This window comes from Arachis stenosperma, chromosome 3 (genome assembly GCF_014773155.1).
Source record: "Arachis stenosperma cultivar V10309 chromosome 3, arast.V10309.gnm1.PFL2, whole genome shotgun sequence".
NCBI lineage: Eukaryota > Viridiplantae > Streptophyta > Magnoliopsida > Fabales > Fabaceae > Arachis > Arachis stenosperma.
The window spans coordinates 40968166-41040254 of NC_080379.1; the positions used below are offsets into that span (position 1 = coordinate 40968166).

Below are 72089 nucleotides of genomic sequence, written 5' to 3' on the forward strand. Positions count from 1 at the left end.
AAACAAGTGTATATCCCAAATTGAATCTTTGGTTAGCTTAAGATAGAATTGTATATGCTAGTTAAGTATGGGAATTTGTGGGAACAAAAAAAATTATTAAGGGAATGTGTCATGATAATATAATAGGAATTTGGGTACCTACTCATGTGAAGCTATAAGAATTACAACTCTATGTGCATCGATAAGCATGAATAAGGGGACAAAATTACCCCAATGTTAAATTAAAAAGTCAAAAGATCAATGCACATATGCAAAAAAAAATATTTGATACATAAGTATGGAAGGTAAAAGGGAATTCTGGGTAGCTGGGTATGAATTCTAAAGTTGTATAAAATATATAGGTTGGGTTAAAGCTGGGTTAATTAAAGATTCAATTTATAAGCTCACTTAGCCATATATATATCCCTATCCTTACCTTGGCCCCATTACAACCTTAAAAAGACCTCATGATGTTTGCATTGGCATATTAACTATTATTGATTGGTTAGGAGAAAAACAAAAGTTAGAGAGCATAATTAGAGAAGGATAGAGTGATTACCCTATACACTTGAGGGATTAGAGCGTATATACATTATCAGTGAGGGTTCTATGCTTAAATTTTCATGTTCCCTGCTTTCATGAGTTATCTTCTTGCACTTTTATCTGTTTCTCTGTATAGCGATAGAATTAATGGAATTTGATTTGTAATTGTTTGAAGTGCTTATTTACTTTTGATCAAGTGAGCAAGAATCATATAGTTGCATTCATATATATAGGTTGCATTGCACTGCATGAGTTTCTACATGTTCATACTTATTTATCTTATCTCCTTCAATTAAGCATGAGGACATGCTAATATTTAACTGTGGGGAGGTTGATAAGCCACTATTTTATGGTTTATATTGTGTATAATTATGTGGTTTTATCATGATCCTTACCCACTTATTCATTAATTTAGCATGCATTTATATTTCCTTTCTCGAATTATTACATGGTTGAAAACTGCTTCCTAGAGACTTTTTATTATGCATTTTAGTTCTCCTTTATCTCATTCCATGCTGTGATCTGTGTGTTAAGTGTTTCAGGCTTTATAGGGCATGGATGAATTGGAGATTGGAAGGGAAGCTAGCAAAAATGGAAGGAACACAAGAAATTGAGGAGACAACCAGCGAGAAGTGACGCGGCCGCATGGCTCACGCGTTCGCGCAGAAGAGGAGAAATTGCAGCGGCGCGGCCGCATGGCTCACGCGTTCGCGCGGAAAGGAAAAGCACAAGTGACGCGGAGGCGTGGACGACGCGAACGTGTGGCACGGAAAAACGCGAATGATGCGTTCGCATGGATGACGCGATCGCGTGACATGCGCGATCTGCATAATCTGCAGATTTCGCTGGGGGCGATTTTGGGCCCTGTTTTGACCCAGTTCTCGGCCCAGAACAGCAGACTAGAGCCAGAGAACTTGCAGAAATGAAGACAACATTCATTCTACACAGTTTTTAGTTTTTAGATCTAGTTTTACTCCTCCTCTAGGTTTTCTCTCTACACAATTTGATACTTTTAGGATTTTTATTTTTCTACTACTTTTACATTGGGATATTAAGAAGAGTTATTTCCTCATCAAGACTTCGTCATTCTAGTTCGTTCTCTTAACTTGGTTTATTTCTTCCATGTTCCTTGCCTTGTTCAATTTTGTCATTGGAATACTTTTATGATTATTTAATACAAGAATTATTTCTTTCATTTTAATCCATTTTTCCTTCCAATAATCTTGTCTTCTTTTGATTCCCTTTCATATGTTATGGATTTATTATTTACAATGAGCGAGTAGTTCCCTAACTTGATGGGGAGTTGATTGAAAGGAACCAATTGAGTTGGAAGGCTTAAAAGAAAGATTGTAATTGGGTTTACTGTTGGATTGCCTTCTAGTCACTAACACCAATCCCTTTTAATTAAGTGGGTTGCAACTTGTGAACAGACGTAGCATTCCAACTTGTTTGACTTTCCTTTGCCTAGTAAAGGATAACCAAATAGAATAACTTTTAATTATCAATTAATCTTGAGAGCATTCCAACTATAATAGGGACTCTAACTAATCAACTCCCAATCAAGGCTTTTATTTACATTGTTCAAATTCATCAATTTAATTTCCTGTTATTCAACTCAAACCTTTTTGAAAACATCTGATTAATAAAACAGCACACCTTCCTGCAACTCGTTGGGAGACGACCTGGGATTCATACTCCCAGTATTTAAAATTTAAATTTCTATGACATATTTTTAAATTGATAAGTGGATTTCCGGTGAGTTAAGAACTATACTTGCAACGTACACATTTTCATAATTTTTAATTCACCAATTTTCTCATCATCACTCATCCGGAAAGGTTTCAGATATCTCAGTAGGAGGGAGGGATGCTCCTGCTACTGGTTCTATCTGGGACAGGTGATCAGCTACTTGGTTCTCTGTCCCTTTTCTGTCTCTTATTTCTATATCAAACTCTTGCAGAAATAACACCCATCTTATGAGTCTGGGTTTTGAATCCTACTTTGTGAGGAGATATTTTAGAGTAGCATGGTTAGTGTACACAATCACTTTTGATCCTACTAAATAACATCTGAACTTGTCAATGACATAAACCACTGCAAGCAACTCCTTCTTTGTGGTTGTGTAATTCTTCTGCGCGTCATTTAAAACATGGCTATCATAATAAATGACATGCAGAAGCTTTTCATGCCTCTGTCCCAATACTGCACCAATGGCATGGTCACTGGCATCACACATTAGTTCGAATGGTAGTGTCCAGTCTGGTGCAGAAATGACTGGTGCTGTGACCAGCTTAGCTTTCAGAGCCTCAAACACCTGCAGACACTTTTTGTCAAAGACAAATGATGTGTCAGCAGCCAGCAGATTGCTCAGAGGTTTTGCAATTTTTAAAAAATCCTTTATAAACCTCCTATAGAATCCTGCATGCCCCAGAAAGCTTCTGATTGCCTTAACATTGGCAGGTGGTGGTAAATTTTCAATTACCTCTACCTTAGCTTGATCCACCTCTATTCCCATGTTCGAAATTTTGTGCCCAAGGACAATTTCTTCAGTCACCATGAAGTGACATTTCTCCCAGTTTAAAACCAAGTTAGTCTCTTGGCACCTTTTCAGAACAAGTGCTAGATGGTCAAGACAAGAGCTGAATGAGTCTCCAAACATTGAAAAGTCATCCATGAAGACTTCCAAAAATTTCTCTACCATATCAGAGAAGATAGAAAGCATGCATCTCTGAAAGGTTGCAGGTGCATTACACAAACCAAAATGGCATCCTTCTGTAGGCAAATACTCCAGATGGACATGTGAATGCTATTTTCTCTTGGTCCTGAGGGTCTACTACAATTTGGTTGTAACCTGAATAACCATCCAAAAAGCAGTAGTAATCATGACCTGCTAGTCTCTCTAGCATCTGGTCTATGAATAGTATAGGAAAATGATCCTTTTTGGTGGCTGTATTGAGCCTTCTGTAGTCAATACACATACGCCACCCTGTAACTGTTCTTGTAGGAACCAGTTCATTCTTTTCATTATGAACCACTGTCATGCCTTCCTTCTTGGGGACAACTTGGTCAGGACTCACCCAGGGGCTATTAGAAATAGGATATATAATTCCAGCCTCTAGTAACTTAGTGACCTCTTTCTGCACCACCTCCTTCATGGCTGGATTCAGCCGCCTCTGTGGTTGAACCAATGGCTTAGCATCATCCTCCAATAGGATCTTGTGCATGCATTTGACTGGGCTAATGCCCTTAAGATCACTTATGGACCACCCAAGAGCTGTCTTGTGTGTCCTTAACACCTGAATTAGTGCTTTCTCTTCCTGTGGCTCTAAAGCAGAGCTTATAATTACCGGAAAAGTGTCATCTTCTCCTAGAAATGCATATTTTAGGGATGGTGGTAGTGGTTTGAGCTCGGGTTTAGTAGGCTTCTCCTCTTCCTGAGGAGTTTCCAGAAGTTCTTTTATTTTCTCTGGTTCCTCCAGACCAGGCTAAACATCTTTAAAAATGTCCTCTAACTCTGATTCGAGACTCTCAGTCATATTGACCTCTTCCACCAGAGAGTCAATAATATCAATGCTCATGCAGTCGTTTGGGGTGTTTGGATGCTGCATAGATTTGACAGCATTCAACTTAAACTCATCCTCATTGACTCTCAGGTTCACCTCCCCTTTTTGGACATTAATGAGGGTTCGTCCAGTTGCTAGGAAAGGTCTTCCAAAAAAAAGAGTTGCACTATTGTGCTCCTCCATTTCCAGCACCACAAAGTCAGTGGGAAAGGCAAATGATCCAACCTTGACAATCATGTCCTCAATTACGCCTCATGGAATTTTAGTGGAGCCATCAGCAAGTTGGAGGCATATCCGGGTTGGTTTCACTTTATTAGTCAAACCAAGCTTTTTGATAGTGGATGCAGGTATCAGGTTGATACTTGCCCCAAGATCACATAGAGCTGTCTTGGTACAAGCATCCTCTAATATGCATGGTATCATAAAGCTTCCGGGATCTTTAAGCTTCTCTGGTAAGCTTTTCAGAATGACTGCACTGCATTCTTCAGTGAGGAAAACTTTTTCAGTTTCTCTCCAATCCTTCTTATGACTTAAGATCTCTTTCATGAACTTAGCATAAGAGGGTATTTGCTCAAGTGCCTTTGCCAACAGAATCTTTATTTCAAGAGTCCTGAGATAGTCTGCAAAGCGGGCAAATTATTTATCCTGTTCCGCTTAGTGAAGTTTCTGAAGATAAGGCATCTTGGCTTTATAGTCTTCAACCTTAGTTGCTGCAAGTTTACTTCCTACAGAAATGATTGGAGAAGCCTGCCTAGGGGGGTTGTTATTAGTACTTGCAGGAGTTTGATTCCCCATTGGCGTTTGAACGCCAGAATTAGGGGCTGTATGGGCGTTTAACGCCAGGTTGCTGCCCTTTTCTGGCGTTTGAACGCCAGAATTGGGTGCTGAATGGGCGTTTAATGCCGACTTCTAACCCTTTTCTGGCATTTAAACGCCATAATCTTTCCTCTCTGGGCATTTACTGTCCTTAGAGGGATTTTGGGCAGTGGGTTGGTCATCCTCTATCAGTTGTTCCTTTCTTGGCTTCCTGCTGCCTTGAGTTGAAACATTCAATGTCTTCCCACTCCTTAAATGAGCAGCTTGGCACTCTTCTGTTATCTGTTTAGATAACTGCTGTCTTGTCTGATCTAATTGTGCTTCCATATTCTTGTTAGCATTTTTAGTGTCTTGTAGCATATCCTTAAATTCTGCTAACTATTTTGTTATAAAAAGCAATTGCTGATTGAGTTCAACAACTTGTTCTGGAAGACTAAGTTCAGTGGATACTGCTTTAGCCTCTTCTTTCATGGAGGACTCACTACTTAAGTACAGATGCTGATTTATAGCAACTATATCAATGAGCTCTTAAGCCTCTTCAATTGTCTTTCTCGTGTATATAGATCCACCAGCTGAGTAGTCTAGAGACATCTGGGCCTTTTCTGTAAGCCCGTAGTGGAAGATGTCTAACTGCACCCATTCTGAAAATATTTTAGCGGGACATTTCCTTAGCATCCCTCTGTACCTCTCCAAGGCATTATAAAGAGATTCATAATCCTCTTGTTTAAAGCCTTGGATGTCCAGCCTTAGCTGTGTCATCCTTTTTGGGGGAAAATATTGATTCAGGAATTTGTCTAACAACTGTTTCCATGTTCTTATGCTGGCCTTGGATTGGTTGTTTAACCACCTCTTAGCTTGGTCTTTTACAGCAAATGGAAACAGCAATAATCTGTAGACATCCTAATCCACTTCCTTATCACGTACAGTGTTAGCAATTTGTAAGAACTATACCAGAAACTCAGTAGGTTTTTCTTGTGGAAGACCGAAATACTGACAATTTTGCTGCACCATGATAATGAGCTGAGGATTTAACTCAAAATTACTGGCTCTGATGGAGGGTATACAGATACTACTTCCATATGAAGCAGTAATGGGGTTATCATATGACCCCAGAGTCCTTCTGGACTGTTCATTTCTACTTAGGTCCATGATGGAGAAAGGGAGATGATGTGAATTGCAAATAAACAATTTTCTCTCTTTTTTTTGAAAACCGAAATTAAAAGAAAAAAATAAAATAAAATAAATAAAAAATTGAATATAAGTTTCAAAAATTAAGAAAGGAAAAAGAAATAAAAGAAATTAGAAAACTAAATTAATTAATTAATTAAAAAGATTTGAAAAAATTTTTGTGTGAATTTTCGAAAAAAATGAGGAGAGAAAAAGTGGTTAGGAAGTTTTGAAAAAGATATGTCCTAAAATTAAAGATACTTGAAAATTAGTACTTGTAAGAAAATAAATAAAAGAAAAGATTTGGAAAAGATATGATTTAAAAATTTAAAGATTGAAACTTTCTTAACAAGAAAACACCAAACTTAAAATTTTTCAATCAAACTAATAAAATGGGACAAGTAATTCGAAAATTTAAAAAAAAAAAGAAAAAGGATTTTGAAAAATTTATAAAAGATTTTTGAAAAATATAAAAAGAAATTTGAAAAAGAATTTATTTTGAAAAATATTTAAAAAGATAAAATTTTTAAAGTTGAAATCTTGACTTGACTAACATGAAACTACCAAATTTTAAAAATTTTGACTAAGTCAACCTAATGAGTTCGAAATTGATGAGTAAATAAAGGAATATATATATATATATATATATATATATATATATATATATATATTGAATTTAATGAGAAAAGAGAAAAACAATAAAATGACACCAAACTTAGAATTTTTAGATCAAAACAGAGAAAACAAATAAGAAAACTTTGAATGTCAAGATGAACACCAAGAATACTTTGAAATCAAGATGAACACCAAGAACAAATTTTGAAAAATTTTAAGGAAAGAAGGACACAAAGGACACAAAACTTAAAAATTTTTATACTTTGAACACTAATAATTCAAAAATGCACAAGAAAACAAGGAAAGACACAAAACAAGAAAAACAGAAGATCAAACAAGGAACACAAAAGTTCAAAAATATGAAGAATAAGAAGAGCATATAATTCAAAAAAAATGAAAGTAAATAAAAACATGTAATTGACACCAAACTTAAAACATGAAACTAGATTCAAACAGAACACTCTAAACCAACAAAAATAAATTATTCCTAATCTAAGCAACAAGATGAACCGTCAGTTGTCCAAACTCGAACAATTCCCGGCAACGGTGCCAACAACTTGGTGCATGAAATTGTGATCACACTTTTCACAATTCCGCACAACTAACCAGCAAGTGCACTGGGTCGTCCAAGTAATACCTTACGTGAGTAAGGGTCGATCCCACGGAGATTGTTGGCTTGAAGCAAGCTATGGTTATCTTATAAATCTTAGTCAGGAGATTAATGATAAAAATGAATTTGTTTATAAAAAGTAAAAAACATGAAATAAATGATACTTGTGATTCAGTAATGAGGAACAGGTTGAGGTTCCGGAGATGCTTTGTCGTCTGAATCTCTACTTTCCTACTGTCTTCTTCTCCAAACATGCATGGCTTCCTTCCATGGCAGGCTGTATGATCCTCTCAGTGAAAATGGTCCAAGTACAGTTTCTGCACGACTAATCAACTGTCGGATTTCTCATCTCGGATGAAAAATACCAGGCACAGCTACCACAAGGCTAATCATCTGCCGGTTCTCACTTGTGTTGGAATAGGATCTCTCTATCCTTTTGCACACTGTCACTGCGCCCAACATTTGTGAGTTTAAAGCTCGTCACAATCATCCCCTTCCAGATCCTACTCAAAATACCACAGACAAGGTTTAGACTTTTCAGATCTCAGGAATGCTGCCAATTGGTTCTAGCCTCTACCATGAAGGTTCTAATCTCACGGACTCAGTCCGTGGATCAGAGACCCAAGAGATGCGCACTCAAGCTGTCGCCCAATGACTACGTTGAGCTCAGATAGAATGGGAGTGGTTGTCAGGCACGCGTTCATAAGGTTGAGGATAATGATGAGTGTCACGGATCATCATATTCTCTATTTTGAAGTACGAGTGAGTATCTTAGAATATAATCAAACGTGATTGAATAGAAAACAATAGTAATTGCATTAATCTATTGAAACACACCAGAGCTCTTCACCCCCACCTATGGGGTTTAGAGACTCATGCCATTGAAGATACAATATGAAATGTAAAAAATGTCATAAGTTGCTAAATGAATCTCTAAAAGTAGTTTTTATACTAAACTAGTCACCTAGGTTTACAGAAAATGAGTAACTAAGTACAGATAGTGCAGAAATCCACTTCCGGGGTCCACTTGGTGAGTGTTTGGGCTGAGTTTTGAAGCTATCACGTGCATAGGCCATCCTTGGAGTTAAACGCCAGTTTGGGTGCCAGTTTGGGCGTTTAACTCCAGTTTTAGTGCCAGTTCTGGCGTTTTACGCCAGAAAAGGGTTTCTGGCTGGCGTTTAACGCCAGTTTGGGCCATTAAATCTCGGGCAAAGTATAGAATATTATACATTGTTGGAAAGCCCAAGATGTATACTTTCCAACACAATTGAGAGCGTGCCAATTGGGCTTCTGTAGCTCCAGAAAATCTACTTTTAAGTGCAGGAGGGTCAGAATCCAACAACATCTGCAGTCCTTTCTTAGCATCTGAATAAGATTTTTGCTTAGGTCCCTCAATTTCAGTCAGAAAATACCTGAAATTACTAAAAAATACACAAACTCATAGTGAAGTCCAGAAATGTGATTTTTGAATAAAACTTAATAAAAACATAACAAAAAGTGAATAAAACATGCTAAAAACTATATGAAAACACTACCAAAAAGCGTATAAAATATCCGCTCATCAATGACTCTACGGATTGAATAATATCCACAAAATTTGGATCTGATGCGGATAATTATCGCAAATATGTGGATATTATCCGACCCATGTGTAGCCCTACTTGCAGGCTCAGTATTAAAAGCTTTACATCTCTTCTCTATCTTAAGGAAGGGATTTGACTTTGTGTGGACAGAGGACTGCGAAAAGTTTTTTCGACAATTTAAAGAACACCTGGCATGACATTTGATCCTCTCGAAGCCCAAGGAAGGAGAATAACTTATCCTTTATCTAATTGTGGTAGAAAAAGCAGTAGCCCAAGCTTTGATAAGGGAAGATGAAGAATGGAGGCACCCTTTGTACTTTTCGAACAAGGTACTATAGAGGTCTGAACTTAATTATTATAAGATAGAGAAGTTACATATGCCATAGATCTATCCTTTAGAAAATTATGACCTTTTTTCTAAGCTCACATTATAGAGTTCGTACCAACCAACCGATGAAGAGCATACTGCAGAAAACCGACATAGCAGAAAGAATGTTATAATGTGCCATAAAACCGTCTGAGTTTGATTTAATATACAAAACTTGAACCGCCATCAAATCCCAATGTTTAACTAATTTTCTAGAAAAATATGCAGGCGAGCTTAATAAAGAAGACTTGACCACTTGGCCAAGGGCGGATACTCTTAATGATGAAGGGTTTTTATAGAGATAGCCCCTCTCCGACTCTCCCCCTTTCCCAAATTATATTATACAACCCATTCTCCAAAAAAAAAAAAATCAGCCTCCTTTTAAAATTATAAATACAATCCATTAATAATTTAGAGTAAGTCCATAAAAGAAAAAGCCCAAATCGTCTCATTATGAAAGAACATAATGCATACCTCGTAACACCTCTTACAGCACCCCAACTATAACCAACAAGGACTAATTGTTTAAAACCAATATTGAACCCTCTTGAGATGAAGCTTCCTTTCCCGCTATAAGACCTTCCCGATACCCAATCTATTAAAAATAAGCCAGAGAATGAGAAAAGGGAGCTGTTCACTTTATAAAGTTAAGCAAATAGGAATAAAATAGGCACAGTTTAGTCAAATTATCATTAGAACCACCCCAAAAATCATCATTCTAAAGGCATAATAGACAATTAGTACAAAGCATCAACACTATGAGTTTATGCACAAACAAAATAAAAGACAACAAAAAAATAGAACATTAGCATATCAGAATCAAGAATATCATCAACAAAACAATAATTCTAAACCACAGTAATGACAACAATAATTAAAGAAGAAAAATCACAGATTAAAAATCCTAAACGAATTAAAACAACAATTACAGCAAAAAATACCTTCTAGAGCACAAAAGTGAAGAAGCACGACAGACAAGAGGTGGCCTGGACCATCGCGGAACTAGAGCTGGGGGTGGAACGTGGCAGAACTGGAGCAGAGAAAGTTTGGAGGCGCAGCCGAACAACAGCCTCCGTCACAAGATAAGTTGCAGTAGGGATGGCGGCTTCGAGCAGTGGTAGAGACGACCGTAGTGGGGCAGTGGCTTTGAGCAGTTGCAATGGCAGTAGTGACATAGCGGTGACTGAGGGAGCGAGGGAGGAGCACGAGACAAAGGAGATGTTGCTGCTGGTGACTGGTCACTGAATGTTGAGCTTGGGGGATTAGGCCATTAGGGTTACCGTTTTCCTTTTTTTTATTAATAAATGAAACAGTGTCCTTCAAGCTTCAAATGTAAAAATCGGCTGAGTCTCAGTTCGATTTGACTGAATAGTTTCCGGCCAGTTCAGCAGTTTGAAAGCAATTTCTAAAACGGGCGGTTATACCTATTGACCAAATCGCTTTTCTTGTCGGTTCTCAGTTCGATCGAACTTCGAACCGATTTTTAAAACCTTGCTCAAAACATTACTTTCACTTTTGCAATAGTAACGTTTTCTATTTTTTTTCTCTATTTCTTTAATTTTTTTTATCTTCTACAAACTTTAACTCTTTTTTTCTTATAGCTTAAAAAAATTCTAGTTCAATCAGTGGTCATGCACTTTTCTTTTACAAAAAAGATTCTAGTTTTTCTCTCCTTTCTACTACAAGAGAATTATTGAAATTGAACTAACAACTAAGATACATAGTCATATATTACTTATAGGTAAATAATAGAATAGATAAAGCATATTTTAATTTTTTTTTTATTTAAATAAAATAATTTTATTTTTTTGTTAGTCTCGCTTGCTTGTTATTTTTATATTTTATATATTTGGTTATTTATTATTATTTGTGATGTTTGTATGTTATTATATGTTAGTTTGTTTATTTAATTTTTTTAATTAACTATTTAATTATAATTTTGTATTATTGATGCTACACTGTTAGTATTATTGTTCTAAATTTTAAATATTTTATTTTAAATTGAAATATAATTGTTATATTTGGTAAAGAATATAGATTTTAATATGAAGTACATTTTCAATTATGGAAATTTATTTGGCCATTTGAATTATGGGTAAGTTCAAAATTATTGATATTTTTTTAAAGAGAGATCAATGTAATGAAGATACTTCTACTATTACTACTCTAATACTTAAGGGGCCATCAAATTTCATTACTTCAAGTTCTCTGTTAGATAGCTCAAAGCATGCATGACTTCTTCCTAATCAACTGGATATTTTTCATTCGGAAAGAGACCATAGAATGCAACCAATAATTTAAAAGTTTCCTCCAAATCAAAGAGATAAAATTCGTTAGGTTTATATTAAAGTTTGCCCAAATCAACCAATTCTTGATAACTATCCATTTTCTGGTGATAAAAATCATCGTTGCTTTTAAGCTTTAAATTATTCCTATCTTAGTTAGAATATTCTATAGAAAATTATGCCATATATTATTTTTCATGCTTTCTATATGCTAAAGAATTTTCAATCAACACGGGTTCAAATGCTTTTATTGAGAATGATTTCAGGAATTGGAAGAAAATAAATAGCGAAAAAGAATGTTCTCTTTAAATCACATTGGCAAAGATTCAACTCTTTCCATCATAAGGTGCTAAAATCGTTTGATTATTTGATGAAATAATTACAACAAATAGACAGACTTCTTCGTAAGCAAATATTAGAAGAGATTGAAAATAATCGAATTTGACTAGAAGCATCTATAGATTGCCTTAGATGGTTGATATTTCAAGATTGCGCATACAGAGGACATGATGAAACCTAAAGTTCAAGCAACAGGTGTAACTTTTTGAAAAATGTTAAAATTTTTGGGATCTTACAATGAAAGAGTGAAAAGGAATATCTTAGAAAATAATCCAAAAATTACTAAGTATACTTCAAAGGATGTCCAAAAATTGCTATATATTCTTGCTATATATTCTTGCTACTAAGGTGAGAAATTCAATTAAAGAAGAGATTGGAGATGCCAAATTTTATATTATTGTTAATGAAGTTAGAGATGAATATAAAAAAGAGCAAATGACCATTGTTTTGAGCTTTGTTACTCTAGATGGTTTTGTTAAAGAGAGATTCTTTGATTTTATGCATGTCATTGATACTAGTACAATAATTTTAAGACAAATTCTTCCGTGTAGATATAGAGATTCCATCTACATGTGTAGAAGAGTGTTGGACGTGTATGAGTGCTACAAGTGTTTACATGATGAAGACATGTTCTGCGGAATTGCATGTTGTTGCAGTTGGTGTACTGGTCTAGTCAAGTACAAACATAATAATTACTAATTAGTGTCATGTTAATTATGGTTTGATAATGTGAATCTTTTTTGTAATTTTTATTATATGAGATGTATGAATATTGAGCTCATAGATATTAGGCTCACTACTAAAATGGATACAACTAGTACTAATAAATAATAACAAAAAAATCAAAAAAAAGTAATTCTACGAAGGAAAAAGAAAAAGGTAGTACTGCTACGAATACCATTAGTAATAGTAGTAGCAGTAGTAGGAATAGTAAATAATTACAATATGAACTAATAATAAAAAAATTTAATGCTAATTTTACTTACTAGTGATATTGTTTATATGTATCATATTAGTAACATTAATTTTTACTATAGTAGTTATACTAATGTTATTAGTAATTAATAGTAATTCAATTCATTATAATATTATTGTTAGTAATAAAAGTCATAAGATTATTAACAATATTAATGTTAATAATACAATGTAATAGAATAATAATATAACCACTATTTTTTTTATACTATTGACACATAAATTTTTTATTTTATATCTTTTAGTTTTATCATAATTTAATTCGTAAAAAATATTTAATCCAACAACTTAATCTTCAATAAATTTTAATTATTAAATTAGTGTATTACTCTTTTTTTGTTACACAACTTAATTCTCGATTTATTATTAAAATTTTTTGTTAGGACGTAATTTTCAATTTAGTATTAGAATATTTTGTCTATATTGATAGAAGTAAATATTTTTTTATAACAAATTTTTAATAACTTTTTGGTCTTCCGTTATTTTTTTGGTATAGTGCAAAAATATTTTTAAATAATTTATTTATAAATTAAAATTTTATAAAAAAATTAATATTTGTAATTTAAATAATATAAGCAATTTCATCAAAATAATATTTTAAGCATACAAATTTTAGTAGTTATTCATAGTTATATTTTTTTTCTTTTTTTTTCATTTATATCATATCTTAATAATAGTATGTTTAAATTTTATATTCAAAAAATATTTTTATATTTATTTACAATTATGTATGTTATGTGCGTGTATGATAATGTGTTCAAATGATAATTTAATAATATATAGAATCTGTAGTCCTATAAATTTGCCTTATTTTTTTTATAAGTCTTATATACTTGGGTTTTTTTAATCCAAATAAATATAATAGAAATCACACTTTATTGTTTGACTGTGCTTTAAAAAGATTTGTTAAATTAACATAATTAAAATTAAGTATAAATTATTTTATGGTCAAATTACGTAGATAAATTAATTGAAGATCAAAATTACATAAATATCCTAAACTGAATTTGATTATATACATGTCTTATTTGATCTTCTATGTAAATTGAATTAATTACTTTTTTTCTTTTTCCTTAGCAGTACTATTTTTTTTGTTATTATTTACTAGTACTAGTTGTATCCATTTTAGCAGTGAACCCAATATCCATGAGTCCAATATCCATGCATCTTATACAATAAAATTACAAAAAAAGGTCTACATTACCAAACCGTGATTAACATGACACTAATTAGTAATTACTATGTTTGTACTTGAGGGGACCAATACACCAACTGCAACAACCTGCAATTCTGCAGAATATGTCTCTATCATGTGAACACTTGCAGCACTCATACACGCCCAACACTCATCCACACATGTAGATGGAATTTCTATATTTATACTGGAGAATTTGCCTAACTTTAAAGAAAGAATTGATTTCTGTCTTTTCTCATTATAATTTCTAAGTTAAAAGTTATTAGAGGTCAAGGGTATGATGGTGCTAGCAACATGCAGGGTGAGTGAAATGGTTTGCATGCTTTGTTTTTAAAAGATTTTTCACAAACATATTATGTACATTGTTTGCTCATAGATTACAATTAGCATTGATGGCAACTTCAAGAAAGGTACTTCAGATTCATAATTATTTACTTAGTTAAACTCTATTATTACTATTATTAGTGCTTCTTCTAAAAGACGTGATCAATTATAAGAAGTTCAAGCAACTAAAAATGAAAACTTGGTTGATCAAAATGAATTAGAAATAGACACAGGTGCGAATCAAATAAGCACTTTACAAAGAGTTAGGGATACTCGATGGAGCTCTCACTTTAATTCTATTTGTAACTTGGTAAAAATATTCACTGCTATTAACATCATTCTCAATAATATCATTAAAGAAGTAATATCTTATATACAAAGAGGTGAGACTTATAGTATTAGTAAAATATTATTGTCATTTGAATTTGTTTTCACTTTGCACTTGATGAAGAAAATATGGGAATCACTAATGTTCTTTGTCAAGAACTACAACAATAATCTCAAGACATTCTTAACGCAATTCATATTGTTTCTACATCGAAATTACTTCTTCAACAATTAAGAGATGGTGGATGGTGCAACTTTCTTGCGAATGTTAAATATTTCTATGAAAAGCATGAAATTGAAGTCCCTAATATAAGTGCACAATATATTTTTGGAAGAGGTCGATCTCGTCAACCAAGTGTGACAATTGAGCATTATTATCGAATATATGTATTCTTGGCAACAATTGACTCTCATATACAAGAGTTGAATAGTTGATTTAATGAACAAACAATAGAGCTTTTGATTTTAGATTGTGCTTTGGATCCTAAGGACAATTTCAAATCATTTAACATTGAAGAAATTAGTAAGTTAGAAGAGAAGTTTTATCTCCTTAATTTTTCTTCTAATAAATTAAATATTTTTAAATCTTAGTTGCAATATTATCAGCATGATATACAAATTATTTGAAAGGCATTGGTACATTTTTTGAGTTGTGCAACAAGTTGTAAGAAATAGAAAAATCAAGAACTTATCACATGGTTGATAGATTAATATGTCTTGTTTTGACACTATTAGTGTCTACAACAACAATAGAAAGAGTTTTTTCAGCAGTAAAAATCGTTAAGACAAGACTCCAAAGTAAGATGGCCGATGAATTTCTTGCAGACAATTTAGTCATTTACATGAAAAAAGAATTAGCAGCTATTTTTGACAAATAAATGATTTTGAAAATAGATAAAAGTGTCGAATAACTTTTTATGATATAAAATTATAAGTGGTAAGTGACAACTTTTATATATTTTTATCTTACTTTATTCATGATATATATTGTTATTTACTTATAAGATTATTTTGTTATTTTGCAAAAAAAAATGTCTAATATATAAGTATTGTATATACATGTCAACAAAGACAAGATTAGTAGTATGTCTTTTATTTAATTAGATATTAAATACATATATGTGTATCTTTGTATAAATATTTGATTAAAATTATATATTTAGCTTTTATTTAAAATTTATCATTAGAAATAGCAATATAAAATATTTTTAGTAAATCATTAAATATGTCCTCCCTAAATAATTAGTCTAACTCCGCCCTTGCACTTGGCACATCTATGCCGATGGGTCTTCGAATAAGTTTGGTAGCAGAGCTGGAATTATCCTTGAAAACTCAAGAGGAACAGGTTAGAATTATCCTTGAAATTTAATTTAAAATCTTCTAACAATCAAGCAAAGTATGAAGCTATGTTGGTCGGACTCTGACTTGCTAGGAAAGCAGGGGTTAAAAAAGTTGTGATCCACAATGACTCACAAGTTATTACTTCGCAGATCAATAATAGTTACGAAGCCAAGAATCCTTGCATGAAAAGGTATTTAGAAGTAACTTTAAAGCTTCTTTCTAAGTTTCTGGAAGTCGAGGTCCAACATATATCTCGAGAAGAAAATAACAAAGCAGGCACCTTATCAAAATTGGCGAGTTCTGATCCCGGATGCAATAATGGAAGCCTGACAAAGGAGACACTATAGGAATCTTGCATCTCAAAAAGAGAAGCTGACTCAGAAGTCTTCGCAGTATCAGGACAAGAGTTGGGATGGATGACGCCATATATTAACTTTTTCAAGTTTGAGATAGTCCCAAATGACCTAAAGGAACCTAGTAGACTCATCCAAGAAGCACAACACTGCACAATGATTAAAGAAACTCTCTACAAACGAGGTATTTCCATTCCTTTACTTAAATGTGTCTCGACTTGCAAAATAGGTGAAGTTCTAGAATAAGTGCACACTGGAATGTGCAAAAATTACCTACGTGCCCATTCTTCAACAAAGACGGTCTTGAGAGTAGGATTTTACTAGCCAACTATGAAAAAGTTGCTACCTACAACACACAAAAATGTCCACCATGCTAGAAGCATGCAAACTTTTCCATGGCCATTCTCAAAGTGGAGGATGGATCTACTCGTACTTTTTCCATAAACGTCGGGCATGTAAATACTTAATAGTCGGGACTGATTACTTCACAAAGTGGATAAAAGTAGAACCGTTAGCATCCATTAAGCTAGGTGAAGTCAGAGATTTCTATGGTAGAACTTTATAACCCGATTTAAAATTTCTCATTCGATTACCGTGGATAACGAAACCCAATTCACTGACTCATGCTTCTATATTTTGGTGTCTGAGTTAAAAATGAGGCAACGGTTCACCTTAGTTGAGTGCCTGCAGGCGAATGGGCAGGCCGAGGCGCCCAACAAAGTCATCCTTAATAGACTCAAGCGACAGCTCGACTCGGCGAAAGGGGCATGGGTAGAACAGTTATTACATGTACTCTGGACATATCGGACAATGCCCCAGTCCACCACTTGGGAGTCATCTTACCGACTTGCATATGGAGTAAAGGCCTTGATCCCAGTCGAAGTCGAAGAAGAAATTTCAAGGGTGATTTCTACAATGGAGCGGAAAATATGAAGATCCTCTAAGAAGAACTTGACTTACTCCCTAAAGTTAGAGACAAGACTCAGATACGAGAAGACACCCTTAAGCAGCGAATGGCAGCCATATACAACAAAAAATAATCAAAAGAAGCTTCTGCGAGAACGACCTCGTCCTCATAAGGAATGACATCGGATTACCACCTCCAAAAAGAGTAAACTTGCTGCTAATTAGAAAGATCCATACAAAGTTAATCAAGTATTAGGGAAGGGCTACTACAAGATTGCAACCTTAAAAAGCCATGACATGCCAAGATCATAGCGAACTTCACTTCCTGATGTATTTTTTTTCTACTTCAAAGTTTTTTCCACTGGTTTTGATGAAGGAAAATCGTCGGTTAAGAATTTTCACAAAACAATCTTATCGAAGTATAGATCCAAACCGATAGACAACCCTCAATCAAAGTTTAATTTGTTTGTCACTTAAGCAAATTAATAAAAACCGAGTATTTAAACCTCGGGTCATCTCTCAAGGAATTGCAGGGAAGTGTGCATATATATTATTGGTTATGTGTGTATATTTTGGGGTTTTTGGTTTGATAAACAAGAAATATAAATTGCAAGAAAGTAAAGCTAATAACTAAAAAAAGTCTTGGCAAGGGATGAGAATTAGACTTCCTATCCTCATTATCATCCTCAATTGTGATGGTAACTGGAAATTGATCTCACTTAGTTAACCTCTAACAATTGAAGAAAAGTCAAGTGAGCAAAATTGACTCTAATTCACAAGTCCCAATCAAAGATTAGCTTTATTGGAATTCAAGCCAACTAGCAATCCTCAATCACCAATCAACAAAAGAGTTTGATAACTCAAGAGGCTCCAATCACTCAACCCAAGCCAAGAGTACAAAATTATACACTAAAATCCAACCAAGCATTTTATCAAACACTTAGAAGGTATAAAAATAGAGTATGGTAAATTAACAAGAAATATAAAATCTAACAACTACCAATGCAAGAAAACAATAATAACAACTCAATTAAATAATAAGAAACATAGAACATAAATTGTATTAATGGAAATTAAAATCAACAAAGAGTCATGAACATAAAGGCAACAAAATAAAGAAAATAACAAATACAACTAAGATAACATAGACGTAAGAACAAGGAATTGAAAAGAAAACTAAATTAAAGCAACAATTAAAGTCTAAACCTAAGAGAAATCTATCATAATTCTAGAGATAATAGAAAGCTTCTCTCTCTAGAATATAACCTAAAGCATGTTACTAAAGTATTCTTAATTGCTCTCCCCTTGTCCATTGTTGATTTTGGCTTCAAATAGCTTTAGAAATGAGTTGGATTTGGGCCTGAAGCAGCTCAGAAATTGCCCCCAGTGTGTTTCTTTAATGAGGTCACGTGACAAGTGTCACATGTTACGTGGCTAACACGTGCGCATCACTTGGTGAATCTTCTTGGTCACGCATACGTGGGTTACGCATCCACGTCGCTATGCTTTTCACAAATCCCCATTTCTTTATAAATTCTCCACTTTGTATGCTTTTTCTTCACTTCTTCAATCCAATTCTTGCCTTATAAACCTGGAATCACTCAACAAACATATCAAGGTATCGAATATAATTAAAGTGAATTAAATTTGACAAATTAAGGGCCTAAAAAGCATGTTTTTACTCTTAAACACAATTTAAGGAGAATTTAATAAAATCCACCGAATTCAATACAAGATAAATCATAAAATTGTGGTTTATCAGGTTTATTGAAGGGGTTTCAACCACACACCAAAATGAGGGCTAGGACTCACAACTTTTAAGAACTCTTAGTAGAATCCTTCCCTAAAATGGAACTTTCATGCTAGAGCAAGAACTAGCATGAAAGTCGATCTGTTACTACCTACGCAGATATTTGTATTTCATTTTTCCTTTGCTTTGAAAGTACTCACTGAGTTACTTAGATCCATAGTACTAAAGTTTTTCCCTCTCCCAATCAAGAATGCAAACACTTAATTCAACTAGTCTACTCATTGTAACTGTTCAAGATGTTAATAAAACACCTACAAAACGCAAAGGAGGGGATCGCTTAATGCTAACACATCCACAAGAAACTATTAACTACCTATAACTAATTCCAAAAGATTCTATGAGCTATAAATCATTTTCAAAAATGAAAAATCTCTTCGAACTTGGAATTAGACCATACATATGTCAACGGTACTATTTTCTAAAAATTTAACTACATGTAGAAAGATACTACACTACCAGTAAAAATAAACAACTACTACGATAGAAAAAAATGAGAAAATTTACTGTGCATGGTGACATCACAATTGTACAAAATACCAAAGATGGTGGTACCATAGTAGCGAGAGCCACTAGTCATAGTGGCATCACTGATGCTTCATTTTTAAACAACATAACACACTCAAGTAAGTATTGAATATTACAAAAAAGAACAAGGAAAAAAACTAACATTAAGTATGAAGACAAAAAATGAAGCAAATGGCAGGAGCAAAGTTATAGAGAAATAAGGAAAGTTTAGATGATGATGATGATGATAATGATGATGAAATGAAAGAAAGGATTATTTATAGACTTTTAAGGATAAAAGCATTAAGATAAAATCATAGTTATTTTAAATGGTTTTAAATACTGGTACGGTAACCAATGAAAACTGAAAAGACGCGAAAAGAAATAAAGCGACACACATCCCTTTAAAATCACGTCGAGTTTTAGCCCAATCACAACTTTGACATTACGACTTCACTAACGATATACGCACTACTATTTGATCGGCTTGTTATCCGAGCTCCGGCCTAAGAATCTGAACTCAGGTAGAGTTACTATTCATACCTGGGCCTATATGATATGGGCCAAGCCCATTTCACTCCTAACATACAAGCTGCATACGTTCGAGATTGGGCCTACCAAGATCAGCTCAATATCATAAAGTCCAATACAGGAGATCTAGTCCACTTGGATCGGATTTATTTAAACACAGGTTTTCGAAGGCCGTACCCGGCCCGACTTAGGGAGAAAGAAAAGCACTTCTCCCTACTACTTCGGTTATCACCCCAGATGATAACCACCCTGAAAATGGGGAGTAACCTCTCACTCTATAAGAGAGTAACCACCCATGATCTTCAGAAGTCATCCCCAAAGAATCATTAAGTCCAACATTACTTTTCTATAAATACCCCAACACATAGGCCTTTTTTTAATTCAATCTTACCTAAAATCTACTTCAACTCTTGCTGACTTAGGTATCGAAATCTCTTGTAGGTATCTCCACCACCGTCCAATTCGAAGACGTCGGATAAACTACTGTCTCAATGTCCAAGTCGAACACATAAGCATTTTTCCAATTCAATCTGACCTAAAACCCGCTTCAATTCTTGCTAACTTAGGCATCGGAATCCCTTGTAGGTACCCCACCACCATCTAGTATAAAGATGTCAGATCAACCACCGTCTCGGTGTCCAAGGCGGATTTCTTTCCAAAGGCTTTTGGACCTCACTTCCAGGCCCAAATTCATCTTAGTTTCAAGTAACACACACACACACACATGAATGGAGAAAAATTTCTAAAAAAAAAGATATAAAATGATATGGATGATGATCAATAACATGATATATGATAATATTAGTTATGTCAAATTGTGGCTACTAATGTCAAATTGTGACTTTCAAATTATGGTTTTTTCACGTCTATTTAACGAATAAATAAAGGTTACTATATTACATTTATTATTCATCCAACTAAATAATTGATGCACTGAAGGCAACGTAGCGTACCCGCCTTTCTAAGCTTCCTCTTTCGTCTTCATTCAGGCTGCAACTATACCCAAGGCATTCTTCGCACTAGCCACCACAAGAGGACCATCTCAACATTTTTCTTACTCAACTTAACCGTGACATAGCTCGAGTCAAGTCCATCACAGCAAAGCTCAAACTTGCCATTAGCCATGCCAACAAATCGGACATCCGACCCAAATATCTGTCCTGGCCAATGACCTACAACATAAGCCAAGGAAGCGATGAGTACTTCCCTCGAATCAAAGTGGAATAATCACCACAACAATACTGCTTGGTCATGGACACAGGTGGCAGTTACCTTACGTGGATCCAATGCAAGCCATGAACCACTGCTACAAGCAATCCAACCAATTTTCGTCCCGTCCAAGACATCCTCTTACGCCCAACTCACGTGCGAGGCCCCAAAGTGCCACCAACTTGATAAGGCCTCCTGCACAAAAGTGTTAATTTCAATCGGTGATTTCATAACAGAAACGATGTCATTTAGACAAATCAGGTCAGTTCCATGTGCACCCGCGGGTTGTGGACACTTTAACGACGGTTTGTTTATTGGATCCGTCGCATTTCTTGGACTCAGACGCGGGCCCCTGTCACTATCGTCATAGATCAAAGTGACGTTATTTTCATATAGATTGTCTATGCTCGATTTTAACTCAGCACAACCCGATGACTCGATCGTGACTCAAATGTTAAGTAACCCAAAGCTCAAATTGTTCTACTACGTAGGGTTCACTAGAGTTAGCATTGGGGGACGGAGGGTTCCGTTCCGGTTTGGATGTTCATGATAGATTCGTCGGAGAATGTTGGGGTCGTGATAGGCTTGGGAACCGTCTTGATTTGATTGCAGTCTCAGGCATATGTAGCGATGAGGGATGCGTTTACCGCGTTGACTCAAAACTTGCTGCAGATTTCTGAAGGCGTGTTGTTGTTCGACACGTGCTATAATTTCTATGGGTTGTCGACGATAAGGGTGCCGACATTGTAGTTTAAGGTGGCGGGTGGGAATTCATGGAGTTTGGCACCAACGACATACCTGATTCTGATGGACCGAAATTGTAACACCCTAACAGACTTAATCTTATGCTTAAGTCATAAGATTGAGATAGAAACGTATTACGACCTCTATATATATATATATATATATATAGAAAAGGATACTTAACTAGGAGTCTTGAAAACGGGTAAAACAAAATCGCAAAATAAAAAGCGCAACGCTTAGGAAAGGATTACTTGCGTGTTGAGAAACCTAATAGGAACATGATAAAGATAAGCAAAAGAATAAAGGACAACCAAGGAAGCAGCATAACTAGCTCCTGACTCAGCCTACGAGTAGCAGCATAAGTATTCTCAAAATACATAAGTATTCTCAAAATATCCCAAAATACACCAAAATATCAAAATAACTCCTATTTCTCCCTCAACCTCTAAGAGGAGTAGCATACATAAGTTACTTGGAGAGTAAGCTAAACATATATGTACATATATACAACCAGAAACCAAAATACATCCAAGGACTACTTCGCTTTCCAGGATCCAAACGCCTAGCGAGGAGCTTCTCGACCTGCATATGAAAAATAACAATACAATATGGAATGAGAACCAGAGGTTCTCAGCATGGTAAAAGTGCCACGCGCATAATAAATAAGGTCCTGGGAATGCCATAGGCAATCCTATAACTCCGTTATAAAAATTATCCAACTTAATTACTAAACAGAAGCTATAAACAGGGTAGGTATTCTAATTCTACCTAACTTACTCAATTTCAATCTTAATCTAACACCAAACCATTTCTCCATTTCCTCCATTTCTTTCATCATTCATAATGCAAGAGAAACAAGCAGCCAAACAAGTTCATGCACAAGTAATGAGCAGATAGTACAAATAGCAAGTATAACAGATAGTAGGTGATATAAATCAATTAGGCATACCCAGGAAATGCATAGCAATCAACACTAACAAATACATATGATGCATGCCTGTCCTATGGCTGATGGGGCCCATTTGTCGATTATCCAGCCAACCCGACAAGTCCAAAAACCTTAGATTGTCCCCCGTCACGTATCCCCAAGAGTCTATGCATTGAGTTCACATTCAATCATCATATAATCACTCAATGGGGGCATCCATACCCGGGAATTTATATGTGCCCGGTCACCCTTACGACGTAGGGTCAACAGAGTGTCGAGATTCACCCTGGAACACGTGGTGGTAAGCCACGGTTCTTACCCAGGGAAACTCGTATCTCAGATACGATCATTAACATTTCATAATCAATCATTACTTACTCATCATGTCATTGCACCTTAATACATAACTCATCATATCCTAGAGCAAGTGGGGCGAAACCATAATTCTTGCGTTTACCCGGGAGCCTCTATACTAACCAACCTGGAGCAAGTGGGGCGAAACCATAGCTCTTGCGTTTACCTAGGATATACGTTCTCATATGCCCAAGAGGAACAAAGGAGGGGATCCTAACCTCCCACCATTTCGCTGGGGGCAATTTTACAATACCAGGAGGAACAAAGAAGGGGATCCTCACCTTCCACCATCTCCTAGGGGTCGCACTTTCAAGAAAGAGTGCTTAGGTGGAATATTTATTTCTTTCATTAACCAATTTTATAATACTTGTGTGTGTGTGTGTGTGTGTTGTGCATTCTCACACCTAAATTACCACCTTTTCGACTTTACTTCACGTCCAAATTATCCTATTTTCCTAGCTTATTTTCCAGCATCCACGCGTACGTGTAGGCCACGCGCACGCGTGGAGCGTACATCAAGTCACGCGTACGCATGAGTCATGCGTACGCGTGAATATGCACACACGTGTACGCATGCCTCTCGTGCATCCATCTCCAAAATTCCACGCCACGCGTACGCGTGCGCGTGGATGGCGCGTCTTTGTAAAAAAATGGGCAGAATGCCCAGAAGTATTCTGCAGCCAACTTTGCCACCCTGCAACACAACTTTATACACATAAACTTGTAACGTCCATAACTTTCTCTACGAAATTACATTTTTTCACAAAATTAATATCAATTAAAAGCCCTTAAAATCATCTTTTACTTACAACAAACCACAATTCAATCCAAAATTTGAGGAGAATATTATGGACGTTCAAAGTTCATCAAAATTTGATTTTAACCACTTTCAACAAAACCTCATTTTCACCAACTTAAATTTCTTATCATTTAAGCCTACATTGTAATGCCATATCCACTCAATTCATCAACAACCATTACCAATATAAACTTTAATCAACTTAACCAACCTTGATCTTCAATGATTACTCACTCTTATCTCATACATCAACAACCCTTCATTGTTCATATCAAAATTTCACCTATACCAACTTTCATCATATATTTATCAACCTCCCATCAACATATACCAAATTAAATGCCATTAACAAAATCAACCCTTCATACACATTAATCCATCAACTTAACATAATAACTATTTATTAACAATTAACAATCATAATTCATCAATATCAATATCAACACAACCCATTATAAGCAAGTCCAACAACATGAAATTAATAACCTCATCACCCCAATTTATGTTCATCAACATTTACACCAACAATAACACAAAGCTACTCATTAAAATACCATTAACAAATTATTTAACAAATTCAACTTATCTTATGATTCTTCTAACCCAAGTTTTCGCAATACCGTAAATATTAAACGTGCGAAACTTAAACCATACCTTGGCCGATCACTTAATTCACCAAGGCAGCCTCACAACGCACAATTACAGCCGCTCCAAGTTCCATCAAACAGCCCCAAAACAAGCCTTGATCACCAACAAACCTCCAAGTAATTCCAATTCAATTCCAATGCATAAACACCCACTTAACATACACCTAATACACATATACATGTTCCAATTCAGTTTTCTATTACCAAAAACAAGATTGAGCTAGGGTTAGGGTGTTCTTACCATACCCATATGCTCAATAGCTTGAACCTATAAGTTCCGGAAGCTAACTTGAACCTAGAACACAACAATTGGGCAAGATTCACCATAGGTTTTCAAGTTTACCAAAAAAAGAGGGATAAAAATTCTGAATCTAATAGGAGACTTACCAGTGAAATTGTTTGGATAGAAAGGTAGAGCTCGATGCGCTGAGCGCATGGCCGTAAACGGTGCGGCGATCGGAGCCCGGACGGAGGAGTTATGGTGGATCAAAGGGTTAGGGTTTGAGAGCTTCTCTCCCTTTCTTCCAATTCTGTTTGCTTCGTTGGATGCAAATGGAAGAGATGAAGCCGATGCCTCTTTTTAATTATGAGTCCGATTGGACTCACGGGTTCAGTTTAGACTCCGATTCAATCGGTTCGATTTTTTCAATCCGATTTTAGGCCAAAATTTTTATTTTGATATCAAAATTTTCGTTTCGACGAATTTTATCTCATTTTAATTACTCTTGTATTTTTATCTTTTTTAATAAAAATTTAATTTATTAATTAATTATTTACTGTTTTTAGCGGGGAAGTACATCAGCTGCTTTGCCATTGTGCCAATAGAAACGGCTTTGTCAATCTTAGGAAATGTGTAGCAGCAGAAAACACATGTCACCTTTAATATTGGACTCTTTGATTGGTTTCTTACAAGACAAATGCTAGAATGTGTGTATTTATTGTTAGAATTTTATGCGGTGGGCTTCTATTGATTGTTGAATGTTTAAGCCTAATATTCCTATAAGCCCATAAAGTGATTGAGTGATTCTTTTTGGATTTTGGATGTCACTATGTATTATTGGGCCTTGAGTCTAATGATTAGTGTACATGATAAAATAAGATAAGATAATGGTGTTGGACCCTTGTGATCTAAGTCTTTGATAGTTAAGTCTTGATCACTATATATTCATGTTATAAAGGAAATATCTACATTTCCATCTAATTCTCTTGATTGCCAACGGATCCATTACATGTCACCTATGAGGAGATTAGACAAAATGTGTTCTCGAGTACCAAACCTTCACACAAATATTATTCTTCAATCACTTGACTTCATAAATTACAGAGGTACGTATATAATTATTTTTTATTTGGTATTCTAATTCTTGGTATAGATCCAACAAATTCTAACATTTATTTCACTTGCGTTCTTACCCCTTTCCAAATATTTAAACAGAATTTTATACTATGACTTAGAGTAATATAATTTTTTATTTTCTAAAATTAAGAGTAAATTAAAGAAAGGTAGTTGAGATTAATAACAAAAAAAAAAACAAGTTAAATCTGTATGCATGCATGCCTTTTCATGTAAATTTGACTTAAGTCTCGTATTAAGAAAAGAATAATATTTTTGTACTAATTATTTCGACTGTCAGAAACGGATTTAGTTGGAAGAGCGTGGGGTGGATTTTAAAACATTTTTATGTTGTATACGGTAATAAAATTTATTTGCTTTTATTGTATAATTAAATTTGATTCTATTATATTATTGAATTATTTTGTTAGATCTAATTTTATAAATATATAAAATTGTTGTGTTAAATTAATTTTAAATTAAATAAAATTATTTTATTAAAATTGTTTTAAAAAATATTAAAAAACTAATTTTTTTATTATTATTAATTAATATTTTAGACTAATATTTTATTTTTATAATATTAGATTTAGAATTTAAAATTTAAAATTTAATATTTAAAATTTAGTCCAAAATAATAAATTTTATTAATCGTAGCATTACTCTTATTTTAATATTAAATTAAAAATGGCTAACAACACTTTTAATACTATTTGACTATTTATTAAAAAAAATAAAAGAAATCAAAATAAACAAGTAATTCTAATCTTAAATTCATCCCAAAGGTCCAAATCCAATCTTGGTGCTACCTTTCTCTACGCTTTTACCTTTTGTACGTTCTAATTTATTCCATTGTTGTACATTTTGTTTAGTTATTATATTATTGTGTACTTTTTTATTGTTTGGTTCATGGTTATTTATAATAAAATTTTATTAATATTTTTTTCTACGATTTATTTGCTGTATATTTTTACATTTATATTGTACTTTTAAAATTTTTATAGAATTGTGAATTGTATTTTTATAGCAATATTATATTTATTAATTAATTATTTAGGTTTATAATTCTTTTAATAATAAAAAATATTTTAAAAAAATATCACCATTGAAAACCAATATATTTTACAATAATAAAATATAATTATAAAAATTATTGATATATTATATATACTTTGTCCCACTAATAAAATTTTTTTGAATCATCATTGCGAATGATCGATTCACCATTGCGAGCATTAACCCCAAAAGGACGAATATTGTGGTGTTAGCGGCAGATCGACAATCATACATATAAAAGAATTAAAACTAAATCAAATTGTAAATATTGGTGTAGAAGTATTAAAATTAATGTCCTTATTGTTGCTAATTATATGCTTTATTAATTCTCGCACTTGAACATTGAATTGTTGGTGGCAAATTAGGCGCGGAGCAAATGATCTTACATGAGAAAATTCTATACTCAAGGAGTAGATGTTTCTCTTCCTCCAGAATGCTTAATTACCTTTTGATGTTTATGCAGGACCGAACGAAAGTACTCAATTCGTAATTAGTTTTGAGGATGGAAGTCTTTTCTCCTTAGATGAATATAATAAGGATAAAATGTGAAGTGAATTTGGACGCCAAAGAAAAAAAAAAAACGGAATTTGGCAGAGTAGATCCCTTTTGTATATTGAATTATTGATAAAGATATAGATTGGTACATATGTAAATGGAAGTTAAGACATTAGCCGAAGAGTGGCAGTATCCACGAAACCAATAAACAGACAAGTTACTGATGAATACATGATCTTTACTAAAAAGTTATACAAAGAACTCCGTACAACAAATGCAGCTCAGAAAGACTGGTTTCATTGGCAGCCAAACAATTTGGTTCTATGTAACAAAATTTACCATCAAGTGCCTAATAATTTATTGCGTTGGAGCTGCTAAAAATTGACCAAATGTAACAGAAGCATACTTACGAAAGAATGGATGAATACTTGCTTAAACATTGTATATTGTAGCCACATGCTTCTGTCTGTTTCAACTTGCCAAAATGATTTTTAGATTCAGCAATCACTCAACCCATTTGCTCTATCTTTTTGGCACTATTAACAAACGTTGCACTTTTATCAAATCCCTCTAGCAAAAGAATCCGCATTGCTTCTAATCCATCTTGTAATGTAAAGTCCAACTGAAAGACGTGTTTACCAACACTATGAAGCAAATTCCACATACGAAAGGTCCCTTTGTTCCCAAAAGTAGAAATGCAAAATAATTACCTCTTCTCTTTCCTGCTTAGTGAAAGGGCGAAGAACAAATGCTGCAGGATCCATTTTCCCAGGAGGCCGTCCAATGCCTAGTAAAATCAACAAATATGCAAATAAGTATTGCAAGGCAAACAAAAGTAAAGAAAATAAATCTTTAATCTTAGGCAGGTTATGCATTTACCGATTCTTAAGCGGGGAAAACCAGTGTTCCCTTTAAAGTGATTAATTATACTTTTCATTCTGCCAACAAGCAAGAAGAAAAATAATATTAATGCTTCATTCAAGGGAAACACTTAGCAAGAAATAAGATCAATGTGTATTGTATAACCCATATAAATCAGCATAATAAAAATAAAAATAAAAATAAAAATTATGTACAAATACCAAGCCCTTGTTGAGGCTTATGACAGTTCCTCTGGCTCCCCCCATGCCCATCCCCACCCCTCAAATTGGCAAACCGGACAAAAAACCAACGCCATAAGAATTAAACAAGTTGGGCTCTTTCCAAAACATAAAAATAGATGAAGATTATAGTTACCCGTTGTGACCTCCATGTCCACCCTTTGGTAGCAGCCGCAATTTAGCAAAAGGCAAATCCATGTCATCAAAGATCTGTGCAAAAAGACTTACTACTTAAATGATCTTCCCTCTTCTTTTCCCTCATCACTTGTAAAACAAAGGGACTACATTATCATAACATAGATACTTTACCACAACTACTTGCTTCAATGGAATCTTGAAATACGAAACTATGGCCCCAACCTTCCAAACAGATTTGAACAGCAATCAATCAGCACCAAAATGAAAGAATTTAATACAGTAAACCCACTGACTAAGAATACAAAGCAATTAGTACTTCAATAAGGCTACCCTAGGGTGCCAGGTGCAACAGTGGAAACAGTCACCAAGGATAGATATTTGATCACTCAAAATTGACAACACCTGCGAATTGTGTCATTCTTTAATCTTTTGGAATCTTCGTCTGGCAGTAATTCATATCAAAGAAATTGGAAATACATGGTTGTCCATGCTCAATGTAGACCCAATTATTTAAGTGTAATAAAATCATCTGGATTCTTGTGATTTTATGATTTCAGCATGGTATTCTTGTTCAAACTGAAGCTTAATCTGATTGAATTTTCTTGGTCCAAAGAATTGTAATTTATCGTTCTAAAAGGACTGAAAACTTCAAGTACTAATCAATTTTCTTTGACATTTACAATCAAGTCATGGAATCTTTTTATCCAACACATTCTGTATCATTAAACCTGAATATTATAGATATCAGACTTACAGATTCCCCACTTGCATTCATAAAAGTTTGTGGTTTTGCAAGTATAACTGGTACATCACCTATAAAACCTGCAAAATGAAAACAACGATAACCCTACATTTTTAACATTGATTGCTATAATGTCTCTGAAATTCAATTAGACAAAACTAAAACCCTTTTTTGTACCTTTTCCAAAGGAGGCTTTGAAGGAAACGCTGCTCATAGGTATCCCCTCAGCTTCGGCAATAGTATCAACCATCTCAAAACCAACCTAAAACCAATCAACTCACATAAAGGACACTGAAACTTGTCTCAATTCCAATTCCAAAAGTTGCTTCAATTTATTCTTATTACACAAAACCTTTTTTTTATTTAAAATATCGACAATTCACACATAACAAAAATAAAAAGGAGAGAAGAAGAAGAAGAAAAGCATAACTGACATTGTGGCGGGTGGCAGAATACTTCTTGCCGGGATTGCCGAGGCCGACGATAAGCCAAGGGTCCATCTGTTTGGGCTTCGAAGTGTCAGTGGTGATGGAAGCTGCCATTGCGGTGGACGAAGAAGGATTCTGATGGGAGAACAGAGACACCGTCAAAGACGCAGAGATTAGGGGTTTTGACAAGCGCAAGCAGTGCCGGCAGCCGGGGAGGTTGAATTTGAAGGAAGACGCGCAAAGGTTCATGTTTTGTGGTTTCAACTTTCAACGACAGAACAACTTGAAGCAGTCACGCATGAACCCTAAAAGCGAAGAAGGTAGGAAGCTTGGAGAGGATGAGTAAAAAAAAAAAAAAAAGAGAAAGAAACAAAAAGACAAGAATTAACGCCGTTGCCGGGGATCGAACCCGGGTCACCCGCGTGACAGGCGGGAATACTCACCACTATACTACAACGACAACTTGCTTAATAGAGGGCACAAATTTAATTTAGTTTCTAAATATACATTTAAATCTTGCCCCTCCCCATTATTCCTCTTCTGCCATCTTGACTTTTCTGAAAGAAACTATTCGTATCTTAATCCAAAAATATAGCCAACCCAAAATGAATAAAAGCCTACTTAAAAATATTGACTTCATTTATACCTATCCAACGTCTATGAGATTTGGTGCAGTAACAATAGCTCAATTTTATCCTTCTACTTATTTAAATAAGTAACAAATTCATAAAATATTTTTCATTTATTTAGAAGGAACTCTCAACAACTTTTTTAAAAAAGAGAATAATTATCCACCATCAAAAATAAAACTACTTTAAAAAATAATTATTTACTCTAATATAAATACACTAACACCCTTTAGATATATTTAAAATCTAATCTACTAAAAAACATACTTTAAATCTTTGCTAACTTAAGTATCATAGTCCTTTGCAAATACCATCCCCCACTTCTTCACGAGAAACTCGGACGGTGGCACATCAGCACCAACAGAAGTTAGATGTTGCCTCAAAAGGAGTCTGGACCTCACATCCAGACACAAAAACAACCAATTTCAGGTAACTCTTAGAACATTGCCGTCGTTGCCGGAGATCTGAAAGTCTACATCCAATCATGGCAAACAATCAATTTGAAGATAGACATACAAAATCTAAATCTAAACCAAAGCACCATAATGACGACCGAGCACTCATGATACCTCCACAACCAAATAGAACAGGTAATCCTAACGGGGAGAGAATGTCAAGAAACCCTCAGTTAGGGGTGCACAGACCCGGTCCGACCCGGTCCCGAACACTTTATGGACTAATTTGGTGTCATTTCATCGGGTTTAGGGTCGGGTAAGGGTCTCAAAAATAGACCCGGTCATTATTTCGGGTCGGGTCTGGGTTATAGCTCGGGTCGGCCCGGTGGCCCGATCATCATACACAATTAATATTTTGTGTTATTAGTGATGGATCATGACTATTCTTATGTATAATTTAAGTATTGTAAACCTTAATATTTTGTGTTATTAGTCATTATAAGACTATAAGTTAATGTTTTATATTTAGAATGCATAAGACTTTAGACTAATGCATAATACTATGTTATTTGCAAGGTTCTGAAAATCGGTTCGAACCGTCCGGTCGAACCGGTCGAACCGCGAACCGCTATCAATTACGATTCGGACAGAAGGCAAAACCGGAAAATTTGAAAATCGCCATTAGATCGTTGAACCGGCCGGGAACCGGTCGGTCGAACCGAATCGTGACCCGGCCGATTTTTAAATCTTAACAAAAAACGCTGCGTTTCATTGTGCAGGCAACCTTAAGTTCCCTAACCCTTCTTCCTTCTAGTCTCCAGCCTCCACAACGCGAAGCAGCAGCCCAGAGTCCAGACTCTAGCCCCAATTCGTCTCAACCTCATCGAAGCCGCCGGCGCATGTCCGTCCAGCCACCGCCGCCGTCCCAACTTTGAGCTTCGAAGGCAACGGCGCAACATCCGTCCAGCCACCGCCGTTTGAGCTTCGAAAATCGAAGCCACCGTCGCCGGTCTCGCCTCTTGCCTCCGTCACGCAGCCACTTCCCGCCGGTGCCAGCACTGTTCCACACCACCACGTCGGCCACTGTCTTCCCAGCCACTGTCCCCAGCCACTTCCATACGACCCTCGCCAGCTCTGCCCTGTTCCTGCCTTCCAGGATCCAGCTTCTAGCCTAGGTATTAATTTTTTTTGTAATAATAATGTTGAATAATTGATTTTTGTTACTCTGTTGCTGCGTTTTTTAATTTCTGAATGTGAAATTGTGAAGGAAAATCAAATAATTGATTTTGTGTTGTTGATATTATTGCTAAAAATTGATTTGATACTCTGTTGCTGCCTTTTTTAATTTCTGAATGTGAAATTGTGAATTGAAATCAAATAATTGATTTTGTGTTGTTGAAATTATTGCTAAAAATGGATTTGTTACTCTATAGCTGTCATTGGAGCCATTCACACAACCACTTTGGCCAGGCTCTCTGCTAAAAGGCAAGAAGTTCTTTCTCCAGCAGGCAACATTGTTGAACAGGTCAAATAATACACCAAAGTATTAATCTTGGGAGCTTCTCTTAACTTTTTTTTCATCTGGGGTGGTGTCGTGATTGTTGTTGATGATGTTGAGGCTTTTTTTTGCAGACTATTGTTCAAATCAGAGTGGTGTTGGGCTGTTGGCATTTGTTGGGGAGAATAGAGCACTGTAAGGTTACTCATATGCACTGAGGATTGCTCAGCAGCGGCTCCGAAAAGAGCATGGTTGTGTCCCTCATAGAGAGATTCTATCAAGCAAACTTAAATGTTACAATTTTTTTCTCAATTTGAGTGATGGCTTAAGTAAAGTTGCATTCTTGTTTAGTATGTAGTTTATTTGCTACTGCAGCTTCTGCAAATGGAGATATTGGGGTTGAATTACCTGGTGATCAGGCAGAGATTATATTCATGGGGACTGGAACTAGTGAAGGGATACCTAGAGTTAGCTGCTTGACTAATCCTCTGAAAAAATGTTTGGTGCAATGAAGAAAAAAAACAATCTTTATGGAAAAACTAATTAAGATTTTACTACAATGGAAGTGAATGTTCAGGGTTTTGTTAAGATTTCTATATTTCATGATTGTTGTAGGTTTGTTCAAACTTCAAAGGCTGCTCAGCCGGGCAATAAGAATAGGAGACTTAAACATATAAAGACTACTCAGCTGGGCAAATTGGTAGAATGCTTTTTAACATATAAAGACTTGCTGGAATAGGTACTGAATTACAGTAAGCAGACAATAGATGATTTAGTTAAATTGTTTGGGATATTTTGATGCAGTAATGAATCATATTAAAACTTTAGACCTATGCAGCTAGTAATTAGAATAAGTGAGGTAACGGTTGAGAACTTAGGTTGGGAATATAAGGTACTCCCAATGGCCTTTAGGGACATGTAATTACAACTTTAATATTTATATTAGACTATAATTATGTTTTAATGTGTTTATTTATATTTTATTTATTATTTTATTAGAAAACGGTTTTTTCGGTTCAACCACGGTCGAACCGGTTGAACCTATGAACTAGTGAACCAGTAACTAGAACGGTTCGATGACCGGTTCGGTTTTCAGAACCTTGGTTATTTGTATTGATTTAAATATTTGGTATTATTAGACAATATTAGTATTGATTGTGGTTTTGCTTTAGTATTGATTGTGGTTATGCTTTAATTTTAAAGAAGGGTTGGTTCTTGTTATATTTTTCTAAGTGAATTTTACCATGTTAAATAATGATTGGAGTCTTAGAAATTTGGATATTTTTACATTCTAACTTACAAGAAGGTATCAATGCAATGTAATGTTAACGGCCCGATTTTTTCTCGATTTTTATCCGGTATAATTGTGGCCCGAAAGTGTATTGGTTTCATCGGGTCTAGGGTCGGGTTCGGGTCTAATAAATAGACCCAGTGTATATTTCGGGTCGGGTTTGGGGCCCATCAAACCCGGCTTCACCCGACCCATGTGCACCCCTACCTTCAGCCTAGGCAAATCAATTTAGAGGTACATCCACCCGAGAATGAAGAGCCTCTACACCTAACAGAAATTATGGGACTTGTACATGGGCATCATAGCCGACTAGAGCAACTTGACCAGGAGATAGAGAGACAAAGAGAAGTTGAAAAAGACATGCGAAGAGAAGTACGATGTCGAAGAAAATTAAAAGAAAAGCTTTTGAATTTAGAAGCCGACTTACGAAATAAGAGCAATCATGTAGATCGGGAAGAAAGTTCTTTTGGTGGAGAAGATTCTTTCATAGAAGAGATCATGTGGGCTAGAGTTTCAAGGAATTTTAAAAGTTCTGACATGGACCTCTATGATGAAACAATTTACCTAAGACATCATCTCAGTAGTTTCAAAAGTCAGATGTATTTGGCTTATGCGTCCGATACAATCTGTTGCAAAGCTTTCCTGACAACATTAACTAAAGCGGTGATGAAGTGGTTTGATAGCTTACCACTTAGGTCGGTGACTTGTTTTGTGAATCTCGCAAGAAAATTCCTCATCTAATTTTTCATTCAAAAAGATAAAGTCAAGCACGCTCCAAGTCTTCTAAGGGTCAAACAAGATGTTGGGAAATACTACTCCGAGCTTATATGGAAGGATTCAACAAAGCTTACTTGAAATTTCAGAATTTACCTCCAAAAGTTGTAATAATGGGGTTAGTTAATGGCCTCAAAGAATGGTCATTCTCTCAATCCATATCAAAGGGACTTCCGACCTCACGAAGTACAAGAACTAACAGAAAAGTACATCAATATGGAGGAAAATTTTTGACTTAGAGAACCAATTCCAAGGCAAAATCTTACTTATCAAGATATTCTTTAGTACGTTAGTATTCTTTAATTTAGTATCATTCTAGACTATAAATGTTTATTATTCATGACTCTTTTGTTACTTATAATTAGTATTATTTTACTCAAATTTTGTTAATGTTTAAAAGAAAATGTGGGTATCTCAATATCACAATGGTGTTGTAAAAGTAACAAATAAACAAAGAAATACGAGGTGCTGGAGGCAAAGTAAATTGTAAAAATTAAAACAAACAAGAAATTTTAAAAGAAGTGACCTCCTTACAAAAAGTGCATAAATCTCTACTTATAGACTAACCTAATGTCTAACAGTTACCAAGTAAAAATTTAAATGACATTGTTTCCGCACTCCTCATTTGATGCCAGTTCAAAAAGTCAAAATAAATAACTAAACTATCAAATGACCTAATTTAATTAAAATAAACATAAATATTATGTACAAAAAATTTTTTTTGTCTAACATAATGTCTCTAAGATTTTTTACTCGAAGTCATGCAGTGATTGAAAATAAAAAAATTTATTCTTTTAAATTTATTACTATTTTTTATTTTATATATATATATATTTTATTTTATTATATATATATATTTTATTATTTTATTATATATATATTTTTTAAATATATATATTTTTTATTTTTAAATATACATATAAATAATAAAAACACGTATTAACAAAGTACCTTATTTTAAAATGTTAATTTAAAATATGAATTGGAGTACTCGTACAGGTCGTACTCTCTTTTTTTGGATTATTTTTATTTATTTATTTATTTACCTATTTATTTATTTTTATTTTTATTTTGACTAAGCAAAGATAAAATAAGTCAGCATTTTATCATCTTGTAATATTTGTAAGAGAGAATATGTTAGTGTTTAAACACCTAGAAATTTTTTTTTTTAACTCTGTGTCTCCTATTCTTTCAAATTTCATCTACTTTGTGGACTTCTTCCATTTACAAGGGTTTAACTATGCCTAATTCTTATTCTTTCAAATTTCATCTACTTTGTGGGTTTCTTCCATTTACAAGGGTTCAACTATGCCTAACTCTTCTGATTTCAGGTAAAATTTAATTGCTAGTTCCATTTTTATCTATCTCTTTTTTATTATTGATTTAAAGAAACACTAACACCCAAAAATAGTATGAATAATATCTCTTATATTATCTATAAATAATCTTACTTTGAAGAGCATTTTCTTTTTTTTTTTATATTCTTTGACTCAAATTAAGATTTGACTGTTGAATTCTTATTTTTCAATTCTACTATGTTACTTTTTTTTTTCATTTTTTTATGTTCGTTGTCTTAATTTGATTATGTGCTAATTATATTATTTGATATATTGCTAATATTTACAACTATAGATGAATATTTTTTTTTAACTATGATCTTGTTCAATATGTGTTCTATTCTTTAAATTACATGCATGCTCTACTGTATTAAATTTTATGAACAAAAAATGACAGATTATTTTTTTGGCATGTTTATGCAAGTTGAAATTCAAATACTTTTTATTATAGTCCTTTTGAATTGGAATAATGGGAGGATGTTCTAATGTCCAAAGGGACATATCTTCTTTTTGGTCTTATTATAAATTTGTGATAAAATCCCAAATAAATAGGCCGCTAATTATATATATATATATATATATATATATATATATATATATATATATATATATATAATTCATGAGTATTGGCAAGAAATATTAAGTTTTGTTTTATATTAAATCTTTGCTTATTTCTTAGACCAAATTAAACCTATATAAGCTCAACTTTTATTTATTTTTTATGCATTACTTTTTACCTTTACAAATTGTTTGTTGATTGTTGATAACCTCGGCACCTAATACTTAAATTTTTTAATCTATACTCTTATGACAATCTCAAACCACCATCTGTCAACAAGTCCTCCTTCTTCATTTAAAGTAGTTATTTGTGATAAGCCTGTTGTCAAAAATGACGAATATTTGTTCCTAAATCAGAGGCCTTAAAATAAAAAGTATGAGAATCTCAAGTGCTACTCTCTTTCACCATTGACGGTGTAGACTCAGATTTTATCGGTCCTATTATCTCTGCCAAATTCGCAAACAAAATCAAAAAATCTTTTCCTGATCACTCTCAAGAAAATCTATTGGTTTTCAAGACTCTATTCCCATTGGATACTTCGACTCCAACAACAGGTTATTCAAAAAATTTTCAAAGACCAACATTGGAGGTTATCGTACTTGGTTAGATAGGGTTGAAACTGAGAAGATGACCATGTGAAAAGAGATTGGAATATATGATCTAATTCAGTTTAGTAAAAATTCTTACACTGTCAATTCAGGACTAATGGGAGGTGCATTGTATTTTTAGGATGAGACTTCTCATACCTTTCACACCTCATATGGTATGATTATGCCTACTCTTCTAAATGTAGTTTCTATAATTGACCTACCTCTTTTGGGAGAGAAAATTTTAACTACTAATAAGTCGACAACAGGAGTTAAGTATGCCATTGATATCTCTTCCACCACCTACCAGAGCTTCATTCTCAATAACAAAGGTCAAGATGAGAACTTGTTTCTGATAATGAGCACATAGCCTTTCTTATCTATTGATTGAGCGGCGTTATTTTCTGTGCCTAGAGTATTCAAGTCGAAGTCACTTATCTCCCATTGGTCTATGTTAGCCAAAGGTAGAAAGTTGTGTTTAGCTAAATTATTTCTGACTCGATTATATCTCACTTTGGATTAGGTCACAGACCTTATGAGGGAGAAGAAAAAAATCACTAATGTTAACGGTCCCGTTTGATTTTTTAATTGTGGCTATCTGTCATTTTTGAGTTTGAGCTACAATCGCGTTTGACCCAAAAAGGTCCTACAAATTCTGTGATTGTAGGATACCATCTACTCAACTTAGTTTTTTCTGACAAGTTGATGGCTTCACATGATAAAATGAAACACTTCTTTCGTGCTTTCTATTACTTGTCAAAGAAAGGCCACAACATCAATTTACATTCTTTTGATAATTATCAAATTGATCTGAAATGGTTGACGCAATCTCTTACCCCAGCTAAGACTTCACAAAAGAAAAGTATCACTATTTGGTTATAATTTTTGACTCTCCAACTACTTTTTACTGGATTTCCAGGTGAAGATGACCTAAGAACAGCTGTATACATGCCAAATGCTGTTTCTAAATAGTTTGGATTAGCTCAAGCCATTCTGCCCCTTTACCATCTTCAAGAGTCTCAATCTTTGCATATCAAAGCTACTTCACCAGAAGATCAATTGAACTTTCAGAAGGACAATGCTTCGCGGAGAAATAAATTCCACCTATTCGCTTTTAAACCTTATTTGTTAACCACATATTCATTCTTCTCTTAGTGAAAAACCTATTACTCTTTCATGAAGGTCACTTTTAGTACTTATTTTTAAAGGATGACCACTACTCTTGTAATGCAACAAGCGAGGAGAGCATCAATCGTTAAAAAAGATAATTACTACTAAATTATTTGCCCATTTGAATTCAAAAAATTATATTCTTCTCTTTACTGTTGTTATTAATGTTATTTCCTTTATGCATAATGCCTTCTAAGAATGGCACCTGTTTTAATTATTATTATTATTATTATTATTATTATTATTATTATTACAGAAGAAAAAACCACCTCACTTGCGGCCAATCCTCCTTTGAGAAAGACTTCTGGTAGGCTTGTAGGAAAAAAAACTCAATTTTAATTACTCGAGCCACTAAGTAATGAGAAGTCTTTCTCAAAGGAGGATTGGCTGCAAGTGAGGTGATTTTTTCTTCTATAATAATAATAATAATAATAATAATAATAATAATAATAATAATAATAATAATAATAATAATAACAGGTGCCATTCTTAGAAGGCATTATGCAGAAGAAAATAACATTAATAACAACAACATAGAAAAAAAGTATAATTTTTCAATTCAAATGGAAAAATAATTTAGTGGTAATTACCTTTTTTGACGATTGATACTCTCCTTACTTATTGTATTACAAGAACAGTGATCATTTTTTGACAACAAATACTAAAAGTGATCTTTATAGAAGAGTAATAGGTTTTTCACCAAGAAAAGAATGAATATGTGGTTAACAGACAAGGTTTAAAAGCGAATATGTGAAAATTATTTTTCTGCGAAGCATTGTCCTTCTGAAAGTTCAACAGATCTTCTGGTGAAGTAGTTTTGATATGCAAAGATTGAGACTTTTAAAAATAGAAAGGAGACGAAATGGCTTGAGCTAACCCAAATTGTCTAGAAACGACATTTGGCATGTAGACCGCTGTTCTTAGGTCATCTTCACCTGGGAATCTAACAAAAAGTAGTTGGGGAGTCAAGAATTGTGACCAAATAATAATACTTTCCTTTTCCAAAGTCTTAGCTTGGGTAAGAGATTGCGTCAACCATTCCAAACCAGTTTGACAATTAGCAAAAGGAGTTAAATTAATGTTGTGGTCTTTCTCTAGCAAGTAATAAAAAGCACGGAAGAAATGTTTCATTTTATCATGTGAGCCCATTAACTTGTCGGAAAAAACTAAGTTGAGCAGATGGTGTCCTGCAATCACAGAATCTGTAGGCCCCTTTTTAGATCAAACGCGGTTGTATCTCAAACTCAAAAATGACAGACAGCCACAATTAAAAAACCAAACGGGACCATCAACATTAGTGATTTTCTTCTTCTCCCTCATAAGGTTTGTGATCCAATCCAGAGTGAGATATAGTCGAGCCAGAAATAATTTGGCTAAACACAACTTCCTACCTTCGGCTAACATAATGGCCAATGGAAGATAAGTGAATTCGACTTGAATACTCTTGGCACAGAAAATAACGCCGCTCAACAAATAGAAAAGAAAGGCTATGTGCTCATTATGAGAAACAGGTTTTTCATCTTGACCTTTGTTATTGAGAATAAAGCTCTGGTAGGTGGTGAAAGAGATATCAATGGCATACTTAACTCCTGTGATCGATTTGGTAGTAGTTAAAATTTTCTATTTCAAGGGAGGTAGACCAGTTATAGCAGTTATATCCAGAAGAGTAGGCATAATCATACCGTATGGGGTGTGAAAAGTATGAGAAGTCTTATCCCAAAAATACAATGCACCTTCCATTAGTCCTAAATTGACAGTGTAAGAGTTTTGACTAAGTTGAATTAGATCATATATTCCAATCTCTTTCCACAAGGTCATCTTCTCAATTTCAACCCTATCTAATCAAGTACGGTGACCTCCAATGTTGGTCTTTGGGAATTTCTGAATAGCCTGTTGTTAGAATCAAAGTATCCAATGGAAATAGAGTCTTGAAAAGTAACGGATTTTCGTTGAGAGTAACCAGGAAAATAATTTTTGATCTTGTTTGCGACTTTGGCAGTGATAATAGGGCCGATGAAAGCTTAGTCTACACCGTCACTGATACAAGGGAGTAGCACTTGAAATTCTCATATTTTTTATTTTGAGGCCTCTGGTTCAAGAGCAAAATCTTTGCCGTTTTTGACAACAGACTTATCACAAATGACCACTTTAGATGAAGAAGGAGGACTTGTTAACAGATGATGGTTTGAAGTTGCCATAAGAGTACATATTGAAAAATTTCAATTATTGGGTGCCGAAGTTGTCAACAATCAATAAACAAATTGTAAAGGTAAAAAGTAATGAGCTTATATGAGTTTAATTTGGTCTAGTTAATAAGCAATGATTTAACATGAAACAAAACTTGTACTACTCGTCAATACTCATGAATATATATATATATATATATATTAGCAGCCAAATTATTTGGAATTTTATCACAAATTTACAATGAGACCAAAAAGAAGAAATGTCTCTTTAGACATTAGAACATTCTACCATTTTTTCAATTCAAAAGGACTAAAATAAAAAATATTTGAATTCCAGTCCACATGAACATGTCTAAGAAAATAATCTGTAATTTTTTGTTCATATAATTTAATACAGTAGAACATGCATGTAATTTAAAGATCAGAAAGCATGTTGAACAAGATCATAATTAAAAAAAATTCATCTATAGTTATAAATATCAGTAATATACCAAATAACATAATTAGCTCATAATCAAATTAAGAAAATGAACATAGAAAAAAAAAGCAACATAGTAAAATTGAAGAATAAGAATTCAACAGTTAAATCTTAATTTAAGTCAAGAATGTAAAAAAAAAATGGGTTTAAGGGTTAGAGTTTCTAAATCAACAATAGAAAAGAGATAAATAAAAATAGAACTAACAATTAAATCTTACCTAAAATATCAGAAGAACTAGGTATAGTTGAACCCTTATGAGGAGAAGAAGCCCACCAAAATGGATGAAATTTGAAAGAATGGGAGACACAAAGTTAAAGAAAAAATTTTTGGATGTTCAAACACTAACATATTCTCTCTCACACAGATATTATAAGATGATAAAATACTGAGCTATTTTATTTTTGTTTGGTCAAAATAAAAATAAAAATAAATAAATAAAAATAACCACAAAAAAAAGAATACGACATTGTACGAGAGTACTCCTATTCATATTCTAAGTTAACATTTTAAAATAAGATTCCATACGTGTTTTTATTATTTATAGGTCTATATTTAAAAAAATAATATAATAAAATAATAAGAATATATATATATATATAAAATAAAAAATAGTAATAAATTTAAAAGAATAAATAAATACATGCTTTTATATATATATATATATATATATATATATATATTTTATTGCTATAAACAACAAAGTTTTTTCACTTTCAATCACTATATGGCTTCAACTAAAAAATTTTGAGGGCAATATGTTAGCCAAAAAATATTATTTTTAGAAAAAATTATGAAAAAGAAATAATTAGTTATATAGTGATGTTTTTGTACATAATATTTATGTTTATTTTAATTAAATTAGATCATTTGACAATTTGGTTATTTATTTTGATTTTTTTGAATTGGCATCAAACAAGGAGCGCGGGAACGGATGCCATTCAAATTTTCACTTGGTAACTGTCAGTTGACATTAGGTTAGTTTATAATCTTATCCGTTTAAGCAAGTGTTGGGAATTCGAATTCGTTTATTTGTTATTTTCGAGTACCCACATTTTCTTTTGAACATCAACAAAATTTGAGTAAAGTATTATGTTTGTATGAATTTTTTTTCAATTTTTTTCGTTTTTACTGTACTTTTTACTATACTTTATTTTTGTTTTTATTACATACTAATTATAAGTAACAAAAGAATTGTGAATAATAAAAATTTATAGCCCAGAATGATACTAAATTAAAGAATACTAACAATACTAAAAAAATTATAGAATATTTTTTTTGTTTGACATTATAAAATGTATAGTATTTCCTTTAGTGTTTTTATGTATTAAAATATATTTTGTCAACTTTTATATGTTCTTTTAATTTAGTAAGTAAATATTAATTTTATTATAAAATGAATTAATAAAACTTATTCAAATATTTAAAATAAAATGATAAAGTAATATAAAAAAAAAATATTTAAATTGATGTGTCTTTTAGTAATTATTTATTTAAAATGATTTTGAGTAGTATAATCTAAACAATATTTATTTTATTATAATCCATTTTGATATAAAGATTGCCAAACATAAATCAAGTTAACACAAACTTATTTCTCATCAAAATCAAATTTACAAAATCAATTTTATGCAAACGGATCCAAATACACACTAAAAAGTTGTCAACCGCCACTATATTTCATTGCATCAATATATTGTAATACAATAAAACATGACTGTTATATGTACAATATATTCGATGTCCATTTGAATATTGACAATTTGTTATCATCCCATCTGACAACTGAACTGCGAGAATGGACTCTATACCCATTAGTGTCCGCGTGGAAGATCAATGTTTTTGTCTCCAATCAGGGATTCCTCTGAGCCATGGCTGATAGGAAGGAAAATAGTAGTTAGTGAAAATCCATCTATACAAAAGCCTTGACAACGAATTTAGCAGCGGGTAAATACCTTAGATAGCTCAAAGCTGACATTCGATAAAGACAGGTGAAGACTAATACATGCAATCCAATGGTGTAAAAGAATGCAAAAGTCCGGGCATACCTGCCAGACAATTATTTATCAACTAACCCACATAAACAATCATGAAAATCAATGGCACATCTTGATGATACTCCATTCATTTTGAAGAACTATATCAAGTAGGATGCATTGCATAAAGTAACAATGACAAAACAGATTAAGAGATAATTTAAACAGGAGAAACAGAAACATTGTAGTGTGCCTGAAATTAGGCAGGAACATACTTGTTACCAAGAAGAAAGCGTCCACTGCTGAGTGTAATTCTGTCCCTGAATCCCAGCTCCTTGTATCTTTGATCCCTTTCCTATTTACATGCAGAAGATTGATATATCAGCTTGTTGCTTGAATATAATAAAATTTGATTGAAAAGAAGTAAAATATACCGAGAATTGAGACTATAGAAAATGGTGACCTGGGCTTGATGACTAGACATGATATCATTTTCCAACCTAACTAACATACAGCTCTGAAGACAATGTTACATTTCAAATCATCTAAAATCGGAGTTTTGATAAAAGTTACTTTTGATATGTGACACTAAATAGTAAATACAAACTTAAAATTATTCGTAATGATCGGAAAAAGTAATTGATTCCCGAGCAAGAATCAGTAATGCTTCACTTAAGAGATGTAAAGGAAATGGCATACTCTTTTTGAGAATGCAGCAAAGGGATTTATATCATCCTCGTATATCTTCCTGTATTTAGATTCAACATCTGAAGTGAAACCACTTTCAAGGTCTTCTGCATACTGAACGAAAAATCACATACAAATCAGAAGTTCAGGGTAAGCACACAGTTGTAGAGCGGGAAAAAAGAGAGAGCAGGTGTTGGGGTGGAGAGAGAAATTTACAAAACCTTCTTAGAACCCCTGGAAACCACTTTCTCAGTATTGTAATCATGAACATAACGAATCTTCCCATATAATTTGACATTATCTGCTTTCGTCTTTTCCAGCTCCACCGTTAATGCCCCAATCTTCTCCTTCAACTGCCTTATTTCCTATCAAATGTGAAAGATTCACCAAGTTGACGTAACATTATAATCCAAATGTAGATGAGATATATTGTAAAATAAAGCCGTAACATCATAATCTAAATCTGGATGAAATATAATGTGAAATAATAAGGAGTAGAAAGACATGAATCCCTATTGGCTATGATTATACCTCTTCTGTCTCTCGTAAGCGTGCCCTAAATCGATCTCTTTGATTACAGATCACTTTAAGCATTGAGTTCTGATCTTGGTCTACGGATACATGTCTTTGATCTGAACTCTGATGCAGCAGAAGCAAATATAAGAAATCTTAAAAGTCTTGAACACAAATCCAACATAACGCAAGGGGAGGGAAGTGCAAAATCACTGGCTATAAAATTGTTGAATACAAAAGTAACTACTTAGCCTTGTCTACTAAGTAGGTCAAAGAATAACACTTGAGATTTCATCTGTTTCAAGCCCCCATTATTTTGAATGATAGATCAGACATGCTTGTGTCTCTTACTAAGATGCATTCTGTATACTCTATTTTACTTCTCCTAATATGAACATCATGTGGTTCCAAAGTTTTTGTCCATAGCTCATTAATATGAACTAGTTAGTCTTCCTAAGAAGAAAATTGTCAATGCTGCTGAAGATCATTATTTAGAAGTAAAAGTAGTGGGCTTCCCCACAAGAGAATTGCAGTATTAACCCAACAATAGAATATGTTAACAGTTGTTGAAATCATGATATTTTAATTCCATTGATGAATGCTCTTCAGAAATTTAAGGCAAATGCAATAAGAATAGAAAACTCTAAACAGGAATTCACCTCAGACACCTCCCCTCGTCCAGCCTCTGATAGATCCCAATCATCGAGGAAAGTTCCTTTATGATATTTTGGATTGGAACTATAACCCTGTACCAAAAGAACAGCTAGTTATAAAAAGCAGAAAAGAGAAAAGAGACAAAATGAAGCGGTTCAATTTCTATTATTGTGGTCAATATAGCAAAGGATGTTTTAAAATTTTAATTGCAATTGTTCCAAACCTTAGAAATATCATCTTCCAACTTCTGTATCAGTTTTTGTTGTTCATTCATCTTTTCCGTAAATTCTTTTATCTTCTCTTGTGCCGTCTCTAGTGAAGATGATTTCTCTGAAAGTTTGACCTGAAAAGAGTATATAATGTAATCTAACATTCGAAATAAATACATGGACAGCAATCACACCCACATATCATCTCGGAGAACAGTTTTGTAAAGCAAATGAAATGTTGCCGATCCCATTAACGTGGACAAGGTACAAAATGTAATGGTTCTAGCTTTCCCGGAAATTACACCAAAAAAAGTCCATATTATGACAGTTGATTGACTCTTTAACTAACATCAGTTTCTAGATGGGATTGGATGTCATGTAAAAAAAAAGCGATATTCATACCTTCAACTGTGTTAGCTCATGTTCCATTTTACGGTTCTTATCAAGAAGAAGAGATTCCATCTTGCTCATCTCCTCCCCACTGGTTGCCACTTCCCAGTCTTCAGCCTCAATTGAATTATAACCCACTGCCTGAATGTGTATGCCCATATTAATCATATAGATAGTGCAAAGCTAGGTATCCAAAATGAGAGGTTACATAAAAGGCCATTAGAAAGAACAATAAAACCACCTGCAAAATCTTCACTTTCTTACGCAAATCATCAACCATCTTTTCTGTTGGCCTTGCCTGAAGATCTCTCTTCATTGCCTCCAGAGTAGCTTCCTATATTAATAAAAGAGACCATCATGCATCCCACAAAGGAATAGCATGACCTTGCATTTAGGTAACTCAAGGGCAATGATTTCTCATCACCTTAGAAGAAAAGTGCATACTGATGAGTGAGCTTCAACTTGTTAAAATATCAGATAGTGTAATCTTTATAATTTTTAGCATAATAAACATCACCTTTTCGTTGAGCATTGCAGTAAATTTCTTTATGTCATTCATGTGCTCTTCTCGTTCTTTTGACAAGGTTGTTTCAATATTGTGTAGCTCCATGTTCAATTCAGATATTAACTTCTCTTTGGCAATTAAAGAGTTTTCAAGTGCACTATTTGAGTCCAAATTATCTCTGCAACAACAACCAAGAGTAATTTGAAGGCCACAAGACAATGAAATGAAACATGAAGCAAAATGGAATGATATGAGAAGACTGGCATTATATCATCATGTAAGTGTCCATATTTTGTAGGAAACAAGTTGACCATCTTTTGTACCTTAATAAAATTTTGAATTGAAAGGGTGTTGGATTGATGGATAGTATTGGCTAAAAACAATTTTGTTTAACTCCAAAACAGGAAAAGGTTTCTTTCTGAACAATTTGGATGCTGTAATCTGCAGTATTCATTTCACAAGTTGCTTGCTTGTTTACTTTGGGTCATCGGGTGCCAGAATATCATTTATCTGAAAAGACAAGGACTGAAATATTGCTATACCTATTCTTCATTTCTGTATTTTCATTTGCTGTTTGTAACTGGGATCGGAGAACCCCCTACACAGACATAGACGGATCATGGATTAGACACATCAATGAAGTTTGTGACATATGAACACCAAAAAATGACATTTGATTTCCAAAAAAAGCTTGTGAATTGCACCTTCTCTCTCTCTAAACTAAAAAGCATTGTTTGTGCTCGGTCAACCTCATCCATGAGGAGATTAACCTCTGATTGCTTAGCTGCCCTCTCTTCCTCTAAAAATTTCAAGAACACAAAAGGTCAGTTCATTCAACATAGAATAATCGTTGAAGTATCATGTTAGGGACTTGGGTATTATGAGGTGCTCAAAGTTCCACATCGGGTAGTATGGGATGCTTGATGTTGTATATAAGGAGAGTGGTTCTTCCCCTTTATCAGCTAGCTTTTAAGGTGTGGTTTCCCACTTTCCTTAAATACTTAACAATGGTATCAAATCCAGGTTGTTGGCGCCATGGGAAGGGCTACCTATAGGCTGGAATAAGGTGAATACCGAATAGTTGTTTCCTACTTTCCTTAGCTTTCCTTAGATACTTAACATATCACAATTTCAACAAGCAAAGAGATAGACAAATGTGCTGATATTAGATTATAATAACAGAATAATGGTAAGTTACAGATTTTTAAATAATTAGTGTATGACCAGAATTGATGACAACTAGTTGATTACCAGATTGAGCACGGAGTTCAAACAACTGATTTTGGGCAAGTTCATGTATTTTCTGCATATTGGAAACACTTTCTTTAGCACTCTGCAGCTGATCTTGCAATAACTGTTCCCTGTATACAAGAATCATTAATCTAAGTAAGTAATAACAAGACAGGGAAAGAATGCCTCCGATTCAAAAGGAGCAGTCAAAGTTCAGAGCTGGAAGGCCAAACAAATGTCATATCAACATGCAGCATTCTCATGTATTAAACTAAACAAACAAACAATTTCTGGCAGAAAACCAAAAGTTACCTTTCTTTTAAAACTTCTAATGTTTTCTGGTTCTCTTCCGCTAGACTGCGTTGCTTGATCTCCACAATTTCTTTTACTTTCTCTTCCATCTGACACACCAAAATTTATAAGTTCAACACCAGGTGCTAATGTCCAAAAAGCAACAGAGACTATAAATGTTGCAATATATACACAAGAGCACGAGCATCAATAACCTGCTGCTCCAATTGCCGATTTCGCTCTTCAAGCCTTCGTATTGTGGCCTGCTGATTCTTCAAGTGAGTTGCCTCTGTTCTGAATTCCTCAAGCTCAACTTTCATTTTTCGGTTCTCAGATTCTAGCTCAGACAGTTTGAGATCTTGCTCCTGTGCAAATATATAGATGAATTTCCATAAACACTCAAATAGAAAATATTCAAGTATATGAATATGGATAACACGGATTTCATACGTATACAGTGCTAGCAAGCTTAGCCAGAAGTTCTTAGAAGCATTTCTAGAACTCACAGCAACTGATGCAATAGATGGGTAAGGATCAGGAGCTTCATAGATCTTTTGATAGATGTTAAGGAAAGCATTTTCTCCAAACTTTGCTCTCTTTGTAAGATTATCAACCTCTTCTTGGTATCCCTTAAGCAATGTATTAAACAAACCCAATTTCTCCTCAGTTGGAGCTTTCTTAAAATCTGTATGCAGCATAATTTAAGATGTGTAAGACAATATTGTCTTTAGTAGGCACTAGGCCAGACAATAAATCATTGAAAAGAATAAAGTCATGATGAACATGACAGAAGGGGTATCATTTCACCTTAATGTCAAAATATCGGTTTAAACATGCATGATGCATACCTCTAGTGCTTTCCGCAAGCTTACGCCTATTTTTCTGACTGTTTTCCTGGTTTTCAGCAATACGAAGCCCTTGTTCATCCAAAATCGATTTCTCCTTTTCCAAGTCAAAATCTGCAACCCCCCTCCCCCAAAGAAAAAAAAGTTCAAGGTAAAATCATGGCACCCGTAAGTTTTTGCATTGTGATTTTAGGTACAAATATAGTTTTGCATTAAAATAAGTAATTCAGACATTGCGGCATGATATCAAGAGATTAAGGATCCCGAAGGAAAGTTTAACATAGCAGCGGAAAACACAGAAAACTGTCGTGCCACCTTTACTGTGTTTCATGTTCTAAAAAGTAATCTCAACCATGTCAATATTCTTTGGTAGCCTGATAAATGAGTAGCTGGTAACTACTACCTTTCTTTTTAATACCATCTCTGAATAAACAAAAGAACTGGAAGGGTGACAAAAGTAACATTCTAGAAAGGAAATTATTACTGTATGAAATTTGTTTGGAGCAATACTAGTATAAGAATTCAGTTCATATTGGAACTTCTTTTCACAGAATTAGTAAACCTCCTTTCATTTTGATTGTAATTTACTTTATTCGAAAGTTAAAGTGTTCCAAACAATTGATGAAGACGATTAAGTCATTATCTCTTCATTTTTTTGTGAAATTACCAAGATTTACATGATGCAGAATTTTCCCACAAAGAACAAATAATATGGTGCATGGCATGAACAATTTAAAGATGAGTGCACTAGAATTCAATCAGGCTGGTTAGAGGTTCCAACTATTCAAATAAAAAATAGTGGAAACTCGCATATAGTTGTCTTTATGTGAAGTTGATAATTGAAAACCATTAGATGATAATTTAGTTAAACATGTCAAATTATCTAATGGTTTTCAATTATCAACTTCACATGAAGATAACTGCATGTGAGTTTCCACCATAAAAAGTATCAAAATGAGAGAAACGACGTCACTAACCTAAGTCGCCAACTCATGTTTGTGTGGATTGGACAATTTACAGTATACATTACAATTTCTTTTTTCTTTGCATAGCATGATGTAATTACTGATTGTGTCCATTTCCCATACCATCCACACACGTCAATCTAGACCCTTCCTCTAATCGTCACCATCACACATTTTTCTCCTTTTACCCGTTCCTTACACGTTCTTACATCTCAATGCACACTCAACAATTTGGTTCGGGGGAAAGGGGAGGATTAAAAAATTCCATTCACATCAGGGCTTTTTCATACTTACAGCGTAAAGGTTCAAAATAAAAAAATAGGTGTGTTTCTGAAATACAACACCATCATAACTATGGACGTAATTAATATATATTAGTTCAGAAGTTAACGCTGTTGTTCAATTATGAATCGGTGTTTGGCATGCATAAATAGTATAGAAATGAGCGAATCAAAGTTCACTCAAAATGGTTAGTTCTACCTATTCAAACAAAAATTATGCATTAAGAAAATGATCAGAGCTAAGAACATGAAGTCATGACCCAGTTTAGTGTATAATTATTAGTCTGCTGTAGGCGATTAACATAGAAAAGAATAAATTAACAATAAGGAAACAATAATGATGATAATTAAATAGATGAATTGAATGAAGAGCTGGAAAGTGGAATTGGAGCTGCAGAAAGAGGAATTGAATGAGTGAATGTTAGGATACCTTTCCAGAAGGCGGAGACGACGGAGATTGGAGAGTTGGCTTTATTTCCTCTCTCAGATCCACCTTGCAGAGGTGCAAACTCCATTTCTAACTTCTCACTTCTTAGTCTTCGCACTTCTCTTTTCACCAAATAATCGATCAATCGAATCTGAAGTTGAATGATCCTAATTTATCTCTCACTGGACTGGTAGGAGCTTGAGACTAATTATGGCGGTAAGCCGGTAGTGCACTCTGTATGGACATTCAATAGCCTCCCTCACTCTCTTCTCAATTGTATCTGTTGCCAAGGAAGAAAGAACACTTGGAAATGGAATAGCAGTTGTAACAAAGTGCAGTTGGAACTTGGAAATACGCAGTTCGGGGGGTTTGGTCGGTTCGGTTCGGTTTGTTTTATTTTTTTCTTTTTGGTTTAAGGTTTTGGGTTCGGTTCGGTTTGCTTCATTATTTTCCTTTTGGTGGCAATACCAGGTTGCTAATGGGTGGGCCGACCCAACCTTCAGATGGGTCATAAAGTCCTAAGAAAACAATTTATGATCCAACACCAAATCGTCGAGCCCGACTGCAAGACTCAGAAGTTTGATAAAAACCTTTTTTTTTTTCGATTTAATTAATCTGCAAATTCATATAGTTTGATTCAACTTGTAATTTTTTTTATAATTTCCCGTTGAAAAGCCAATAGTTTTTATAACGTAAAAACTTTTTAATTAAATTTACGTTGGAATTTTTTGTAATCAAGTTTGTAGCACAATTTAACATTATAAAGTTTTTTGTTTGAATTGAATGAATTGTTATTTGACTTTTTAAAATAAAAAAGATATTTTAAACTTTATTAATTCCTATTTTATTACAAATTGTAATTATGAGTGTTTTTTTACAAAAAAAATAAATTTTTCATTCATAAAATAGTCAAACGATCATATCGTTAAAAAAAGCATAAGATTTACATTTAATAAAAAAGATAAACATTTTCTATTATAAAGTATTCTCGACTGAATATCCAATTGTTTTTGAAATTGGAATCATTATGTAATAACCCATTTTAATTTGTACATTTGTTACTTTAAATTATTTTTTTTTTAAATTTCCTTCACTTAAGATCTCCATTAGCAACAAAAAACTCTTCTTCTAATATAGTACTGTAATCAATCAGTCATGTAAGGAAAAAAAAATTAAAATATCATAATCTCATTCATTTCTATTATACAATGTAGTACTTATTAAATATGTAATTTTTTATTATGAGCATATTAAAAAGTAGAGAAAAATTTTTTTTGAGAGATATTAAAATGACATTTTTTTTCTTTATTTGTAAAATGTATATTTTCTTTTATTAGAATTTTTAAAAAATCTCATCTTTAATCTATTTTAATTTTTTTGTATTAACTAATATTAAGTTTATTCATTTTAAAAAAATAAATAAATTATTTTTTACAAAAATACCTTTTAACAAAAATTTTATTTTTTTTTCATTAAATTTTGCTTACTAAAATATCCTTTAATAAATTATTTTTTATTAATTAAATTATATTTTTACTAAAATATTTTTTAAAAAATTTAATAATTAAATTTTTTTTCTAAGAACCCTTCAATAATTTTTTAATTATTAAATTATGATTTTATCAAAATTTTCATTAACAATTATTTTTAAATTTTACTATTAATTTTTCGATATCAATATATATTATTTTAACAATAAATAAAAAAATATTACCATTGTTAGTATGTATAAAATTTAATATATATTGATCTCGAAAAATAATCTTACTAAATTTTTTTAATGTTAAAATAATATATATTGATATAAAAAATTAATAGTAAAATATAAAAATAATTGTAACGAAAATTTTGGTAAAATCACAATTTAATAATTAAAAAATTATTGAAGGGTATCTTAAAAAAATAATTTAATTATTAAGTTTTTTATAAAAATATTTTGATAAAAGTACAATTTAATCAATAAAAAATAATTTATTAAAGAGTATTTTGGTAAGTAAAATTTAATGACAAAAAAATAAAATTTTTATTAAAGGGTATTTTTGTAAAAAAGAATTTATTTTTTTTTTAAAAATGGATAAAATTAACATAAGTTAACACAAAAATTTAAAATGGATTAAAGAGAACTTTTAAAAGTTATAAGAGAAGGGAATGTACATTTTACAAATAGAGGAGAGGGGAGTGTCATTTTAGCATCTCTTAAGAGAAGAGAATGGAATTTTCTCTAAAAAAATGTTATATAATTAATATGCTCATCAATTAATTAGAATACTATGTATTTAAAAAATAATGCTACATATCCAAGTCTTTTTGTTAACTAAGTTGATCTAACATAACAAAAATCAGTTATGGCTAATATTATTCCAAGTATTATTATTTAACTTAGTTGAACTTGATTCATAAAAAGACTTTGATGTATAGTATTATGCTTGTTCATATCATGACCCACGACAAAGCCACCCAATAAGGATAAAAGGCCCACCCAAAGAGGACGGCCTCTCTAGCTTACCCGACCTCTTAAGAGGTCAGACACGACAAGAAAGTCCAAGTTTTACTTATCCAAATAAGTAACTGCCTCCCCGAAACTCTCCTACTATTTCTATCTCCACTAAAAGATAGATTCTAACAAATTTCCAAGATAAAGGGAACAGTTATCTACAAATAAAGGTGGAACTACTCTAAAAGGTGGTTATCTATTCTACTATAAATATACTAACATTCCTCAGTTATATTTGCGTCCCCATCTACTAAAAATCAGTCTAAAGTCCTTGCTAACATAAGTATCGGAGTATCTTGCAGGTACCACCCCCACCTCCTCACGAGGAACTCAAACATCGGCACTTCAGCACCAGAACAAGTCGGTCGCTATCTCAAAAAGATTCTGGACCTCATGTTCAAGCCCAAATCACCATTTCAGATAATCCTCGGAACATTGCCGCCATTACCAGGGACCTGGAGCACAACCCTTAACAATGTCGGACGATCAATACGAAGATGGCTACACGGCGTCTGAGTCAGAACCAGAGTCTCACCATGATGACCTCACACTTGCACTACCTCTACCTCAAGAAAGAATGCATGTTTGCTACGGAGAAGGAACATCAGGAAACCCTCAGCTGCGGTAAATTCAATCAGAGATCCATCCAATGAAAAATACTAGGATTAGTCCACGGACATCGCGGACAACTAGAGCAACTCGAGCTGGTAGCTGAATGACAACGAAAAGCAGAACAAAAATTGTAAAGAGAGGTACAAAGACGAAAAGAGTTGGAAGAAAAGATCTTGAGTTTGAAGGCTGATCTCCAAAGGCGAAGCAATCAAGCAGATCGGGAAAGAAAGCCCTTTAGGAGGTGAAGATCTGTTTGTTGAAGAAATCATGCGAGCCAGGGTTCCAAGAAATTTTAAAACCTCACACATGGATCTCTATGATGGAACGACCGACTCGAGGCACTATCTTAGCAACTTCAAAAGTCGAAGGTACCTAGCCGACGCCTCTGATGCTACTCATTGTAAAGCCTTTTTGATGACTTTGACCAAAGCTACGATGAAGTGGTTCGACAACTTGCCTCCCAAGTCGGTAACTTGTTTTGATGACCTAGCAAGGAAGTTTCTAACTAGATTCTCAAGTTTCTAACTAGGTTCGACCAAAGCTACGATGAAGTGAAGCATGTCCCAAGTTTGCTAGGGGTTAAACAAGAATTCGAAGAGACACTCTGAGATTATATGAAAAGGTTCAACAAAGCATGCTTGAAAATACAAAACTTACCTAAAGGTTCAACAAAGCATGCTTGAAAATACAAAACTTACCTACTAAAGCAGTAATAATGGGATTAGTTAATGACCTTAAAGAGAGGTCGTTCTCTCAATCTATATCTAAGCGACACCAGCTTTCTTGTACGAAGTACAAGAACGGACAGAAAAATACATCAACATGGAGAAAAATTCTCGACTAAGAGAGTCTCTCTCAAGAGCCAGCTTGCCCTATCCACCTCAAAAAAAGGAGAAAGAAGCCAACAAGAAAGAGGAGTACAACTCGAAAAAACTTCGAAGGTATTACAATTACACTCGACTATGAATCTCTCTTGTAAATGTTTATAGGAAGATATGCCACACCAAGAAACTTCTACTACCTCGCCCTATTAAACAAAAAAAGGTAGGAAGCTGGACAGAATACTGTGAGTACCACAAATTTTATGGGTATTCTACCAATGATTGCTACGATAAGTACGATTTAAATAATGTTAATGAGAAGTTGGCCAGGGAAGGGTGGCTAGATAGGTACTTGGCTGAGAGGTCGGACAATCAGAGGAAAAGAAAGAGAGATGAAGATGGGGGACGGCAAGAACGCCCCCTACAAACCCCTGAATGACACATACATAGAATTAATTGTGGGTTTGTGGGAGAAGAAATTTCAAAATCATCACGAAAAATGCATCTTAAAGAGGTGTACCAAGTCGGAGAAGATAACAAAACACTCGACTTACCAACCATCTCGTTCACTAAAGAAGATGCTCAAGGGGTAACGATTGGCCACGACGACCCAATGGTGATAACAATGCTTCTCACCAATACAAACCTACATAGAACCCTAGTGGATCAAGGTAGCTGGATAGATTTTTAAACCCACCTTTGACAAACTTGGGCTAGAAGAAAAGGATCTAAAGGCGTACCCAGACAACCTTTTCAGGCTTGGGACACGCCGATCCGACCTCTTGGATTTATATCCCTATACACCACCTTTGGAAAAGACACGAAGTCAAGGACGTTAAGCGTCGACTATATCGTTGTCGACCTCATGTTAGCATACAATGCCCTAACAGGTTGGATCACCATAAACCGACTTGCAGAAGTTGTCTCTACACCTTACTTATGTATGAAATTTTCCACTGTAGAAGGGATTGCCACCATAAAGGGAGATAAAAAATTGGCACGAAAATATTACAACAATAGCCTTAATCTAAAAGACAGCCTAGGAGAAAAAGAAGTCAACACTGTCGAGCTCGGTGGTGTTCAAACATGAGAAAAGCTACGCGCTCAACGTGGAGGAAAGATGGAGGAAGTGCAAATCGGATATCACCCAGAAAAGACAAAAAATATAGGAGCTAACTTGAAAGGAGGATTGAAAGCACAGCTCGTTAATCTCCTTACAAAGAAACTTTGATATCTTTGCTTAGAAAGCCTTCGATATGCCTCACATAGATCCTGACTTGATATCTCATAAGCTTGCTGTCTACCCAGGTTCCAGACCTATTCAATAAAGGCGTCGAAGACTCATACCCAAAAGAACACAGGTCATGGAAGAACAAGTGCAAGCGTTATTGGAAATCGGATTCAAAAGAGAAGTCAAGTATCCTTTATGGCTGGCTAAGTGGTTCTGGTAAAGAAACAAAATGGAAAGCGGAGGATGTGTATAGACTACACCGACCTCAACTAATCTTACCCCAAGGACCCATACCCTTTCTCGAGCAAAGATGCTTTGGTCGACTCAGCCTCAGGTTATCGGTACTTGTCCTTTATGGACGCATACTCGGGATACAACCAAATCTCGATGTACAAGCTGGACCAAGAAAATACCTCTTTCATCACTCTCAAGGCTAACTATTGTTACGTAGTAATGCCTTTTGAATTAAATAATGCTGGAGCCACATATTAGTGACTGATGAACAAAGTGTTTTTCCCCCTTAGGAAAACTCATGGAAGTGTATGTGGATGACATGCTTGAAAAACGAAGGATAACTTGGAACTTTTGTCCAACCTCTTAGAGGTATTCTCTAAAATAAGAAAGCATGGGATGAGGCTAAACCCCTCAAAATTCACCTTCGCGATAGAGGCCATGCTTGAAAAACTAAGGATAACTTGGAACTTTTGTCCAACCTCTCAGAGGTATTCTCCAAAATAAGAAAGCATGGTATGAGGCTAAACCCCTCAAAATGCACTTTCGCGATAGAGGCCGGGAAGTTCTTAGATTTCATGCTAACTCAAAGAGGCATAGAGACAAACCCGGATAAGTGTAAAGCCATATTGGAGATGAAGAGCCTGACTTGTCTTAAAAAAATCCAACAACTAAATGGGAGGTTGGTGGCACTATCCAGATTCTTGACAATCAGCATTTTCAGAAAAGGGAATCAATTTGAATGGACCTAAGAGTGCGAACAAGACTTTCAAGGCTTTAAAGCATTTTTGGGCCAACCCCCATACTCACCCGACCTATGGTGGGAGAAGTGCTCGTCCTCTACTTGGCAGTGGTGAGGCGAGCTATAACTTCAGCCTTGATCCGAAAAAATGAGAACGGGCATCAATCTATTTACTTTATCAGCAATGCCTTATAAGGATTAGAGTTGAACTATCAAAAGATAGAAAAGTTTACATATGCTCTTATCCTCACCTCCCAAAGTGTAACACCCTAATTAGCCTAAGCCTTACCTCGCGTCGTAAAGCAAAGGTTAATTAGAGATTACGACAGTTCTAAGCTCATACATAATATACATATATATATATATATATATATATATACAAGAAACAGATGCGATATAAACAAGATAATAGTATCATAGTGTAATATCATAAGGAACTAGCCACGACTCGTGAAGTTTAAGCCGGCTAGCCATATACAGACCATACAGAAACCAAACAGTAAAAATAACTTATACAAGTTTTGTTCTCTCATATACAAGCCTCTAGGCAAAGACAAAATACAAAAGTGAGAGATGTATAAACAAAATAAACAAAAGACTCCAAAAGAATCCAAGATCCTCCGCTTCTGTCACCATCCAAAATAACTCACCGAGGTGGTTTGCGACCTGCATCTGAAAAACACAACAGAAGTATGGCATGAGAACCGGAGGTTCTCAGTATGGTAACAGTGCCCAGTGATGTAGGATATAAGACCCCGGGACACCAAAGGCAATCCTAAGCTCCATATCCATCACAAGATTTCATTACTTAAGCATTCTAAAACAGATAAGCATAAATGTACCAACATTAACTTGAATAAACTGGGTTATCTATCTTAGAGGATTTCTACTCTAACCAAACACCGCTGTCCCACAGCCTTCACTAACCGATCCTCCATGCGATCCCATCGCCACCGCCTTCCGAACCTCCTCAATCCCAGTAAAAAACACAGATAATATACAATGCAAGTAAAGCACAAGTAAAAGCATATAAGGCAAATAATTCAGATAGCAAATAAGCATGTTATCCAATTAGGCAAGCCATTTCAAGTAAACAAAGCATACAAATATATAGAAAATGCATATGATGAATGCTGCCCTACTGGCTATGATATCACATTGTTGGTTCAACTGCCAACCCGACACATCTCCATGGAGAAGTCGCCCTTCGGATTTCTCATATGGGAATTCCCGAGATATAGTGCCCGGATCACTGTCCAGGTACCGGCGCCTGCACGCTCTATAGATCCGAAGGGATGTGAGCGGGATACTCTTGCCTCAGACCTCACATCTCAACATAAGCGGGATTAACCACCGTCCTTACACCGCCGCCGCTACCTCGACAGGCGGGATTAACCACCGACCCTGCTGGGTGCATAGTGTCTCATAAATTCAGTAAAACATTATTTCAGTGGTTTTCAAAAAGCAATTTCAGTATACAGAGATCCATCATCTCAATCCAAGTCCTTGACTCATCTCAACCACTGACCATTCATAACTCAATTTCCAAATACCAAAAGTTCATCATTCCTCATCTCATATACCAACCATCCTTCACCTAATGTCCAACCATTCTCAACACACCAGAAACCTAGGCCTCCGTTTTCTAATACTCAAAATCAAGCCCAAAAATCTTAAAATGGTGTTATAGAAGCTTACAACCTTGTTGGGAAGGTAAAATAGTTGAAAACAAGTAAATTTGAGAAACAGGACGTGTGCGGCCGCACAGGGGTTTGTGCGTGCGCACGCACATGAATTTTCAAAATGTGTGCATACGCACAGGGGTGTGCGTACGTACGCACAGGTGGCAAAACTTACAGAATCTGTTCACTCACACAACCTGTGCCAGCGCCCCTAACAGAATGGCCTTCCCAATGTGTGCGTCCGCACAGGTTGAATTTTTCCCTTAGATATATGCGCGCACAAGCTGTGCTAGCACAGTAAGAAAAACGCACTTCCTTGTCTGTGCGTGCGCACATATCAAAATTTCAGCAGGGTGTGCGTCCGCACATATCAGAAATCATGAAATTCTGCAACCTTGCAGAATTTCATATTTTTAACACCAACTTTGAATGACCATAACTACCTCTACAAAATTCCAAATTTGGCAAACTTTATATCGAATCAAAGGGTTTTCAAAGATCTTTAATTCTAAATAAATTTCAATCAATTTTGAAAACCAAAGAAAATGTTATGATCGAACAAAGCTCACCAAAAACCTAATTTTACCAAACTTCACCATTTACACAATTTCTTACCATACACACTCCAAATCATACCAAACCATTTAAAAACCTCATCTTTCATCAAAATTAACCTGTTATACCATAATACACCAACCTCACCACATTTTCCTTCACATTTCATCATTTTCAACATTAACACCAATATATCACACTCTTACAACCATAATGCTAAATCATCAAATTCAACATCACTTACATCATCAGTATTCCTTTTCAAGTTACACAATCAATCATCATTACCATATTACCAACATCCATCGTAATCAAACACAATAATCATTAATTCCTCGTAAATCACCACATACCTTCATTTAACAACTCAACAACCAATTAAATTTAACCCTATCCTATGGATCACTAGTCTAACTGTCCATGAATATTATATACTACATAGAGAAAACCAAAACCATACCTTGTCCAATTCCCTATATGCACCATATCTCCAAATTAGCACAAACAAGTTTCCAACCACAATCCAAGCTTTCAGTTCCACTCCAATGAGCACAATTAAGTTCCAAAAGCTCCAAAAGCCACAATAATCAAACTATATATGCATAAACCATCATAAATCAACCTAGGGTTCATCATAAATAAAAATTTCATAAGATTTCAAGATCTCTTACCTTTTCCAATAGATTTGGATGTCAAAACCCAAGGCAAAGCAAGGATTAGAGCAAACATAAATATCCAAAATCACAAAACTCATTTAACCCAAAGCCCTAGTAAACCCAAAATTTTGAAGAGAAAAACTGAGAGATATTCGAGCTTTTCTTACCATTTTCTTATATGGGTTTTGTAGAGCTCTTCACAAGAAATGCGTAGTCGCTAACAGCACGCAAATCGGAGCACCGTAGCTCGAGATATCGCAAGTTGAAGTGGAGAGTGAATAGTATTTTCTCTTCTCCTCTCCCTCTTTTATTTTCCGATGTGTGTGTGTGTGTGTTTAATGGAGTTGTGGCTGGTTTGATTCACTTAATGAGCCTTTTATATGTTGGGCTTGGACCTAACTTGGGTCCGGTCTAATCCGTTAGTGTTTTTAGCCCGTTTGGCCCAACTTCGGGCCAAACCTTTAAAATTAACGCTCGGTTTTTAACTTCTAATATTTTTTCTAAGGTTTTCGACGGGTTTTCACTTTTCTTGTGCGATACCGGGCATACTTGAACCGGTTCAACTGCCAGTTTGTGGTTTTTCACGGTTTTTTGCAGAAAGCACATTTTTTGACTCAAAAAGACCCACTGAGTCCAAAAATTACCTTTACATCCTCAAATCCTCTCTCTAACTTTTTGGAATATAATTTGGGTAATTAATCACTTAATTAACCGGTTGATTAGTTGTGGTTCTTACATGAAGGCTTTGACCTTATTTCTAGGCTCACACTATAAGGGTCCGTACTAATCAACCCATGAAGCACATTCCACAAAATACAGACCTTGCAGGAAGGATGTTACAATGGGCTGTAGAACTATCCGAGTTCGATTTGAAATATGAAACTCGGACAATAATCAAATCCTAGTACCTCATCGACTTTCTGGCCGAATAAACTAAAAGTTAAAGAAGTCTGACAACTTGGAGCTTATATGTAGATGGATTATCCAATAAAGCTGGTAGTGATTCCCAAGTGGTAACTTCACAAATTAATGGCACTTATCAAGCCAAAGATCCCTCAACATGAAGAAATACTTAGATGAAGCATGGGAACAACTGGCATAGTTCTCAGAAGGAGAGGTCTAACACATAACTTAAGAATCAAATGCCCGAGAAGATGTCCTCTCCAAGTTAGCCAGCATTAAGCCAGCGAAAAATAGTAGAAGCCTCATCCAGGAAACTCTCCATGCACCATTAATACCAAAGGGAGATGACAACTCGAACATAATGACCATATCCAACCAAAATTTAGGATGGATGACCCTTATAGTCAATTATCTTAAGTTTGATATTATTCCTAACGATGAAAAAATGGCTCGAAGGCTCATAAGGGAAGCACAAAATTATACCTTAGTCTACAATGTTCTATACAAAAAAGGGGTATCAACACCTCTCCTAAAGTGCGTCCCGACCTCTAATACGAAGGAAGTCTTAGATGAAGTACATAGTGGCATATGTGGGAACCACTTGGGAGCCCGATCGCTAGCTAAGAAGGGGATCTAAGCAGGCTTTTTCTGGCTGAGCTTGCAAAGAGAAGCGGTCGAGTTTGTCAAAAAGTGTCCACCTTGCCAGAAGCATACCAACTTCCATGTTGCACTCCCCGAATAGCTTATCAGCGTCACCTCACCATGGCCATTCGCAAAATGGAGTCTCGATCTTCTCAGACCATTTCCTCAAGCTCCAGGACAAGTAAAATACCTCATAATGGGGTCGACTATTTTACTAAATGGATCGAGGTAGAACTCTTAGCAATCATCACGGCTCAACGAAGTCGGAAGTTTTCTCTACAAGAACATTGTCACAAGGCTTGGAGTTCTCCACTCTATCACCATAAATAATAGGACTCAATTTACCGACTCAACCTTCAAGAATTATGTGGCCGGCCTTAAGATAAAATACCAACTCACATCGATGGAATACCCTCAGGCCAATGGACAAGTCGAAGCCGTAAACAAAGTCATACTGGGCAATGGCTAGGCTGAAGCGCCGGCTACAAGACGCGAAGGGAGCATGGGAAGATGAGCTTCCTCAAGTCTTATGGACATATCAGACAATTCCTCATTTGACAATAGGGGAGTTACTTTTCCGACTTGCTTACGGAATGGAAGTCATGATTCCTATAAAAATCACCGGAGAATCACCAAGGGTTATATTCTACAATGAAGGGGCCAATACCCAAGCACAAAGGAAAGAACTCAACCTCCTCTCAAAAGTCTGAGAATAAGCTCGGATCAAAGAGGAAACACTAAAGTAGAGGATGGTCCTAAAGTATAATCAGAAAGTGATCAAAAGAAACTTCACCACAAACGACCTTATACTGATCCGAAATGACATCAGGATTCAAAAGTCAGACAAAGAAAAGCTGGCTGCAAACTGGAAAGGACCTTACAAGATTGTTGAAGTCTTAGGGAAGGGTTACTACAAAGTGTCCAACCTACAAGAAAGGGAACTCCCAAGGTTTTGGCACACGTGTAACTTGAAGAAGTACTACAGTTAGGTAGCGCAACTTGTTCCCTGATGTACTCTATTTTTTGACTTCACGATTTTTTTCCGAAAAGGGTTTTTACTGAAGGGGGTTTTAATGAGGTACCATATCAAAATGGTAGGCAAAAATCCTTAGTAGTAACTTATGTAAGGCATTTTCTTCATTAATGATAAATCCACTCTTTTTTTATAAGTTTTCTATAAAAATGAATTAATTTATGCTCAATAAACTATGAAAATCATTGCCCAACCTAAAATGGTCAACAAGATGAAGCGACGAGGTACAAATTAATGTAAGAAGTTATGTAAACAATTCATAAAATCGACCTTAAAATCAAGGCGGGACAAAAATAAAGTGTAAAAGTAACTTGAAAAAGTTTGACTACATGAAGTTGGAACTTACAAAAGAAATCATTATACCAACAAATTCGCCGACATCACCTTTTAACTTAGCAAAAAAACAACATTAAAAGTTGATAAGACACGCTCTTCAACTGAACGGTTGTACGAGCTCAGATTTAACTTAAAGCAATTACTTAAAACCTATAATCATTAAAATAAGGAAAGGTTTTTTTGATAAAAAGCTAAAGTTGTCCAAAAAAGTACAACTAAACTTATAAAAGTGTTCGAAAAAGCTACCAGCTATTATAAATAAAAATTGTTCATAAAGACCCACACTTCGGGGTAGTCAAAATACTAAAGACAAAGAAAAACTACAAAGAATTGAGCTCGTCGCCAGTAACAACATCCTCGGCTTGGGCAGAAGGAGTCGGGTTATACTCTGAAATCGGCACAGCTGGAATAGGGCCAGTCGGAGAAGGAGGGAGCTCGATATTGACAACCTTGGGAAGAACCTTGGGATTCTGGGAAGTCTGACTGATCTCTGCCCCCGAAGTCTTCGGGCACGGCAAAGGAACCTCCTCATCATCCTTAGGAGCTGAGACAATCTTTTCGTCTACTACAATATTATTATCCTGGCTGAACAAGGAAAGGTCCGTCTTGGGAGCAATGATTTGGATTTGGGCCTTCAGGTTATCAAACATCTCATCCATTCCCTCAGCCACAAACTCCTCAAGAATTGCATACTTGTCTTGGGCCTTAGCCAGCTCCTCCTAAAGGTCAAGTCTTTCCCCAAAAATACGGGTATAGCTCTCATCTACCTTCTTCTTCAGTCCCTCCGACATGGCCAAGGCCGCCTCCGCCTGTTTCAGCTTGGCCCAAGTTTTACCCAGGTCAGACACCAGTGCATCTCTCTCTTTCTCAAGCTCCCTTTTTGTCTCCTTCAAGGAAGCCACCTCAGCCCGAGATGCCACCAAAGAGCTGTGAGTGGTGCTGAGAGGAGTCTTCTCTAACTCCCTGGCCAAGGAAGCACACACACATGCCATCCGAATTTCGCCTCGGGCCAGGAGCTAAAGGTAGTTTTGGATAGACACGTCATCATGCTAATATGGCTATAAGGGAAAATATTCTTCTCACTCTAGGAAAGTTTGTCAAAACCCTAATCATATATACTATCCCTATCAGAAGTCTTCTACCTTTTGGGAGGGGGTTTGGATGAAGAAGGAGGAGGACGGGTCACAGCACTGTCCGACGTAGAGAGCGGAGAATTGGCCAAGATGCAGGGACAGGTATAATCTTCCACAAAGAAGAGGTGCCCGAGTCTGACTTTGTAGGGGAAGGTCAGGCAACATTATCACTAGCTTCTTTCAATTGAATATCCCGAGCCGCAACATTCTTTTTAGTGGCCCGAAGTGTCTTCATGGAAGCAGATTTAGGTGCCATTCTTTATGTAATACAAAAATAAAGGTACATTAGTCATCAACACAAACTCACAACCACAATTCATAAGCAAAAGGTAAGAGAGCTACCTAACTTGGACCGAAGTTGATTGGGATCCTCTAAAATTGTTTTGGTGTCTAAGTAAGGAGTCCGGCCTTATCACTCTTGAAACAATCCAACTACACTCTTCTCAAACTCATCTAAGTCATCTACATTATATTTGGCTATCATTGGTTTTTCTTCCCAATATAACGGGAAACTGTGTTCATTATTCTCGTCTAAAAAGAAAAGTCGGGTATCCTCAATAACTCGAATTTTGAAAAAGTAATTTTTAAAATCATGAAAGGACTCATCAAAAATAGAAAAAATCTTCCTATCCTGGACAGCCTAGAAAGAAATCCAACCTAATTTCTTGGAAGAATTAAAAGGTTTGGTTAACACAAAAAGATAGAAAAATACTTTTAGGGAAGGTTGAAACATCCAGCTCCCAACAAAGGAGTTGGTATATTTTCAAAAAAGCCCATAAGTTCGGGTGTAGTTGGATAGGGGCAACATTACAAATCTAGAGGACATAAATCTCAAAATCGAAAAAAAGAAGCCTAACGTCTAGCTTAGTGAAAAAAAAAATCATAGGCGTAAAAGAAAGGGTGTTCCGACTTATCTAAAAGGGGAAAAACATACCCTCTCCTCGGGATCAGCTATAACTATCTCATAATTTTTCTCATCCTCCCGACTTTCACACAATCTATGGTTCCCACAGAAGGTCTCAACATACTCACTATCAATAACAGAAACGGGAGTAAAAACAGAAATATCTACCCAGATCAGATGAGAGAAAACTTTGGTAGGCATGTTATGAATAACAAATCGAGACATAAAGCTATACCTACAAATGCAACAAATAAATTGTCACAAAAAAATCAACACATATAGCTACTTAACCCTTACCTCTTGTGTTGCTTAAGCCATTGAATTTGTTCCTAACCCCCTCTTGTAACTTTCTTGAAGTTTCTTTTCGGTTATGGTCTCCTTCCTTGACCCAAATTCGGCCAGCTTTTCTACTCCACCTCTTGTGTTTTTCTTGCTCAATTTGGTCATATTCTTGGATGCTTGTGGCTGGAATTTGAAGAGAGTTGATATGAATGTGGGAAGAATGAATGGAAGTGGTGTGATATTCTTGAATTTGGAAGTGGAACATGACGAGCATTCAAGTGTTTTGGCGAGTTCTCCCTCACTCACTCTCTTCAGCCACTCTCTCTAACTCTCCTTTTTCTTTTATTAGTATATGAGACTATTTAAGTGCAACGGATAGTGCATTAAAGAGCTAGGTGGCATTTGTTAACTTGCATGCAAGCTTGCATTAATTACATTCTCATGAATCATCAATTTTGGCTTGCATGCATGAGGAGGTTTAGACAACACATTGAAAAAAAAGAATGAGGTGGTGCTAACCTTGATTAGCTCCCTTGGTTTGGTTAATCATGGTTTATGGTGGATTAGTGGTTCGGTTAGTTTGGTACGGTTCAAATTCGGTTTAATTAAGCTTGACAGGTTAATTTATTATATGGTTTTATAAGTCTTGGGTGAAGATAGTTCTTTATTGGTTTAGCCGAATCACTAAAGAAAAGAAGGATACGGTTTAATAATTAAACCGTAAGATTACTATTGATCAAACCGTATCGGTTTAAACAACCGACAATTGAGATATTAGTCGCAAAGAGTATCTCAAATTTAGATCAAGCTTAGAATGTTTTACTAAGCTAATTCAGTTAAGAAAAGCTAGTAATAAAGATTCTATAGATGAATTTAATTTGACGGTCAAATTTATCGTTATCGGTATGATTTTCAGCTTAGAACACGCTTTTATCTCTCACGGTATATCTATTCTTTTTACTTATTCAGTCTAAATCTATCTTATTATTTTATGATGAGGTGATTTTTAAATATTTATCGAATTTTTTATCACAAAATTTCCGAAACTAATTCTGTGAAAAATCGGGATGTTACACTTCTGGCTTATAATATATCCCATAATGTGACACATTTTGACACTAAATTAGTACAGATTCTCCATTTAGACTTTATCAGCTGCAATTAAACGGTGATTGACTAGAACGAGATATACAAATTGTAAAGGAGCTAGTTTACCATTGTGACCTTCAACAAAACATGATACTTTCTATCTCCCTCACTAATAATTAAGCTTAACCTTAAGCCGCGCTAGACACTTAGTTTACGAGATTGACCTTGCCTCCCTTATTCTGTTGTTTAAATCAAGATACCTCTTATTTCTGCATCCTTTTTTATTGTATACAGGTTTTCTACAAATAATCATGCCATCCTTATTTCTAATGACGTCATCCTTTCTCATAACAAAACCATGTCAACTAGCATAAGTATTATAAAATTGGCAAGCTTCATCATCTAGCTAAACTCGAGATTCTAAATGTGTTCCACCATTAAATCTACAATTCTTTTAACATCAGTTGTATCTTTATTGTTGCTAGTAACATCTAATAAATCTTCATCATCTGAAATAATTAAAATCATCACCCAACATTATTTACGTACGTAGATATTATTTTTCACCTAGCACAATCAAACACATGGTGAATTAAACTTATAGTAATTTATTGAGTTATTTATTAAAACTTAAATAATTCATAATAAAAACTTATTTTAAAAAATATGCATAAATTACAAATAAGTTATGGCATCAAACTCGATGACATTTTTACCCATTATTAAACCTTATTATCAGTAGTTTTACAATTAAACTTTATCAAGTTTATTTGTCTGGTTTAATTTGATGATGGTGTTCCATCAAATAGATATATATCTATGGAAATGATTTATTCCACTTTAATTAAAGTAAAGAAATTACTCGAACTATTAAAGTATTATTGAGTTTTCCTTGATCAATATTTTTTTCACTATATATAGATTAATAGTTGGAAAAAATGAGGCACGGAAAGTTTAGTGTTAACTTTGAATAATGAAATGTGACTAATTATCTTTGTTTATAGTCTATAGTCTATACATATATAAGAGGCCCGCATACATGAATTGCTACAACACTATTCTTGAAACAATGCATAAAAGAATACTTTGACTAAAAAATTAGACCCTTCATGAAAACTAAGAATCTCACATTTATTTATATTTTTTAATTTGTGTTAGTTAAAGTAGGGATATAGTCATATAGAGAATGAAAGTTCAGGTTGTGAATTACACTAAATTTCCTAAGCACTTCTTACAACGAGAAAAAAGAAGAATATAAATGACAACATGCTCACAACACTATGTATAGAAATTATGAAATCCCTGGTCTTAGTTTTTTTTTTTTTTTAGAAAGTAGATAGATATAATCAAAGATTTGATATTGATTTAAACTATATGACATATTATCATTATTTAATTGAATTGCATCTTTCATATAACCAGCATGTGAAAATCTTCTTTGTTTTCCAAAATTAAAAGAAAATGTTCCATAAGTGTAAAAAACTTCATGGAAAGAGAGAATAAAAAAGGACAATCACGACAGTTGATCACAAACTCAAAATATTTCACTTACATTTTTTCTTTTTTAAATGAGAATGTAATAAAAACTAAGAATACATGAGGATCTTTCACTGCATTGAAACAAAATTAACAAAAAATTTAATTTTCATCACAATAAAATCAAGGAACATACCTCCAGTACAAGTCTAACTTATGAAAAAATTAAAACAAATTGAAGTCTCTTATGGGTGGTGGATCAGGCAGTCGAAACACTCCTCACGGCGCGAATATAATGAAGTGTAAATTAAAATGCTAGTTTTATTTAGTAAATATGGAGGCAGTCAAGACATTCCTCACGACACAAAGAAAATAAAATATAGAGCCCTACCTTCATTTAATACATATAGCTTAAATTCTTTTGCAAAATGGCCTTACTTAATATCTTATATTCAGGTACATGATTTAGACTCTCAATGCAAATAAGATACAATATAAACAATTGAATGAATACTCATTAATGATATTTGACATTTTCACTTCATGCATGGTCAGAATTTATACACGTTGTCAAGGGTGTGTTACTATATATATATATATGTATGGTGATTTCTGTGGTGGCCATGTTTTGTGGTGGCTAAGTGTGATTATAGTTGACTGACTAATAAAATTAGGACACATATATAATAATAACTAATTTATCACTTCAAAATAAATACGGTAGTCCAAGAAACATCACTACAATGGTAGAATAGTAACTACAAATTACAGGTCTTAGAACTATTTTTTTAATGGATTGGGTCTTGAGTGAAATGAACAATAAAAAAAATGAAACTAGAGTGAAATATTCTAAAAATGTGGTCAAAATAAAAGAAAAAAATAATTGGACATTCAGTAAATTAAATGGTTAGAATGTGGTTTAAAAAAAAAAGAGTTGATACAAAATAAAGTAATAAGCATTGTATCATATTATACAGCCCAAAAATAACAGTAAACATTGTAATACCTAATGCTCAAAGGTTCTATTGTAAATAACAATAAAGTAGTAAAAATTATTAATTAAAATAAAAAAAACCGCTACTAGTAATATTATACTTATACAATTGCAAATCTTTAACATTTTTTTAATAAAGTAAAATGCATAAATAACATTAGCATGTTAAATTTGGGATTATTTAAGTTAAGAAGCTATGTATTTATGATTAATGGTATCAGAAGTAATATTCATGGTGTAGCCAAAATAATTTAGATCAAAAGGTTTGAGTATTCAGAGATTAAGAATTATAATAAATTAAATTTAAAAGTTGTTAAGTTGAGAATTTAAGATTTAAGATTTAAAAAGTATATATATGATTTACATTTTCATATCTAAATTATTTAATTTTATTAGTAATAAAATTAATGTACATTTTTTTATTGTTATCAATAACAATCTTTTTTTTATTTTTAATTGTTCTCATAGCATATTTAAAATATAAGTAATATATTGTAGATAAAAAAAAATGAATCATCTATGTGGTTAGCGTTTACGATAATTAGCATAATTATACAAATTTTAGGGTTTATATTTAATTATAAAGATTAAAATTTATTTTGGGCAAACAAGAAGAATAGTTGCAAATATAGAGGATATGTAGTTCTTCTATTTATTAATTAAATAATTTATAATTAATTAAATATCATTTGTAATAATATTAGTTTATGGTTTTCAATTTCTCTCACATAAAATTTAATTTCGTTACTTTTTTAGTGTTTAGTATAAAATTCTTTGCGTACAAGTTACAATAATAATTTTCTTACGCTTTTCATGGTTCTTAAAATATCTATAAAATATAAATAATAATGTATCATAGATTAAAAAATAACGGGATCATTTTATAGTTAGTGTTTATGATAATTAACTTAATCATTAGATTTTAAAATTTACCAACTGAGAGAGAATTTACTCTTTTTTTTAAATGTTAAAAACTTACAATTATATAAACATAGTATAGATTTTCACACTTTACTATTTAAGATTTTGTTTTACAAATGTTAACAATGGTAGCGATTTTCTTCATTTTAATTAATATTTTTACTTTAATATTATTACAAATAATAACAATTGTTTATAATAGATTCTTGAGCATTAGACATTACAATGTTTATTATTTTTATTTTCGTACTGGATACAATATTTACTACTTTATTTTGCATCATCTCTTTTTTTTAACCAAGTTCTAGGTATTCAATTACTATATATTTACTACTTTATTGTAAAGGTGCTCATATGCTCATAAATCAATAGTGTTCATTGTCAAAACCGTGGTTTATTTTTTTTATAGGATATTATTAGTAAGAACATTTTCTTGTTACTTGCATTAGTATAAACTTTACAATGTAATCTACATATATATAATGTACCTAGATCTCTTTAAAAATAATAAATAAATAAAAGAAATTACATCTAAGAAATCAATACAAGCTTAACGTGATGCTACTTGTTCAATCTAATAATTTAGTTTGGTACAAAATAAAACGAAATGAACGAAATAAATCAAACAATACAAGTGAAGGCATTTAGTATAGAAGGCAAAGTTAGTTGTCTGATCATTCTGCATATTGCAATTCTAGCGAGACATTCCCGGGGCAACCTGTGGAGGCACTACGTAGGTTGTCATCATGACTGGGTCTTGGCCTTCCCAACCTATGTTTGGATATAATCACATATATACAAGTTAAATTATTATTTATTTTGATATATGATGAATAATTTATAATAAACACAATTATAATTACCATTTCTAGGTTTCCATCCACGATGTTTAAGTTCTCTGTATTCTTGGCAAAGAGCACAATAACCACACCAGCAATGTACACAACAGTCCTTGCATGGTGTTTCTTTTAAACCGTACATGCCTCTTAGTTTGTTTCTGTATATGTGAGAATATAAGCACACACATCCAAGTTGTCCAATCACATAGAACAATATGCCTGAGACAAGGCAAGCTACAAAAAGGAAGCGATCGATAGTGACGATTTATATAATTAAGTAATATTAAAATGATAATGGATTATTAATTAATTAATTAAGGTTTCCTTACATGGTCTCCCTCTGTCTATGATTTCAGCATTCCAACCAAACGTGAAACATGGACAGCACAAGGTGAAACAGCCTTCATGACAAAATGGAAAGAAAAGAAATAATTAATGTGTAATGATGTGTGAGTATTAAGAGATTATGTGAAAAATTAAATGTGCGTGTGGATCTCTAGCTAATTAGTTCATTTAACAAAAAAGAAGCAAAACGATAAATACAATATCATGGTGATGAGTTGATGAAAGAAAGAGCTTACAAATTCCAGGTTCTTTACAACAATCGCATAAACCCGTAGACCATGCTCCAGGTGGTGGGGGTGGGGGTGCAAACATTCCAGGTTGATGCATTGTACTGATGGCTATGCACTAATGTCTTAATAATTTAATTAATTTTTGTATAGCTTATATCAAACGAAATTAAAGATAGAGAGTAGAAGTTACGAACAAATAACATATGATGTATCAATGTATCATACACTACTGCTAGATCATGCGATTACTTTGTTCTTCTCCAAAAAGTAGTATAGCAAATTTGTTGTAAAAGTAGAATAGTGATCCTTTTAATATGTTGAGAGTTTTTAAGATCAATATGCTAGCTAGGCGTTGTTGTCCATTGGAAGTCCCTCTATCAAGCCAGAAAACAAGCAAATATTCCCACGTTGGAGCCACTCATTGATGATTATTTTTGTGCCGTTCATAATTTAATTTTATTTATGTCTCAGTGTAAAATAATTATGGATATTAGGCGAAAAAATCTTTGACTAAATTAGCATTTCGACGTAGGGTGTGTGATGCACTCGTTAGTGCACCATGTGCCAGTTCAATCTTAAACATTTGTTGATGTATGTTGGATGATTGAGATTGTTTGATTTCATGACCACTGCGGGGGCGGCAACAAACAACAGCGTCACTCTAAAAATCACCTAAGTTGGTGGATCAAGCCACCATTAAGCAGAAGGACTGTCAAAAGCCACGTTGGAGACATCGTCTCTACTGGAGATGTTAGTGGAGAATGTATATACACTCTCAATTTTTTAAATTATTTTATCGAGTGTGATCTTTTAAAGTATTCATGGTCTTCTTTTCCATATTTTATTTTAGTATCGTCTAAAGAGTCTATGATGAGAAATCACATTTAAAGAATTGAAAGGAAAAACAGAGAAAATCCATTAATAAGTGGTATATTAAAGCCGTTGATCAAAGTCGTAGACTTCAGACTTCGAGCATGGAGTTAGCATGGTGTGGACGCTCTCGATTTCGTACAGGGATTACTCTCTCTCTCTCTCTCTCTCTCTCTCCACACGCGCGCGTGCATGCATGCATGTCTTCCTTTTTCTCGGATGAACCAGAAACGGCAATCTCTGTACCTTTCGTGGCATCCTGTGTTTCGTCGCATCTCAAGCACTTTGTGACAGTCTCAGAGCTTCCCCTTCTCGGCGTCTGCAGAAGGACTTTGTGAAGTTGGTGGAGGTGTTTTACAGCTCTCCCGTCGTCGATCTTGCGCTTGAGGTCGAAACTCAAACTCCTCGCAAGTGAATACCAGATGAAAAAGGTTGCAATTATTGCGCCTATCTTCCTTGTGCTCGTCGTGCCGCTTCTATTTCCTGTGCTCACCGCACTGCCTTCCACGTCGTCATGCCGCCTTTATGTCCCACTATTCTTCTCTTTTCTATCCTGATTTTGACATATATTTAATCAGATTATTTTTGGTATTATTGTTGTTGTTGGTAAAAATTTGTATGGTGTTATGAGATTGTTATTGTTATTATTATTGAATCTGATTTATGCAATATTATTGTTGTTGGTGGCAAAGTTGTAGTGGTGAGATGAAAGGTGGGGGTGAGGTTGAGTTAAGATTGAAGGGAAGACTTGAAATACAAAATTTTGAACATTTTAAAAATAAAATGTTATTAAAGTTTTAATTTTAATTTTTAAAATTTTTTTTTGATATGTCCTATTTTTTGGAAATATTAAAGGGACTAGAAGTTTGTGTTTCGAGACTGAAATTTTAATTCTAATTTCTGGTTACCAAATACAATATTAAGTCCCAGCCTCCTAATCTCAGTTATCAACCGCTATATTAACGGCAGCGGTTAAAAGGGTTTATGGAAGGACAAATACAATTAATTCTAAATCTTAGCTTTTAATAACTAATTTGATTAAAAAAATTATTCGAGGACAAAATTGGTGAATGACTCATCTTTTAGG

At 34.2% G+C, this 72089-nt stretch overlaps 2 protein-coding genes, 2 long non-coding RNA genes and 1 other non-coding gene across 8 annotated transcripts; 2 read left to right on the plus strand and 3 right to left on the minus strand.

Annotated features, from left to right (window-relative positions):
- Positions 1-25972: 25972 nt before the first annotated feature.
- Positions 25973-28115, plus strand: LOC130970864 (uncharacterized). The gene is made up of 2 exons (XR_009082115.1): positions 25973-26140; positions 27667-28115. It is a non-coding gene; the product is annotated as an uncharacterized LOC130970864 (long non-coding RNA).
- On the minus strand, positions 28084-30433 carry LOC130970863 (peptidyl-tRNA hydrolase, mitochondrial). The gene is made up of 8 exons (XM_057897067.1): positions 30113-30433; positions 29856-29940; positions 29691-29758; positions 29108-29158; positions 28935-29008; positions 28578-28636; positions 28409-28485; positions 28084-28320 (listed from the first exon to the last, which is right to left on the minus strand). Exons 1-8 carry the CDS (start codon positions 30353-30355, stop codon positions 28207-28209), a joined length of 771 nt encoding a protein of 256 aa, XP_057753050.1. The 5' UTR covers positions 30356-30433; the 3' UTR covers positions 28084-28206.
- Positions 30434-30494: 61 nt separating this feature from the next.
- TRNAD-GUC (transfer RNA aspartic acid (anticodon GUC)) lies at positions 30495-30566 on the minus strand. Its single transcript has one exon. It is a non-coding gene; the product is annotated as a tRNA-Asp (tRNA).
- Positions 30567-31920: 1354 nt separating this feature from the next.
- On the plus strand, positions 31921-33783 carry LOC130967933 (uncharacterized). Of its 2 annotated transcripts, none has more exons than XR_009081450.1 (3): positions 31921-32305; positions 32564-32673; positions 32763-33783. It is a non-coding gene; the product is annotated as an uncharacterized LOC130967933 (long non-coding RNA). The 2 variants fall into 2 exon arrangements; XR_009081449.1 differs by having other exon boundaries at positions 32564-32655; positions 32763-33779.
- An 8830-nt stretch (positions 33784-42613) lies between these two features.
- On the minus strand, positions 42614-50287 carry LOC130966436 (protein CASP-like). 3 transcript variants are annotated; one of them, XM_057891241.1, is made up of 20 exons: positions 49985-50287; positions 48312-48422; positions 47970-48148; positions 47679-47828; positions 47485-47573; positions 47194-47303; positions 46647-46741; positions 46485-46540; positions 45955-46120; positions 45679-45771; positions 45450-45578; positions 45062-45181; positions 44844-44930; positions 44203-44310; positions 43893-44036; positions 43684-43785; positions 43419-43501; positions 43260-43339; positions 42964-43056; positions 42648-42883 (listed from the first exon to the last, which is right to left on the minus strand). In XM_057891241.1, exons 1-19 carry the CDS (start codon positions 50067-50069, stop codon positions 43007-43009), a joined length of 2037 nt encoding a protein of 678 aa, XP_057747224.1. In that variant the 5' UTR covers positions 50070-50287; the 3' UTR covers positions 42648-42883; positions 42964-43006. The 3 variants fall into 3 exon arrangements, with proteins under 3 accessions (XP_057747225.1, XP_057747223.1, XP_057747224.1); XM_057891240.1 differs by lacking the exon at positions 43419-43501 and having other exon boundaries at positions 42617-42883; XM_057891242.1 differs by lacking the exons at positions 43419-43501; positions 48312-48422; positions 49985-50287 and having other exon boundaries at positions 42614-42883; positions 47914-48130.
- Between the last annotated feature and the right edge of the window lie 21802 nt (positions 50288-72089).

Excerpts from the sequence above, each read along its gene's own strand:
- LOC130966436 (XM_057891240.1), bottom strand. The coding sequence starts at position 50,069 with ATGGAGTTTGCACCTCTGCAAGGTGGATCTGAGAGAGGAAATAAAGCC. Across the intron at positions 44,311-44,843 it reads GACGAGGGGAGGTGTCTGAG|AGTTCAGATCAAAGACATGT; the intron begins GTGAATTCCTGT and ends CTGCTGCATCAG. Across the intron at positions 42,884-42,963 it reads TCAGCTTTGAGCTATCTAAG|CCATGGCTCAGAGGAATCCC; the intron begins GTATTTACCCGC and ends CCTTCCTATCAG.
- LOC130970863 (XM_057897067.1), bottom strand. The coding sequence starts at position 30,355 with ATGAACCTTTGCGCGTCTTCCTTCAAATTCAACCTCCCCGGCTGCCGG. Across the intron at positions 29,159-29,690 it reads TGAATGCAAGTGGGGAATCT|GTTGGGGCCATAGTTTCGTA; the intron begins GTAAGTCTGATA and ends TCTGTTTGGAAG. Across the intron at positions 28,321-28,408 it reads CTAAGCAGGAAAGAGAAGAG|TTGGACTTTACATTACAAGA; the intron begins GTAATTATTTTG and ends CACGTCTTTCAG.